Here is a 72,089-nt window from a genome sequence, read left to right on the forward strand (position 1 = left end):
AGAAGATGTCAGAGATGGGGCCTCAGGCTGCTCTGGTACGGCTCATCCTTATCTGCACAGATGAACTCCCGGGGCTCCGACCTGGCAGCCGTCATCCAGCTCCGGAGCAGAGCACACAGCCCCCTAATGAAAGAAGTGCAGAGCGGCAGTGGGAGCACTCACAGGCTGCCGCCACACTCTGAGTGGCTTTCTGCATGGCGACCGGAAGCAATCCCTCAAGTGTGTGCGTCCATAAAACCAAGAGGCAATTTAGAATGTCTTTTAGCACAAATGATCGAGTGTTCACTTGTTCTTCGGATGCTCATTTGGTTGCATTCATGCAGTGCTAGACACTGGTGGAACCAGTGAATTTAATAAGATTTACTTTGTAGACGGTACAATTTTCAGGTATTTTCTATTGTGCTTTTTACGCCTCTACATTTACTTCACAGGGATATATCCATAATATCAGTGAAAATTCCCAAAAATAACATAAATCTTATTGCAAAACATTTTTTTTTTCTGCTCCTATTCCAATAATCAACTCAGAGACCTGAGCCCTGGGTTTGGTTCTACTGGATGTAACCACTCTTACACTATGTGTAAAGTAGTTAAAACGAGCTGTAAATAGCTGCTTAGACATGGATGCATGAGTTTTGACACTAAAAACTATAAAGTGACATTCAAGTGTCGGCCTTTTTAACTTTTCATCATTTAAAAATAGGGTTGCTAGTGTTTCTGAGAATCGTTTTTAGTTATCTTTAATGAGAATTCCTTACATCCTGGCGGCGAGGGAGGTCTAAAGGGACAGGCTGTCAGCGTTGGTGTCCTTCTTGTTAGGTTTAGAGACTTCTGGAGAGAGAGCTATTAACTGCTTCCCTTGGAAAAGAGTTGGTAACATTGGGCTGTTTTTTTTCTAATTCTTTCTCGTTAGTTTCTCCATTCTTCAGTTTTAAGTATATTTTGCAAATAATGTTGGTGCTTTTACTTATTGAATCCAAACCATATACTCATGATGGAGTATCGTACATCTTGGTGAACTTTGGCTTCATTAAAAAATCTACTTCTTTCACTGCTGGTGTTGGTACTTTTTTGTGGTTCTATTTTAGTGGAACTGTTTGTAGTAATCATGTGAGCTCATGAAATAGGACAGTTCTACAGTAGCATATAATAAGGCATTTCTCAGCATCTGTGATTGTTTCTCAGCAGATGCATTGCAGCACGTCGGATCCTGTTGCAAGCTAAAGGAAAGAGGCGATGAAATCATTTCCTGTTTTCAACTGTTTGGTTCCCCGGCAACGCAGAGTAGCGACTCGGGACACGACAACTTCTAAAGAGCTGCTTTGATCCTCGAACCTTGCTTACTAATAACCCTCATCACACACCGTAAATGATATACTAGATTAGCACCGTAACATTTATGAAACAGTGCTGTCAAGCCAGGCGCTGTTATTGATCGGTAAAAATGGAACATTTGGTCCGTCACTGAAGTCCCAGACCAATCAATGGGTCTTGAAGTCCATTAATCAGGCATATCTGACGGTGCTTGGGTTTGCCATGACCACATTTGCATTAACAAGCTTGAGCAGCATCTTTGCCTAAAACACAGTGTTGAAAAAGACACACAAAGCAATACATCCACTAATGCCTTCCACGATCCAATCTATATCCAGTGACAAGAATATCAACATGTAAAGTCTAATATAGTGGATCAATACTCAGTGTATCAATATTCTCCATCAAGACCCAGTGAAAACATCAAATGGCATCAATGTGTTCAGCCTCAAAGCCCTGAGATGTTCTATTAACAGTTTCGCACAGCCATTTAAATCAGTGGAAGGAGATTGATTCGGAGTCATGAAGTGTATCGATGATAGCTGCTTTTTTATGACAGGAATGTTAGTATGAATAACACAGCGACAGTCTTTTCACTGGCTCCTTTTGATGCTGGAAAAGAGTGTAAAGCAGAGAGTGACATTTAATGGCTGAGTCTCTTAGGAGGAGGCAGGCTTGACATAATGTTTATTTGTCTTTTTCAGGGATGAATGTTTTACAAAGTGAAAGAAAATGTCACTTTCAATGGCAGAAAGACAAAAAGCAAGCATTTGCGTCATATTCAGATAATTCGAAAGGTGAAAAGCTTTTAAAATTGCATTTAAACATCACTTTGAATGCAAGAGGTCATTCATTGAATAATGTCTAATGGCCTAATGGAGGATATTCCATCAAATCATCAATCACATGGACAACTAACAGGGATTCAAATTATTTACTTAAAGTGGCATTTCTATTTAAAGCTCCTAATTTTGATATTTGAGTAAAAGTATAGTAGAAAACTATTTTATGCTAACAGTCACCATACAACACCATAAATAAACCAAGTTAACAACCAGCTAAAGAGCCAGGAAAATGTCATAGTTTGGGTTAAATAACTACGATATTCGAACTACGTGAGTGTGAGAAATAAATAAATGAAGACTTTTTCTTTCAGATGGGGGCGAACAAACAGCATTCTCTATGCCGAAAGACACATCCACCAGCCATGTGCTTGCTCGCTTATGATCTTGGCATGACTATGAATTTATTTTCCTATGATTATGGCGCATTCAATTTTGCTGGAATAGCTATGAATGCTGGATGAGGTCCGCCTGACCACGTAGGAGAGACATGAAGCGCACTCACAGCACAGTGCCCTAATAATTGAGACCAATGGGTTCAAATGTAACAAAAAACGTTCTTATTAAGGAAAGTCTTAAAAAATCTAGCACATCATCTCATGCTTGAAGTCAATGTTGATATATCAATATCAGCTTTGGTTACAGTCTGCTTTAAACAAATTGCTTTGACCTCCTAGTCATGAAACGGAAACAACTGCCTCATGCTTTAGTTGCTATGTATTAAGGCCATTGTGACCCAGCAAGCCACACAAGATGGAGGATGACCGGACGCACTGGCTGGCTGACTGTATGAGCCATAATGGTGCAGGAAGCAGGCTGCAAAAAGAATAACTAGAGAGTCTAAAACAACGGACATCCACCCAGCGAAAAAACAGAAGTGACTTCAGCTTCTGTTTGTTCCTCCATCATTCCTTGTGAGCGGTAATTGCACAGCGAAACATCCTGTTTTGAGTCACCTAACTCAATAGAGTTGCTGCCGCAATAAACAATAAGAATATTTCCTAAGCTGTGTAATGGAAAGAATGGCGAGGAAATGGGTTGTGACAGAAGAATGTGGCAATTGAGGTTAATGTAGCCTAACATTTTTTATGCGCCTTCTACAACATCCATATTTCTTTGTCCTAAACAAGAGGTCAGGCCGACACGCTGCTTTGTTTATTCTGCTGTAAAGAACGGAAGGTATGGATGAATTGATAAAGATTCCAACTGAGGGGGTGATTTATGCCGGGAACTTGCTCGCACGGAGGCCTGGGGTCAGTTTCAGAACGGTGGTCAAGGTTAACTGTGAGAGCCGATAAGTTTCCAGACAGAACCTCTCACTGGAAATACGGTTTTCACTGCCGGAGCCATTAAACAAAGTAAGAAAAGGGAATCGCCAGTCCACTAATTTTTCCAACACGCACCTAAGGGCTCAAACACAAGCAGAAGAATTAGATGCAGCGAAGGCGTGGGGGGTGGTTGTGACAACAGGAAGTGACGCAAAGAGGCAGGTGCTGCTTCCTGCTGCTGAGATACAAGAGTGGAGAAGGAAGGAGGCGGGAGATTGAAGGCGGGAGGGTGGGTGGTAAGGGATTTGGGCTGGCAGATGGCGACGCTCTCACTGTGGAGGGAAGCGAAGCCGAGCAAAGCTACGAGGGGAATGGCAAAGAGTGCGGACAGAGGAGGAAGGATGTAAGTCGGTCTCTGGGGGAGGATGAGGTAGTGGGGTTATCCACCGGCTGGGCTGGACGTGCTCACTGCCGTCTGGCAACATACGAGCCACGCAGGGAGGGTCAGAGGGAGTCTCTGCAACAGCAGGAGATCGAAAAGCCCAAGAAAGATTGGGAGATTCGAGGCATATCCAAGGATATGCGGTGGTATTTTATCTTAGTTTACTGATCGACTTAAAGACACAGTTAGACCTTTTGGGAAATGCATTCATTTGCAGCTCTGTTGGTTTGATGAGAAGATTGATACCGTTCTTCAGTAATATGTTGTCAATCTCCTACATCTAAATCTCAAAAAGAAAGCCATTTGAGCAATTTGAGCAAAAATGTCAGACTGTCCCTCTCTCACTGCAACGCACCTGACAGGGACACTTTCCAAGCCTCTTTTTGGGGGGAAAGAGCGAGCTGAAAAGCGCAATCAGCTTTGTGTCGAACAAAAAGCAGGTGTGTGAAGATATAGCTGCAAGAGCTGAGCAGAGAGAGAGGGGGACTGGTGGTGGTGGTGGTGCTGATGGAGCGGTGGGGGGGGGGGGCATTGCTTTTCACATCACTTTCAACCCCATCCCAAAAAGAAGAAAAAAACGAAACTGGGGATGAATCCCTCAAAATAGACTTAGGCTCAAAGTGGCAGACTCCAAGCTGCTTCTCTTTGCCATACGGCAGCTGTCTTCAAACGTCTGGGATGACACAGCAAGCATCCTGTTTATTGACTACCAGCAGGAAACGCTTTCAATACTAACAATGTGCGCTACTTGGAAGTCTCCTTGCTGCCGCGGCTGCCTGCTTTTTTTTTTAACCTCATCCCTCTCCCAAAAAAATAAAGAATCAGGGGGTGGGTTAACTTGAAAATGAACCATCCAGGAAAAGCCGCGCATCAATATTCATTCATGCAGAACACGCATTGTCAAGAAGAAATAGAGACGGTGATGAGCGCTGCATTTATTTGTCATTTACCTCCTGGTATGCTAATATAATGAGGTCTGCACACCAAATAACCAAAGTCTGCATGAATACTGATTCTACGCCGCGTTTCCAAATGCAACCGGCACCCAGCAAACACAAATACTGCCTGTAGGGTTTCTCTCTTCTTTTTTTTCCTCGAGAGAATACTTAGTGATAATAGTGGGCTGCATTTTCCTTTGAGGCAGTGGAGGGAAAATTATATTATTCCATCAGCATAAGATTATTGCATTATGTGTTCCTTACATACTTCAATAAGCAATAAATCTCCAGTAGAGCTGCACAAAAGGTACAGCACAACGTGGCTTTATTGATGACAGTTGTGAGGCCGTCACATCTCTGGTTGGGGGGCAGACGGACAGCACGGACAAAGGGGGTGTAAGCTAATCAATAGGGGGGACATAATCTGACCTTTTATATATTTTATGTTCCAAAAAAACAAACACAAAGCATTTCATCCAGATAGCTTTTTATGAGGTGTGTCATGCAATAATAAAGCATCCTCTCTGTAAAAGGGCTTTATCTCTCTCATTGATATTCATCGCCTCTTTTCCTGATGCTCTCGTTTAGCGATAGTTCAAAATTAGTTTGACATAAAGATAAAAAAGAAGAAGAAGATAAATACTGTGAGACATAAGTGTGTTGCTTTTCTTTTATTATTGTATTCATATCAAGACAAGAGCAAAGTCTACAGAGCATTTGTATAATTCTAGCGACGGGGGAGGGGATTATATGAAATTAAATATGATATTCAGCTTGACTACCACAATCCTTCTTGAACAATGGCAAAATTTGAAGGAACACTGGGGGATGATTTAGCACCTTTTAAACTGATTTAATTGGGACATTTTGATCCATTTTTTTTTCTTTTGGCCGAGAGTGCCACTTCAGCTAGAGCAGCGCGGAAAAAATGAGCAAACTATATAAAAATGGTTCAGGGGGAAAAATCATGTGCTAGAACATACTTTCCACGTTCTGAATAACAAAAGTCTCCTACTCTAATCCAACCCATTTCAATGATTCGGAGGATTTGACACGTTCACCCCTTTGCAATATAACAACATGGCCACAGGTTGGTACACTCACAGTGTAAGCAAACAACAACAACATGTTTACTGGAGACAGAGGGAGTCTCGAGGGGTTACACCCGGATACTGGATGTCTGCGTCATCTCAATCATAATGGGGCCTTCAAGCTAAGCTACGGCGGTACAGAAGTAAAACACTACACCGACATTGACCCAAGGGTGCAGGGCTTTGTATCGGGTGACAGCGAGGGGTTGGTGGCCTTGACACCGGGCTTTGAAAGGGAAATTGGACGTCTTTGTTTGGAGGGACTGAGAGTTTTTTCTTCTCGGGCTTCTTATCATTAGCACATGGTTGCACACACAACTGCTCAGTTGTGACGGTACGTTTCTTTAAAATTTTACACAAATGATTTGAATAGGTCCTCTGTTATTATTGAAAGTGTCCCCTTTGGGTGCCAGTTTTATTCATATTATTCATATTATCTAAAGCATCCTTTTTAGTTGTTATTTTCTTCCAGAAAGGAAGAATGTTGGGCACAGCTCTCTTTATCTATGTGTGTGTGTGTGTGTGTGTGTGTGTGTGTGTGTGTGTGTGTGTGTGTGTGTGTGTGTGTGTGTGTGTGTGTGTGAATGACATTGTTTATGTTTCACTTATCTCTGGCAGATGTTAGCTGAGTGCAATTGAATTCCTGGCAATGAGGGGGAAAGATCACGACGCGCATCCTTTTTTATGTCTGGGGACAGGATTTCTCCTGGCCGGCCTTGATCCCCTGATTGTCTGCCCTGCAATGTTGCTGGTGGATAATGACAAAAGGTCAAAGGTGAAACAGGCTTTTTCCTGACTCACAGTACCATGGAACCACTGTCACCCCACTGGGTACAATCGGAAAACGGCTCAACCTGGCAGAACAGAGAAATCCTATAATGCGCATTATACACAACTATATGCAGTTATACAAATCAGCTGTGTAACTCTTAATCAGCTGTAACAACTTCCAGCATCCCCTCACAAGTTTGAGTAAAACACATATCATACCGGGTTCACGGCTCTTCATATTTTTTCTCTCCTCCCATTCCACATTATCTGGATGGAATTCTAAATCTTCCTGAGAGATAAATCCTGCAGTGATAAAATGTAGTCAGTCATCTTTATTGGATTCCTGAGACCGGCGTGAAAGCGGCGAGATGAAATTGCTGCTGCGCAAATAAAAACACGGCCGAGGCCCCTGAGTGAAAGGCTTTGCCCGCATGCTGAATAGCACGCATTTATCTGAAAACTCCAGAGCTGCTGTTTCTGCCGCAGTCCAGCATTCACTAAGAAATTGTTTGTTAGATGATGCAGCATCACTTCACTGTAAAAACCAAAAGAGAGCGAGAGATAGAGAGGGGGGGGGGAAATAAAGAAGGCAATTCAATACTATTTGCTGAGAAGCGGAGCTCCTGTGTAGGCACTCTTTCCCCCTCCTGTTTGCCCCGAGCTGTTTTTCAATCTGGGATAACAACCCTGAACAAACATGACTATCAGCTGATATTGCCGAGATCTGCACGAGCATGAGCAGATGACAGTCATTACCAGCCCAGGTCAGGACGATTTGCTGGCTGAAGTCACGCAACAGCGCCTCTCTGACTTCGCTGTGCTCCATTGCAATAACAATTTGGCCCCCGGAGAAATTTGACAAGGAAACAAAAACACAAACAATTAAAAGAGACTGTAGCAAGTGGCGATGGGAAAGTATTATACAATACACAAACTGAACAGGCGGAACAATGATGTCCCTGCTCATTTCCCAGGGTGCCCTCTGATAACACTTGTCAATATTACACTCACTGTTTGCCTGCTGTTGTTATGCAATGCTCCTTTGAACGATGACATCATACAAGGTAAAGTGACCCGCGTCAACCTGGTGTTTACACTGGTTGCCATGGTGCCGTTGTCATACATCTCCAGACACACATCGTCCAACGCAGAAGATTAAAAAACCTATGAAAACTCTAATTTAAACTGACGTGAAATCAATTTCTGTTCTTCTGTTCTTACTTCACTTCACAAAGTGAAGTAATAAGTTTGCAGTAATATAACGTGTTGGATCTAATCTTAGCCTTGAATGATCATAGTCGGTCTGATATTGTAGAAATATGCAAAATATCATTTTAATACATTTTGGACTAAAACCAGGAAAACCACTGTAATGCCATCAGGATCCTTTTTCTTGGTGAACCCACGAATTTGCAGGTTCAACAGAAATAACGGACCTTCACCATGATGCAAAATCCCAACCATGATGTTTCTTTTCCAAAGCAAAACCAAATGATTTTATTTCCTAAAACTGCAATTAAATTGTCGTGGTGGCGGAACATAATTTTAACACATTCCGTTCCTCCGACATGCAAGGGTTTGTGAAGAGCTTGTAATCATTTTCTATGAGATCACTTTGGCGGGATTGAATGTTTTCCATTATTATGCGCGCTTTAAATAATACTGAAGTTGCCGTCTCTCTTGTTCCAATGTTGCTGTATCACCTGACGTTTAGTATGAAGTCACGTTTACATGAGCCTTCTGTCACATACATTCTGTTAGAGCAATGGTTAGGTTAGGAGACGGTCTGGTTAGTAAACAGAGATATGGCACTGGACTGATGGCATTCATGCCTACATTTCCAAACACCATGCATTAGGGTTTCTATGACTGTACAGTTGTATAAATAAATAAAATAAAATTGTGCCCACCAAACTTTCTGAAGATCACGTCTTTTGTCATATAGGCTTCTATTAAAGTGAATGCGTAACGGAACAAATATTTGTAGGGCAGAAGTATAATATCACTATGCATTAATGTGAGAACTGTGGCCTTTAAACTCTACCGAGTGAGGTACATTGTCCAATAAGATTATATCTCCCCCAGATGTCTATTAAACAGAATGCTGCATCAGCCATTAGGTATCGCACCTCCGTAAAGTTAGAGGACTCAGCTCAAATTGGACTTTTGGTCTCTTGTATGGCTCCATTTTTACAAACACTGCACTTCCAATGCTTGATAGTCTAATTCTGGTTGACCCCTTATTTGAAACTGTAATGCACAGCCACATGCAAATGTCTATTGCATGCCAAGGCTGTACGTTGAGCTCGATGCTAACATCATTTGAGGCAAATGAGTGTGTACCTTCACATTTTGACCCAATGACAGAGCGGAAGATCATCCAAGCGTTTGAAACATATGTGAGGGGAACATGAATGTGCGTACCAAACTTCAAGGCAATACTTCCAACATCTCTAAAGACATTTTACTCAAAAGCTGTGCAGTTACATTTGCAATAAAGATGGTTAGCTTGGGCATCGACCCTGAGTATGTTTTCACATGTTTTCTGCAAATCCCAGTTAACAAGACGACCTGGCTTTCATTTCCTTGCAACAAAAACTCAACACTGTCTCTTCCAATGGACCCTTCTCACCTGGTAAATGCACTCGTCTTTCAATATTAACGTGTTTCAAGGCCAAAGTTCTGATAACCTTCATGAAGAACAAGGGTTATTTTCCCATACTTAGCCAAGCTCCTCCAGAGCCAAACTCCTGTCTGACAAATGATCTGCACTTGAAGTGAGTAATGTAAAAAGTGAGCTCTCAGCAGATAGTGAAATGCAGTCTTTGTTCGCCTTCATGGACTGGCCTTTAACCAACAGTCTTCAGACTAATTCGCTGCTCATGTAGATCCTGCGTGGGCGGCTGTATCATCTGTAACCATGAATACAGCCATACTGTATTTATCTGCCCTTCGACAATACAGATGATAGGCCCCTGAATGGAGCAGCAACAGTTGGAACGCTCACAACTTCCATGGTCCAGTTAATAAATTAAATCTACAGACTGTAATAATTCATCCTACATATCTTGTTTGGGCATCGCACGCATATAGCAGCGCCTAAAACAGCAGCAACGAGCGTGAAGGTGCCCTTCAAGATGCCTGAATAAAACGCAAATTCGGTACAATGAAAGTAGACCGCGAGAACTAAACCTGTTATGGTTTCAATGTGATCCTTACTAGCATGAAGTTGACCCCTTTATCTGTGCCACAGATTGAATTGAAGAAGCCGGAGGAGTTTGTGTGTAGGAGAGTTATCATTCACGGTTGCTTTTTAGGGGATCTGGGGTTTTAAATACACAGATGATGGGAGTGAGCGTGGCACATTATTAAGAAAAGCGCATGGAGCAAAAGGGTGGCACCATCAGTCAAGGAAGACATTAGAGATTTAGATCTATCCTGTTATATAGGAGGCCGCATGCACAATGTGGCTGATCTCCATATTCATATGTATAACTCTGTGCAGTGTCATTAATAATCCCAAAGATGGTCCATAGACTCAATGGTATAGCAATGGAAATTCAATAAGTGTGAGCGCATGGTGTAGGGCCTTAAAATATGTGGGGGTTTTGATTAGGGGACACGGATGGGGAAGTGGATAAGGAGAAGATATAAAAGCAGCCACACATCTGCATCCCCACAGGAGAGCTTTTGGAGAGGAAGATGAATATGGATTCCCATTAGAAAACGAACAGTTCATATCCAGGTGATTTGTTACGAGGTATCAGCAGCTCAAATCTCTCCTCCCTTCCTCCCTGAAGCGCCGCCACTCCTCCGCCGAAGTCATTTGCGGAACGAGATTCCTCCAGACACCCTAGATTAAAATGCAGTTGAATGAAGTGGCAGGTGGCAATCACTCCTCCAACCCTCTCCCCCGAGCTCCCATCACCCCCCCCCTTCTCCCTGTTCTTATTTTATTGAAGTACATATAAATTTAAAAAAAGACAGCGACAAGAGATCCTGGTTAGTGCAGCTAGTTTTTGGGAACATCGGTCACAACCTGATGCTAACGACATCTGATGAAAGGATGGGAGATGAGCAAGTGTGATGAAAATGCATGCGGGTGCCCGCAGCGAGAATCAACAATGAGGCTCAGTGACAAGACACCGTAAATAATAACCAGCAACTGCTTGAGCAATTCCTGACAAATGCTCGCCGGCGTTCCCTGACACGTAGCGGTTTTGGCTAACGACACTCACCTGGAGGAAGCAGCAGAGGTTAGGAGTGAAGGATGTTCTCGCAGCACAAGGCGCGCCGACCTGGTTTCTCAAAATAGAGCCATTAAATGCATCTTCACCCAATGTTAGGTGCAGTGCTTCGAGTTGATCAAACTTTTCCCGTTGCAACGGATGGATACATATTCCAGTGTCAGCTCAAAACGCTATCACCCACCGGCCTCAGAGTGTCATAGAATGGCGAGCCAAGGTCGGCGTGTGTTCACGAGGTGGAGATACGTGGAGGTCAAAAGTTTATCAAGGCAAAAGCGAGTCCCCATTCAGACGGGCACCCATGGATTCACAATGGATGAAGATGGAGATCACGGCAGGACAATGGCGCTGACCTCAGTCACTCCGCCTCAGTCACTCCTTCTTTCACCTTCATATCTTTGCACGACTTCTCAGTGTTTTCTCACCGAATCAATAGGAGACGCATAGAATGTGTGAATTGAGATTAGCAGGAAAAGTAATGACAAAAAATATCAATAAGTGTAGATAATTTGGCTGCAAATGTCTTCATCGCCATGACTGTAATGGAAAGCCATTATCATTTTACTGCTGAATTTCCCAACCAATTGTAATTGCAATATTCTAGGCTATTTCAGCACAGTAGTGATGTTTTTTATTTGAGCAGCTTCTCTTTTCAGGGGCAAAGAAAGTACAGTCAGACATTCCCAACCCTCCCTGTTCGTAAAAGGTAAGCACTTCTTACCCAAACATGTTTCGACACAAACCTTTGTGAAAGGAGGTTTCTTTTTACAGTGTTGTTTATGCCCTGTCTTCCAGCCACATGTCCCAACCGAGGCCCCTGCTGCAACACAGTCAATCCGCTGTGTTTCCTGGCCGCCACGTTTTTTTTTTTGGCAGGTTCCTCTTGTTAAGCATGTGCACGGAGATCAGCTCACGTGTGTCAGTGTTTACGGTGGGCCGTGATGATCATTCCTGTCAGGCATCTCAGTTATGCAGGTGCTTGTGCATGTCTGCTCTCGAGCAACTCACTCTTTCCACTGCTGCTTCCCGGGACCTCTGAGAAAAACAGCAGGGGGTGCAAATATAAACACAAGGCGTACAGATTGATGCGAGTTAAGCCCTGTTATGTAAGCCAGGGCTATTTAGATAAGGGGGGAGTGTTTAGAGGTTGGCACAACACACTTGATGAAGGTGCTTGAAAGAGACATGGAACACTGGCCGACGCTCAAAACACCTGGCATGTTGCAACTCGCTGCGTTCTCTATTGATTTTGTACACTGGATTTCTATGGCACAGTGTTTCAAGTGTGTTGCAAGGCTGATCCGGGCGTAAGAGCGCAGCAACCAATCATGTGCAAAGTAAGCGGATGCGTGGTGCTTTACCAAAACACGGAAGTATTGGCAATGGATTGGCAATCCTCCTCAAATGGCAATGGCCACAAGGCTATTATTATTTCTGCAAGGAGGATCATGCAATTGGTTAAGTGTGTGTGTTTACAGCTAATCTGGCATTCTGCCGCAGCACACAAAAGCACACTGCATAATATTTGCCAAGTTATGGCTGCACGCTCAAGGACCTCTCGTGCCTCTGGTCTCACATATTCTCTAAAAACCTGTTAAGGTATCTTTCATAATTCCATTGTAAGCCTGCTGAATCCTCACGCACAAATATGAACTGCCCCTCAGCCAGTAAGGGCATAACTAACAAAACTAACGAGTGCCTAACTAATGGAAGTTAGTACCCTTCGAGTACCCTTCGAGTACCCTTCGTCTGCAATCTTTGAGTAGTGTCAGTACATTGTCACAACTCAGCGACTTCTATGCAGGCCGTCAGGCTCAGTGAATTTTATTTATTTTTTGGCAAAATTGAATGAAATGTCACATACAGTGACACATGAGTGTGTATTAAGTGTGCTTTACGAGGCCTTGCTGCGCAATAGTGACTGGACGTGGGCTTAGCCAGGTGTGTGTTCTGTTCAATCCATTGCACAAACAGCACACCTGGCGAGGTTTCTCAACCCGACCGACTACACCTTTCTAGTTTTTTGTTTTTTTTTCGATTAATGCTCCGCCAATTAAAGCGGAACATCAGATGATGTTCCAGAGCCCCTGTAGAGTAATGAGTAGCCACAGGCCATGTTGGAGTCTCACTGCTCTGGTTATGGCAAATGCTTGCCAATGAGCAAGTAACCACAAGTTCAATCCTCTCAAGAATGTCTCATGCCAAAGCAACTGTGCTGCAGTCGTTTTATAGCAAGTTTATTGTTTGTACTTCAGTGTCTTTGAGAGTTTAAATATATTTGTGCGGTTGAGCTCCCCTTAATTCAAAACTGTGTTTTCACTTTACTTAATTGCACGTAAGTTTGACACACAAGATCCTTTTTCAGTTTTATCTGCACAAATCACCTTTATTACTTACCGTAATTACTTATTGTCAGTTTGGAGGCTAACAGTGGTTCAATGTTAAACAAATGTGAAGCTCCCAGGACAGTGAGAATGGACTTTTTTCTGAGCAAGTGAACAATTTATTTTTTATACAAAATTTTTTTTTTTAAATTAAATTAAATACAAAACATTTCCAACACAGAAACTTTTTCAGAGGGACAAGATCCTTTTCAGGAACTTCAGAATGACAGGATTCATTTAGTTTAAAATGGCAAATAGCTGAGTGCTGACACTCCTTCAGAAATCCATTTGTAGTTATCATTTCTACTTATTTAGAGAAGTGCTGCTTTTGTCAAGAGAAAGCAAAGATGCACAACATGGACTAAACTATTAAATACAGGAAGTGGCTAATCAGAACGTACCAAGTGCTCACAACATCATGGGGTGAAATGTTTAAATTTTGAGATTATTTTTAATTTCCTTTAAATATATTAGTTAATATAATACACTTTTTGTTTTTTTATGGAATACCCAAACTGACAAATGAACTGTTATATTGTTAAAATGGTAATCCAGTGGTCAGTGTTTTTCTCCATCTGACCCCTTTTTGACAGAAATTGTATAATCTGCGATTTTGAAATGTGGTTTGTTCATTTCAGTTGGTGTTGACATTGTTTGAGAATCCTAACCTGACTTGTGTGTTTAAGATAAGTTCATTGGGTGAATCCCTGTTTTCGCCAAATCTCTGGCTGGATGCTCATGCTTGCCAACTTGGTCCCTCACATATGTTTGCAGGGGTTGAATCATTGACATTTTTTATTTATTTTGTATTAATTCATGTAAGCAATTCAAACATCTGACTCATGCAACTCAAAACATTATGACTTTAGTTTCTTAAAACTGTTGTATTTTAAATTCCTCCTTGGAATTTTCACAGTTAAGATCTCACACAAACCAGAAAAAGCAAAATACACTCTAAGCCCTGATGGTATTGGGTGGTCAGACAAATTATTACCCAAGGACGAATATCTAAAACGTGTCTGTAGAACTTAATTCTCTTCTTTTTAAACAGAGGTCCATGTCCAAAAATAGGGCCAAAGCGTGCATCCTTGAGTCCTCCGGTCATCCTCCCCTGGACAGCAGGACCCTTCAAAAGTGTCGTCCTGCTTCACAGCAATGACCATTTGGCCGGTGGATGTTCAACCATGTCCCAAGGCACCAGCTGGCACTCAAGCACACTTCACATCTACCTCCAAAGTGAGCCTTCCGTTGTCCCTCCGCACTCCCAGGAGCTGAGAGGAGGAAGGTGGCATAGAGGGGAGGAGGGGAGCTAACAGGCAAACACTAAAGGTTACCATCCCCATTTCACATCACATATCAAGGACACCAGTAATTACCGCACACAGCTGAGAGGTTCCGACACCAGCGTAGTGTATCTCTTCTATCTGACCTTGTGGCAGTCTGACCTGAAACAATAGAAGCTCACACTGGAAGGGCGACTACAGAGAGATAGAAAGAAACACTTGAAAATGACACTCACTAATTGCAATGCTCCCAAAGTGCAGCGTGGACTAATTGCATGTCAGGATGCGTCCAGTTTTCCCGTCCCTGCGGCATGGCTTCTCAAGGAAATGGATTTCTCCCCGGATTTGATCCCATCGCCTGGGTGCAAACACCGCACGCTCTCCTCACCTCTTTTTTTTTTCTTGTCAATGTCACGGAGCATAATGCAAGTTAAAAGCCCGGCCAGTCATGTTAGTTGGGTTAAATGTACATTGAAGGTTAGCTTGAAACACACATGAAAGATTAAGAGAAGAAAACAAGAATGGGGAAACACAGGGGATGAATTCACAGCGCTAGTTAACATCCCTCTGTCGCTCCGTGCTGCATGCGGCTCAAGCTGGAAAATGAACCGGGGGTGTGAACGTGTGTGGATTTCTGCAAGTCTGCTTTGTGGGTGGGCATTGGGCCGGGGTCTGCGTGTGCTAATGCGGAGCCAACAGAGAATTTGATCCCTGGTTTTGGAAGGCCAGGCGCATTGTTGAATTCCCGGATTAGTCGTCTGCAAAGGGATGGGAATGTTAACTGTGCCGGTCAGCAGGCTTGGCCCGGGATCAGCACGCTTATTGAGAGGCTGTCGCTCGCCGATAGCTTGAGATGACATGGCGCCCCGCGCCGCGTCACTTCCCGCTGACCCACATATCACACCTACGTACAGAAAGTCCCAAATAACTGTGCTCAAATCTGCTGCGGCTGTTAATTAATTCTCACAATAGGTCAGCCGGCTAGGGGCTCATTTCAGCCTTGGCGGCGTTAGCTGGAAAATGGCAGCTGCATTGCAGAAAACCCAAGAAAAAAGTCCCCTCCTGCTACACCTTTGTGATATTGAACTAGATAAAGAGCCCTCTCCTTCTCTGAATAAATGTTTCTGGAATGTGTTTACAGCCAAAGCTCAAAATAAGAACTCCAACGACTACAGCACACCTGCGCTAAGAATAGCCGCGGTGCAGCTGTGGCAGCAAGGGCCGGGAAGTCTCCAACCGAGAATGATCAATTAGAAAGGCGCTCGGGTACCCCGCACGCTGTCACGGCTAATTTGGGTTGTTGTTGCCACCGCCGTTGTTTTTATTGAGCCCCAGCCATTAGGTTGTGTTGGGGAAAAGGTGGCGTTGTCGCCCCCCCACCACCCTCCTGCGCCGCACCTCCAAGAGAAGGCAACCATATCTACTGTCATTGCGGGCTGCGTGTTTTTGAGGTGGGGTGCATTATGTCTACGCTCCGGTACCACCAGCTACCCCCCACCCCCACCCCCGCCCCCTCAGTCTGCAGAGGGGAGGCGCTGGCTGGTGTCACTGCTCTCCGGGGCATGTTTGTCTGTCTGTTTACCTGCCAGATCCAGTCTGCCAGCTCGTCTGTCCGTCCCTTTGTGTCACCTTGCCGCCGCCGCGGTGCGCCGTTGTTTGTTAAGGCGGTGGCGGCCTATTAAAATGGGTTTCATTGGGTATAAAGGGACTGCACGTTGTGCTCTACTGGGGCCTTCATGAGGCTTTGTTTACATGATTGTTATCCCCAATAATTATCAGTTGCTGAAAATAATTATTAATATCAAGTAGATCAACTGCAGTGTGCTCAATAAATGTATGTAAATACAATTTACAGTCAAAAACAACCAAAAGGTTTCCCTTTACTTTTGTAAATTTTGAGATAATTTTGAGATAATAAGCTATTCTGCTTCCTTGACATATCCGACAAACGTTTAATGTAAAAAACATTTCTCTAAATGTAATTAATCAACAGGGGCAGTTCCATGTTGATATATTTGATTACATTTCATAATGCTTAATTTGCATAGCTCAACAGTACTTTTCAGAAGACTTGAGATATGTGAGAACAGTATGAGTATGAATGAGCTATTCATACTCATTTGGCACAGCTGAAAAATTGTAAAACTTTTTTTTGTTAATGCTTCATTTCATTGTTTAATATGTAATGATGTAACACAACTCACACATTTACCCGATTTCAGTGTGATACGTATTTAATAATAATTCTTCTGTCTTTTAATTAGCAGCCGCTGCAACTCATTTTATTATTTTCAGTATCAGTGGTAATAATATTGGCAGTAGCTAACTCATTACTCGTCTGCGCTCCCTATTTATGAGAGAGCATTTAAATTACCTCTTGCAGGGTTTGCGAGAGGCGAGTCAGGCTTCACTCCGCATCACCGTTGACTTCGGGGCCATTAGTATGTACAGCTTGTACACTGTGTATTTGTTTATGTCGGCGCTAATCCTCGGAGCCCGTGGCGGTGTGGTGGTATAATTCACCACTCAGCCCCTTTCCCGGAAACTGCTGCTCAAAACAACAGGTTTCATTGGAGAGCAGTCATGAGATACGAATGAGTCACTCTCAGCCGGGCAAAGGTATCGGCTGGAGGGGAGGAAGAGGAGGGGGGAGCGAGACAGAGAATCTCTATCAGTGGTGATTATCGTCTGATTGGTGCAACAGTCATGTAGGCGATGTCATAGTTGGTTCAAATCACCGGTGAAACCTGCTCGCCTTTTCAAAGTGTTCACTCAAATGTTTTAAGGAGAATACCCATTATGTAAGCTTGGGAAAATGGACGTGCAGGCCTTAAATGAAAGGGGGCTAACGTGGTAGCATTTAGGCTAAAGAAAACTCACAATGGAGCACAACAAAGGTAGTGGGTTATGAAAAGGCACGAGGGTATTTGGGATAGGATTTCCTTTTGATAGAGAAAGAAAACACAAAAAGTTTGAGGAAAAGAGGGAGGGCAGGAACCTTTGAAAGGAAATGCCGATGACACACAGATCAAATAAATGACATAACCGTTCAAAGTTCACCAGCGGTCGCCCGCTATGAGGTCATAGTGGGCAGGATTTAGCCGAGCGAGACGTTGGTCGGCCCACTACGTGTCCTAATGTACAGACAGGCGCTGAGTCAACAAATCCGGTGTTTGGAGTCAACCTTTAAAAGTCACGACCTTAGCGAAAAGGAGCAGCGGAGCCGATGCGTTTCCTATACTGCACAGACACCGAAAGTTCATACACTGCATCAGGCGCAGTTGATCAGCTCTCCTGACAAATACGTAGTTCTAATGAAGTAGCACCTCCCAATAAAGACTTTCCAAAGTTCATTTCTGACACACCGCTTGAATATCATCCTGTATGTGGGAATGGGATCTCGACTTAATGACCAGAGGCTGGCTCATATCTCAAAGTCTCACTTTAAATACGTCCGACTGTCATTCATTATAAACATAACCATGTGGAGCAAAAATGTTACTCACAGCTTTTCTCTTCTCTTATATTTCCTATTTTTTTGCACGCTTCTATTCAATCCTGTCGGCGGTGGGAGCGGAGGGAGGAGTTGAATAACTTCATCCGAAACTGATCTGTGGCCCAGATCGGCTGCAATGTGCGAGTTTTGGATAGGTACGATAAACAAGAAGTGGAGTCCCATTGTTCACAGTTGTGTGTGGACAAAGACCCTCCCCCAAGGGCAGCAGGCCCGCCTCCCCCGGTCACTCTCCGTCTCTCTTTCTCTTTCAGAGAGACACCTTATATCAGATAGCACAGTGAGGTAGGTGACTGGCACTACAATGTAAAACACAGATTCTGTGTCTGATTGAAACCAAGCACAAAAAAAACCTTTGTTTGTATCCCGAAGATGAATTCCGCCAGACGGGAATCCATCATTGAGATTTGGGGGAATGTGAGTGTTTTAAGGGTAAGATGACAAAATGCAAGGGCTTAAGTTCTAAATACCAAAGTCATGCCAGAGAAGACCACAATCACTTCCCTGTGCTGTGGATGACTAACAGCTGATATGTCCAACCACGAATCAGTGTTGTATCTATTCATGCAAGGAATGCGTCTGCGAGCGCTCCAGAACTGGAGGAAATGTGATCCTGTATAAGAGTCAGATAATACCACATTCAGCTCAGCGCGTTCATGGTCATGGTAACCTAATCCAAACCTAAACTCCCTCCCTCGTCTTTCTCCCCCACACCCAAAAGTGTACGATGAATGCATCCCAGTCCTTTAATCGGGTTGGGTATGAGCATTTTAAACCGTGGCCGGGATAAATACCACCCCTAAAACACTCGGAGAGTGCTTGTTCCCACAGAGGTTTGGGAGAAAATGATGAAAATACTTAACATTCCTGCACCCTGTATAATGGTGGCATGGCCTTTAGTCTGGAGCTGGCATCCCTGGAAGGAAAAACAACTTTTCAGACCTTGAATGCACCACCCTGTGTGAAAACAATGACCGTTGAACTCTCCTGCAAGTTTTCCAGCACTTTGTTTGAAAGATCTATACACTGAAATCTCTCCCTGCGTGACTGCTGCGCTCAAACAAAGCGCCACTTGAAATCTTTCGCTGGCACAGAACGTTTCCTTATTTTCCTGAACGCGCGCTCGGAGGGACTGAATGAAACTCAGTGTGGAGGGGGCTACACGAGGTCCCCCTTCACTGTTTGTTGTTCTAGAAAATGGCTATTTGTTTCAATGGAACAGAGAGACTCCTAAGGGCAACCAGACTGTCTCCGTGGCTGAGGGAAACTGACTCTATTGCTATTCACTTGAGTGATAACCTCGAGGCCACATGACACATCCAGCATGCTCACTGGTAATTCGCTGTTGTCAAAACACCACCAGCGCGCATGGTTTCACACTCTTACATTGCATTACAGGGCATTTGGAATGCCCCTCATGGACTGACATTGCTAATTTACACTTTTTGTGAAAACATTTGACAGCGGAACAAAGAGGGCTTTCATGGTAATTTCATTCCAAATCCCTAATTTGCTTTGATTGACAGTTTTAAAGCCTCCGTGTTTAAAATCCTATGAAAGTGAGGTTTTCAGTATGTTTTGGTCGCCTTCTCATGATTTAATGGCTCTTTGTTCCTGAGACAATTTCAGCGAGGAAGCCCCAGGAACCTGAAGTGTTGTGGCAGTGTTTTATTGTTTGCTACTCCACTTTGCCTCTCACACAAACATTGTCCAGATGCAGTTGTATTTTCCCTTCAGTTCAATTGGTTGGAGTCAGGGTGAGGCTGGTGCAGCAGGCCCTGCTGAGAGAGAGAAATACGTATAAGTGCTGTCTTTTATTTTCTTCTTGGAGGTCCCAATCAGAGTATTTGGTAAGAGAAGTAAGTGTTTCAGCTCCTCCCACCAGGAAACACCCCCAGAGTGGGAGGGTCACACTGTTATTTATCTCTTACTTTTTTATATTTCAAATGTTAGGGGTGTTTACCATGTTCACCCGCTTATTTTATCATGCATGATGCAATTAGCATGCTAACGGGATGAACAACCAATGTGATTACAAAGCATTGTCATTGTCAAAATTGTTTTTGAGATGTTTGACACCGTTTGACACCGTGAGGTTGAAAAGTCAAGACTGACTTTGAATCACGTTGAAATACGTGATTCAAAGTCAGTCAGCTTCAAGAGCTGCAAAACTAAGCATTGTGATGCTCTTTTTTTAAAAAGAAGAATGTGTTTCAAAAGTGGCGGTTGAGCTAACTTCCGCATGTTTAGATGAATGCATTCAAAAAGGTCAGTGTTGAATAATCTGTAACTAACATGACCTGCAATAATTTAATAAACAACCACAAAGTAATGATACTATTTAAGGTAAATAGCTGGACTCGCCTGAACCACAGAAGATGCATTTCATCGCTGGTTTCTCACTGTGTGTGTGTGTGTGTGTGTGTGTGTGTGTGTGTGTGTTTGTACATGTGTGTGTAGAAGTGATCAGGGAAGAAAACCTCCATCATACCAAAGGTAGACAATATTGATTTCCACCCCAATATATCCGCAAGCTGATGTATTGGTGTGTTCAGGATGCAGGCACACAAACCAATTCACAAACTTCCATCACCAAACACCACAAGAGTGTCCTGACTGATTGCTGAGTCCCGTGCATGTCCGCTCAGACACACACAGCCAAAACACACACACACACACACACACACACAGGGCCCACTCTTCATCCTCAAGGTCAAGAGCTGCTGGGAGACCGAGGCTCCTCGTTGGCGGCCTGATGGAGCTGACACGGCGCGACCCATTGTGCACACATGTTGATCTGTCCCCAGACGTGGCCTGACAACGGCACATAAGGCCGACGTTGCATTAAACCATCAATGCATTTCAATGAGGGGATCTCATCGTTTATGTCTGTGCGTGTGTGGGCGGGGCGGTGACAAGACGTGTAGCGAGTGGGGGCTTGTAACGAAGCTAAACACATTCGCAGGCCGGACAAACCTCGGCCCCGTGGAGTTTGTAATCCAAAACCAGGCCAATGATTATCTCCCCTCCCCGCGAGCACTGACTCAATTCTGATTTATGATTGGAATGAATATTGATTTTCCAGGAGCTGTCTTTTCCCCCTCTTCGCGCTTCCCTTCCATTTCTCCTTTTAACAAAAGAGTGAATGATATATGTGGATTGATTTCCAATCAATTATTTTTATTCTCATTTTATTTAAGCTTGAACAAATTTTCAGCTGCACCCGCGCAATGCATCTCTATCAATAGTGCTGTGCCTCATTACTAACTGGCCTTCTGATGGTAAGCAGGGAAATAACGAGCAGACATTTATTTCTGAGTCCGTCATGCCGGTTTATACATTGTTGCGCCATAAATCTGTCCTTTTCCGTGACACTGACAAACAAATGAAATAAATGAACATATTGTGCGCTCTCTTTTTATGTGCCATTAGTTCTGTTGCCAAATATGTTAGAGGGCGAACTAAAGCAACATAACCTGTCAAATATGTCACATTTTGGGGCAAAGTTATGAACTAATCTTCTGTAAAACAATAGGTGTGCTAATCTGTTCAGCTTGCGCATAACATCCATGGAGGACGATGAACATCACGCTGGGGAGCGGCCACAGTCACTTCCCTACACACATCATGGATACCTTACAGTAGTGCGTCTCCAGCGCTCCCAGGTCGTCCACAAAAACCCCTTAGAACAACTCACTAATTGAGCTGACAGTGATGCATTGAAATGGGTCACCCTGGAATTGCTCCTTGCAGTGGCTACTGGCCGGTCTGGGATTACATAACGATGATAAAGCTGCGGACCTGGCCCTCCAAGATAAAAGCCGCTGTGCAGGACCCCGCGCATTCTCTAAATGCTCCGTCTGAGAGGCCTTCTGAAGGAAGTGATTACCGCGGAGCTGCCCGCTAATGCTCCGGCGGGACCCGGCGGTGGGCTCTGTTATTCATCAAACACGGACAGTGTAAGCCGTGGCAACTCTGGAAATGCATGAGTAATGAGCGGCCGTGTTGCGCGATGAGGAGCCGCGCGTTGTCTTGCCGAGTGTGTGCCGAGGAAAGACGTGTTTCAGAAGCCCTCAGAAAAGGACCGATTTTTTTTTGGGGGACTCTTTAAAACAAAGCGTCTGCTCTGTCCTGGGGTGGGAGGACATAATGAATCGCTCCATAAGGAACATGAAAGCAAAGCCAGATTCCTTTGCAGGGCTGCTAAGGCCTGCTCCAGGCTTGAGAAAGCGTCCCATAACCATATGACTAAATAGGATGCTGCAGGCAACAAACACGGCCTCACAGCTGAGAGCGCCACAAAGGACGCTCAGTTGTCTACTCGCCATGGCACGCAGAAAATACTGCCTCTTAGAGGATAATGTGTCCCCTGTGAGGGGACGACGTTTGTCTCATCGGGCGATAGCGTAACGCGGCATGGTGCTACCGACTGCTGTGTGTGTGAACTTATGGAATAAGTGCAGGAAGAGACTCCTCCTGTAGAACGCTTCTACCAGGAAGAAATGATAACAAAAATTTGGGATGACGTTACGCCATGTGGCCGGTGTGAAAAGGGACTCATGAGGGAGTAGAGCAGACAATAGTGGAATTATTGGAGTTATTTAGCTAAAAGTGTAATTTTGTTTTGGTGTCTACTTCCGTTATTAATGTCAAAAACTCTAATTCCATCTTTAACCGCTCTGGACAAAAACATCCACCAGCTTTATGTATGCTTCTGTTACATTAACATTATGTTTATTTAGACTTTTCTCTTTTTGTTGTGAAATAGTATACTTAGGTATTTATGTAGGAATCGTTCTTTAATGAATCTAGAAAAAGAATATTATGTATATAGCATCATTAGAAATGCAGTAGAAATCCACAATCTGAATATCAGAGATGATGGGGTTAATTCTGGGTGATCTTGTGCTCATAAGGATAGAAGCCCTTAAGGGAATTGATTTGAAAAGGAACAATCCCATTAACACTCAACCCTAAAGCTGGGTCACAGGATTGCTTATTTTGAAAGCTTCGGGTGAAACTGCTGCTAAATAGTTATTCTGTGGTGGTGGTGGGGGCCTACTGAGCGTTTTCTCTATGTACAATAACACCTAAACTGGGGTAAAACAAATTCTTTAACTTTTGGAAACTACTTCTACTGCACATTCATTCCCCCGCTCACTCTTTCAAGTGCAAATTAGATGATAAAAGCCTTTAAAACTAACAACAGAGAGCAACTTCTGTGTTTTTAAAAGCAAAGCTCTCTTGCATGCATTAATGCGGTCGCAGAGGAGAAGTGACGACGGACGTTTCCTGTAAACGCGCGAGTGAGCTGATAACACAATAAGTGCGCGGCCGAACATTAGTCATCACTGTGTCCCAAGACATGAGCGCGCTCTTATTGGGTGATGTCACGGACAGCGCCTTGGTGAGGTCATCGCCCTAAAGAGCGGTGTCGCAAGTGATGCCTGTGACAAAGTTTCCCGGAGCCGCGTAGTAGGGAGAAGGGGAGTGGGGGACGAGGGGAGCTGGGGGGGAAGAGGGGCCGTGGTGTTTTCCACTAACCGGGAATAAGACCGGTCCGGCTCACATGCGCTGCCCGTGGCGAAACACAGCGCAGACTACACCAGTGAAGAGAGAGAGAGAGAGAGAGAGAGATCGAGCATGAGCTCCTTTATATACACGCCTAAAAATAACCAGCCAATCAGCGGAGAGACGCTGAAAGCCCGAACGCGCCAATTAAAAGCGAGAACAGAGCAAATTAAGTCAGGGGCCGCTCGCTATTGGCCGACTGTGATATCATTTGCGAGGGTCTAAGTCGCACGCTGCGGATTGGCTGGCACCCTCGGGGGCGTGGTCCCTCCGTGGAGTAGGGGCGGGGGGGGGTGGGAGCGGGAGGGGGCGGGCTTTAGGTTTGAATAGGGAAGTTTGCAGAGCGTGGTTGCTTCCCATCCAGTCCGGCGCAGTGTTTGCAAACACCTTGAACGCCAGCGAGAGACGAAGGGGGGAGACGGACTGACGGACGGACGCTCGGCTGCTACACTGCTGCTGAAAACAAGCGCCTCTTCGCGTGCATCGCAGGGGACGGCTGTCATTCCTTCTACTGGGTGTTATTTTGGTTCCTCTTCTACTTGAGAAAACACATTTAACTGAAGCTACACAGCATTTTTAATTTTTTTTTTAAACTAAGCTCTGGGAAAAAATGGATGTTCTACCCATGTGCAGCATCTTTCAGGAACTTCAAATAGTTCACGACACGGGCTATTTCTCAGCCTTACCATCACTGGAGGAGTACTGGCAGCAGGTGAATATCTATATATATGTACATATATATGAATTTTTAACGTCATATCAGCTGTTCTCATAGCTTATATCCGCTGTCGGAGCTTGAGTGGTAAAGCGGAACTGAGAGATCCCACCGCGGCGTCTTGTGCGCTCGACAAGTTCAGCTCCACGTACCCGGCGCGTAACGGCTCTGAACACACAGGCGTCCCCGGGCTTAGACGGCGCCCCGGTGCTTAGACGGCTCCCGTCCCGCTCACCCGACGGGCCATGCGTGGTGGTGACGTTTTTTTTTTTTTTTTTGTTGGCATCCTGACGTGTGGATCAGCGTGTCAGTCTGACAGCTCCAGTCGAGATGAAAGCGCGCGCGGTAACAGCAGCGTGCCCGTGCGTTCCTTTCCTCCTTTTTGCTTTTGTTTTATTCTACCGCTCTTGCTGCGTTTCCTCCTCCACTCGGCGGCTCGCCTCAGGCCATGTGAGCTGGTGTCACCGCAAACACTGCAGCCGCTGTAGGAGGAGGAAGTAGAATTTCAAATCAGTCAGCAGTTGGATCCAAATGTGCGGCCGCGCGTCGGCGCAGGAGCAGCGCCGCAGCTCAGCGCGGCGCATTTCCTCTTTTCTTTTTTTAGTTCTATCACTGTTTTGAAAAGCTGCACGGTCAACTTTAAAATGAAAAGGAAATCCAGTGTTTCAGTGCCATAAAGCGCATCCTCACCCCATGTTTTACGTATATTTTTATTTTAGAAATCCTATATTTGCGTCTGTGGGCTCCACATGACGATCCAAAGTCAGCCGTGGCCACATTCCTGCCCGGGTGAGTAGGCACTAGCACAGCTGGAAGATGTACTATAAGGCTCCAGAAGCCTGGAGGGAGTCTGTCCCCAACATCTGCCTGGTCAAACCTACTGCCCCCCCCCGTTTAAAAAAACTCTGAAGCCACTTTGTTTGGGCCTCCACTGAGGAAGGATATGATTGCATGACAGAGGTTTCACATGAGTAAAAAAACATCTGAATGGCTCGTGGGGGGGGGGGGGGGGGGTTGAGCAGCTTCCTTAAAAGGAGTCTAGATTTGTTCAGTGAGTCATTGGAGTGCTGAAATGACAATGCACGCTTGTATGTGTTAAAGAAACAGGAACTCAGTGGTTTTGTGTGTTTTTTAGAAGAGGCTCAGTTCTTCTTCTTCTTCTTCTTCTTCTTCTTCTTCTTCTTCTTCTTCTTAATATTATTTATGTTCGGAATGTTTTGTCAGCCAAAACCAAATGTTGTTTCCATTTGCAGGTTTTTGCATTTCAGCAGCTGGAAGCATCAAATATTTCTCTTATTTACATTTTTCGAGTTGATTATGTTCCTTTTGGTCCAGGCGTGTCACATCTTGGTTGTCATTGCAGTCATGACCCTGACATGTGCAGCTGGTTACCGTTTCCTGGTTCAGGCTTCCTGTCAAAAACATTGCGTACAGCTTTTTTTAAGGGTTGGTTAGTGCACGTGACTATTTGAAAGGAATCCCCCCGTCTTGTCGGTTCTCGAGGAACTTCTCTCTCTGCTCGTGGTTTGTTTATTCTGACTTGTCTGCACTCTCACACCACCAGACATGCTTGGAGCTGGAGCGCTATCTGCAGAACGAGCCCTACGTCTCCCCGTCCGACCTCAAGTTTGACAGCCAGGAGGACCTCTGGAGCAAGCTGATGTTGGCCTACGGGGACAAAGCCAAGGCCGAGTCCGACCCCAAGCTGCCCGTCTCGGCCCATGACGAGGACAATCAGGACAGCCCGATCTTGGACACCAACAGTGTGAATTCGGACGCCAGCAGCGAGGCGTCGGACAGTTCCGAGGAGCTCTCGCCCACGCACAGCTTTACCTCCAACCCCCTGGGCTCGGTCCTGGTCGGCTCTGGACCTTTTAGCCCCTCCGTCATAAGCACTCCCCCGTCCTCTCCGGAGGCCACCTCAGAGGCCGGTGGCGTGACCGGCGGCTGGGTCGCCGCCCAGTTGCACTTGCCGGTTAAAAGCCGGAGCGGCGGGTCGGCGAAGGGTGTGGAAAAGACTGTACTCGTGTGCGGGGACGCGTCCCCGGACGGCAGGAGGCGAGTACACAGGTGTCAGTTCAACGGGTGTCGCAAGGTCTACACGAAGAGCTCCCACCTAAAGGCACACCAGCGCACACATACAGGTGAGATTTCCGAGCGCCCGCTGTGACTCGTGTAAACAGTTTCTCCTCCGCTGATCTCGGATCAAAACGATTCATTCACAGAGTTCAACGGAACCGCACTTAACGAGCGGAAGTGCTCTTAGTTCAGTCGTCCGTCCGTTGTGTAATGTAATTAAAGGTCCACATTGCATGACGTCCTCAGCTGGAGCGCTGTGGGTATTAGCTCTGCATGGCTGGATACCTAAACTGTGACCTAATCTATCTGGAATGTGAGAGAGGGAGGGGGGGGCGAGAGAGCGAGAGGAGGGTTTGCACATGGGAGATAAAAGGACTTGAAAGCAGATTGAGTTTCACCATGGGAAAGGGGTGAGTGGGCGGGGAGCCAGGGGCAATGGAGTTGGAAGGGCGTCGAATGGTCACACCAGCGTCTCTTATTTTTGATTAGCGGCGTAAAATTGCACGTGTAGCTTCTTACATTTTTTTCATTCCTTTTGTTGTTGTTTTTTGGTTGTGCGTCACAAAATCTCACTCGCGACGTAGCAGGTTGCATATTTTCACGGCTGGTGACCCAACTGGTTCGGATCTTTAGCGTTTTGTCAGTCTGGCCTGCCCCCCACTACCCCTCCACCGAGAGACACACACACACACACCACTAGGGTTGTTGATTTGAATACATTTGAATAACAAATCCGATCTCGGCCTCCGCACACAAACCCCTTTTATTTTTATTTTGACGCGCTTGTGTTTAGGACTAATCACCGCCCCCTTGTTGCTTCTGCAGGTGAGAAACCGTACCGGTGTTCGTGGGAGGGCTGCGTATGGCGCTTTGCACGAAGCGACGAGTTGACCAGACACTTCAGGAAGCACACTGGGGCAAAGCCATTCAAATGCACTCACTGTGACAGGTAAGCCTCTTGAGACTTTTTAAAAATTCCTTTTTCTTCGTTCCTCATCATCCGGATAGTGATGCACGCGTTTCAATGATGGAATTCACAGATTGCTACAGTCACTTGTTTTTGTCTGTGGAGTGTGATGGTTCAGTTGTTGCCGTAACGTAATCTTTGGCCTCGACTTCTTATCTCCTGATTGTCACAGACAGAAAAAACGTCTCACTTTTGATTCCCTGAAACGGTCCATTTTTGCCTCGTTACTGACTCCTCCCTCCTGTCTCCAGATGTTTCTCCAGGTCTGACCATCTGGCCCTTCACATGAAGAGGCACGTCTAGAGTGGGGGCGAGCTCCAACCAACAGCGACGGGGGGGCAAAGTTGTTGTAAAAAGGAGAGAAAGAGAGAGGTGGGGGGGGAACCCGCCGTCTCCCGACCAGTCTCTTGGTGGAACTGTCCCTGAGCAGAGTGGCGGGGAGTGTTTCCAGCCAAAGCATGCCGTTTTGCACCATACTGAAACCCAGTGCCTCCGGGACCTCATTTTGGAGAAAAGGTGCTCTGAAGGTTGTCTACTGCGACAAGAATGGACAAATTCACGGACGAGGACAAGGGGGTGGGGGCGGTATAAAGAAATCTTTTTGCTTGAGAAGGACTTACTCACACACATAAAAAAAGACAAAGACAAAAAAAAAGATGACAAAGAGAGCGAATGATTTGTATGTGTGGTGCATGATGTTTTGGAGGCTCATTCCTGGACAGAAGATACACTGGTACTTTACAAAAATTGTCTGAGGTAAGCATGTGTGCACTGTGAATGTCTGAGACTGGCTGACCGGCCCCCTCCCCCGGGAGGACAGGAGGCGAGGTGGGGTCGACGGAGGATGGAAGGTGCGGGGCTGGTACCGATGTTGCTGTGGACTGAATGTGTTTCTGGAGGGGAAACATTCCATTCGTGTTTCCCCGGTGGCAGCGGGAGGACGGGGCAGGAAGGAGAATCCTGCCTGCCTGTCTGTCTGGCACCCAGACTACGGGGGGGGAGGGTTTTGGGTTGGGTTTGACCTGAGAGAAGGTGGACCTGTCACCCTTCTGGTCAGTGACCCTGGGGCCGCAACCTCCCCCCTCCCCCGGTCACTGTATGACAGAAGCTTTTTTTTGGTGTTTTTTGGTGCAGCTACTAAATGTGCAATGTGTTATGTAGCCTGGTTTATTTTATTTTTTTATTTTTTACAAGCTACAAAGCTCATTTGTAGTCCAATTGTAAAAGCCTTGTGCTTATAACAGGTATAACACAACTATACTATAACTTCAGTATCATAGACAGGTGTTGCATGGTTCTAGGGTTTGTTCATTTCATGTTTCCACTGTAATCAGGACTGCAAATAGTCAATAAAAGTGCAGCTAAAGTGCAGACGGTTAAATGTTACAATATTGTACATAATGCCTTGATTTCCTCTTTTCTTCACAACTTCATTCTGTTTATTTTCATCTGGCTGGAGATTTCCCCCCACTGCTTCCTCACTCATCACTCATCCATTGCCTTGAGGTGTGACTTTTTTTTGTATTTTCTTTTCTATCTAATAATGCACTGTTGGCCTTAATGGTGCCTTATGCAAGTGACTCAGCCCTGTGGCAGCGGTGGGTTGTTTTTGTTTTTTTGTTTTCCCTCCCAGGGGAAGTCGCATCTGTTGTGTGGGTGATTTAAAAAGCTAGATCAAGGCTCCGTTACACGTTAACTCGTAGCTCTTTGTGTTTTAATTCTGTCTGTTGTGGAGGGGGGGGTATTTTCAGCACTAGTTTAGTCCGTCGGAACAAAAAAGTTTAGGGCACTTATATTCACTTATTAAAGGGGTTTTCATTGTCAATACTACTGTGTAGTATGTACTTGAGTTCATCACACTCTGAAGTACAAACAAACCACACTCTGCCAACAAAAATAGTTTTATCTTTTATTTGTGTAGTTGATACAGGACTGCTCCCCGGTGCTGCGTCCGCCCCCCCCTTGTCCCTGCAAGTGGGACTGAGGAAAAACTCTAAAGATTTATTGTAATGAACAGGCTGCAGTCGGACCGGCCTCGCCTTGTACTGCCTCTGGGTAATGAATTGCTAAAGGCTTTGTTGGCATGGAATCTGTCACAGACTGCTGACTGTGCAGGTTGGTTATTGACCCCGTCTGGGGAGCGTTGCTTTAGCCGTAGTGCAACAGTATTATGGAAACCATGGCGGGGGGTGAATGCTCTCGGGAGCAGATCAAATTGAGATTTGACCCCCAAAAGAAGCCCATGACAATATTCCCCTCAAAGATGGATGCATGGGGTCACATGCATTCACTTGCTCCGGACCAGCGTGCCTTGCTGCAACGCCGCATTCTTAAATATTTCACATCAGGCGGGTGAGCCCAAACTTGTAGTTGCTGTCCGCAATTCATTTGTGAGGGTTGGCAGCGCCTTTTGTGGCAGGGGGGAGGAACATCCATTTGACGGGGGGGGCGGCAGCCAATACTGTTCTGGTGGTAATTGAGCCTTGATTAAGCCCGTGTTTGCTCGCATCTTTCATCAACGCTTTCATCCCACACTACCCTAACATATTCCGTCTCTCTCTCTCTTACAGCTCTTTGTTCTCAACTGAATCTTTGTAGAAAAAAAAAAAACTTTTGTAAAATTGTTATGTTTATGCTTTATGAAATTTTTATTTGAAATTGTTTTGCAGAATTGTTATATTTCTGTATGAATGTATTTTTTATTGGAATAATAAGAAATTCTTATCTGACTTTGTCTTGCTCCCTTCTCATTTAGTTAATTCTCCTCAGTGAGTGCCACATTACTACAGCTTTATTATTTGTTTTACTAGGGGAAAAACATTTTTAAATTCGTCACTTTGAAAACAATGTTTTTCTGCTTAAATACCTTGTTAAACCATCACTCTTAAGTGGCTCCCCTCTTCCTGCCTTGTAAATACCAGTATGAAAATATCCTCTCCTCATGAGTTAATTACATCTTTGCAGAAACCGACGCACCTCAAACCTGGAGGCAAACGTTCACTCTTCTTTTTCTCCCCAAACACCCTCCTAGAAAAGTTTTTGGTTATTCCGGTTCTAAAAGCGACTGACTGCTTACTCCTTCGAGCTAGCTAGCTCTCATCAAAGCAGCATAAATAATTTATCTCCATCTCTCACAGCCCATGGCATTTAATTAGAGAGCAGCTTTTATACATTTGTTAGATAATTACTCCACTTGACACAGATAATGATACAAAACAGCAGTGGATAAACCAAAGAGCCGAGTTTAAGTCACAAACTAACAAGAAAATGGGATTTAAAAAATAAACTTGGCCTCCTTGTTTTTTTGCTGCTTGTGTTGATGACCTAGAATGGGCCGGCAACTTATTAGCTCCTCTGATTTCCAGTAAAAGCCTTGTGGTTTATAAATGAAGCTCCGTAGGTAATTAAGCACGCTTTGAAGAACCTCCCCAGCTTTTTGGAGTGGCAATGAGTATTGCCTTTGCCTCAAATGTTGCAAGTCCTTGATCCCTCAAATCCCCCGCCCCACTTGATTTCTCAACTTAAGACCTACCTGAGAGGCTTAATGCAAAGCTGAAGAGCAACACAACCTGCAAGGAGAGGTTATGAACTTCAAACTACGCGCTTGACTCTTAAACGGTGGAGGCTCAGATTCTTGTTTTTCACTTCGTTAAAGGAGACGGCCACATGTTGCATTTAATCTCCGTGCAGCTGACTCTCATCCTTGCGATGTAAGTGGAGCATCCTCTTGTGAAGTGGACCGTCGTGGATAAAGTTTCTCGTAAATGGGGCGTGGAGATTGCGCGTTTTGCTTTGATGTGTCTGCACTGCAAATCCCCCAAAAGCTTTCCCACACTGACATTGTAACACAGCCCGAAGCCCAATGGATTATGGGAAACGATGAATCACTTTTAGATGTCATACATCTGTTCTTAATGTCTTGTGGGAGTGCATAAGGGGATAGAGTTGTGTGCCCAGTTTGGAATAATAAAATGAATGACCAGTGGTGGAAAGTAAATACATTTACTTGAGTAGCCGTAAATACTTTTTATCAAGAAGGGATTTCTCTTTTTTGGTTTGATTTAAATAAATGTTTGCGAACCAAATATGTACAATGATTCATTTTTTCTGTAAATGCAATGCAGAACAAGTTCCTGAGATGAGCCCTGATTGGTGTAGCAGAGTCCTCAACAATTAATCATCTCATGAGCCACAGAGAGGTAATCTACTGAACTGCCCAACCGTGAACTGCTGCAGCATTAATCTGGTGTTATATTTGTTGGTCAATTGGTACGAGATTTATGGTACTTTTACTTCCAATACGCTAAGTACATTTTACTGTACTGTTGCGCCTTTTCTAAAAGTTAGAATCAAGGTTTTCACAACATGGAACCTCATTTCATAGCCATCTTTTGTTTTTCTTTCTTCACTGTACTAACATACTAACATAAATGATTCCCTGGTCTGTACAGTAGTTTGGTGGATTGCGGCAGTACCATTACATTTTTGTTTTTAGATTCTAAATGAGTACATACAGTAAGCACGAGCGATTCATGAGAAATGACGCACGCACGTATTCCAGCCTCTCACTCACTTTGACTTGACCGCTTGGTCGGGATCCACTGGACTCGACTACCTAACGTACGGCGTGTGTTGTTCTTCAACCACAGTGTTTCGAGTTTGGTTCCCGGATCTGCATGTTTGTATGTCCAGCGTGTCAAGACCCTCATCCGACCTTACACCTTGAATGGCGGCCCCCCCTGCAATCAGTGTATGTGTAGTGAGGGGAAATTGGAAAAGCACTTCATCCAGTGAAGTAGATCCATTTACCATATAAAGTAGCTGAAGCTGGCCAAGCCAGCTGCAGCTTGTAACAGCAAAATGCTGCTGGAACAATGAGGCATCACTATTTATGTCATACATAATCAAAAAGCTGTAAGAGTGGTTTGTTTTGTTGCAGAATGACTACTTTTAATACTTTATTGCAAATACTTATTTCTCAAAATTTACGAGACCTTTATTCTTAAGTCTTCAATTGTAATCTTAAATTACTTAAGTATAAGATCTTCCATCGCAAGCAGCAAGGTTGAATTAACTGACAGGCAACTCAGGCTCAAAAGGGCTTCAAACGGATCTAGTAATTTGATTAAATGCTAATTTGTCAGAAAATGCACCACCTAATATCAACTGAAGTGATGGAGGCCGTGAGAGATCCCAGTCTCGTTTGCGTTGCGTTCTCAATGCATTCATTATTCTTAACACGAACAGCGATGTAATTCCCAGTATTATGAAGCGGGCACTGTGTATTTGGAAGGCATGTGTATTTTCCTGTGATGTACTGAGCCGGCCACACTGGAGAAGAATGTCCTGCGTCCACACCAGTCGTATCAGTGAATCTCAATGAACGGGACTAACTCTCACCACATAATTGCAAAGGGATTACCGTTTTTATCATTCCCTTTCAAGCGAAAGGCCTTCCAATTGTGGATGGTAAAATAAATCATTATCCAAAATTGCTGTGAAATAACAGGCGCGCTGCACGATTGAGAGACACACACGCACACCCACCGGCGCAAAGGGAAAATGGACTGTGATGGAGGCACACGGTGAGTTAAATGAGGGGAAATAATAAGGAAAGAGGAGGTTATCGGACTGAGCGTGCTTCATTCAGCCAGCCGGACTGCAAGTCATCACATATGCAGACTTTACTCTGAAAGTTCCAGCATCAGGGCTTTCTACCCCCCCTCTGTTAATGGAGTCGATTAGGACCTGGCATGTAGGGGAAATAGGACTAAAATCACAGGTCAATGACCCTCTTTTATGTCCCTGGCTAACCATCACAGCACCCACAGTCTCCACCACCATCATCATCATCATCAATGCTCTCCGCCTCCCCTACATTGTGAGTCCCATTTCTTTTCTCACTGTCATCATCAAAACCACAAGTATCATCAGTACTATTGTTATTCCCCCACTTTTCCTCCTCCGCCTTGAATTCTCCCCTTGAATAATGCATATATTGTTAAACGATGCCCCGTAGTAAATTAGACTCTACACCTAATTACCATGTTGCAATTAGCAGAAGAAATGAGAGAGGATCCAAAATACATTGCAGACAACAAAGTGAGCCAGATTAGTTGTTATCTAGTTTTCTTCTATTGTGTTTGGTTTTTAAGCCTCCAAAATACGTTTAAAAAAAAAAGAGCTGCACTATATTTTCTCTTTCAACGCAGATTCATTGCTGAATTAATCTCTCAGAGCGTCAGAGACACAATCCTCAGAGGGAGCCCAACTCAAACCCAGAAGCCGCAAGAGCTCCGCCAGAGATTTTGTGTGTAGACACTGTAGCAGCCTGTGGGATACGTGAGGGGCGGGGGTGTCACTGTGCGTGACCTTGTCGCGGAACTGGCGGCGAACCGGCAAACACGTCTGAGCGCTATGCAAAGTAGCAAGGGTGACTTGAGAGACACGAGTTCTCAGTGGGAGGATAAGTGTGAGGAATAAAATGATGTATTTAAAGCCCGTCTGTTCTCGATGGTCTCAAAGAGAAAAACTCACAACAACCAACGTGGTTGAATCTAACGTTCATGAACAGAAAACACGCTCGGCAAAGTTCTGAGACAAAAACACAGGGACTGGAAAGTGCAAACGTAGCAACCTGCCAATCACAAGGTAGCCACGCCTTCAAACTTACCACCCCTTAGGGCCTATTTGACTGAAACTGACACCGAGATTTACATCATGTATAATTGATGTACATGGAACTAGTGATTCAAAACAAAAAGCCACGTTCAAAGGTTTACTGACGTAATGAATCAAGTGAGAAGTAATCTTTAGACTTTATCAGAAAGCTATCGGAAAGAATGAGTTTAAAGCACATCCGCATCGCCTTCACTTTCCCGACCTGGAGGTCACTGCCTGGTTCACCTACTTCGTTGTCCATTAGCTAGCTGTGTCCAGCATGCTTGCATGGCCATATTAACCTGCTCAGCAAACCTTTTAACTCCCGTTTGTGGTAATTAGGCTGTCTCAGGTTATTATGTTAATGCGGAATGGGTAAAATTTTGATGAAAGGCATCAAGGCTCCTGGGCCCCTGAGCACAGACGCACAGCCTACAGGAATACATGCTCGCCCTAGAATGTTATAAGAACAGCAGTGCAGATTACCTCAAACCAACTGGCAGACCATGAATATGGGGCCTTTGGGCTCCTGGTGGTCTGGTTCTTGCCAACTTTTCCTGCTTGATGAGTGGGCCACAGAGGTTTAACTTCACTAATGACATCTGTCTCGTAACTAGCTAATTGGTGTAAAAAGAATTGCTCCAAAAGACTCCCAAATCTGTCCTGTGATATCCATGTTTCCTACAAGAAACTATTTTGCTTTGACAGTCGTATTTAGAGTTATAACACTTAATAAAAGAAAAAAAATTCACCCAACATTTAACATATAGTAGCAGTCTATTAATCTTCACTATCCAAAGCTAAAAAATACAACTACAAATCAAGTCAAAAACCTATGTTGATTGATTTATTTTAAATTTTTATAAATGTGAATGGGTTTGTGTCAGGGTTGGGGGTGGAAGGCAGGACTCAAATGCAGACTTCTCCAAACAAAACACTTTAATAGTCAAAAGGTCAAAAACACAGGAACCGGGGGCAAAAGCACATAGGCAAAAAACTACAGAGATCCAGGACGAAAGACTAGAACAAGCGTGGCAAAAGACAATGACGCGACAAGTGACACAGGAGACACACGGCTTAAATACACAAGGGAGGTGCAGGTGATTGGACACAGGTGGAAACTATTAGACAATCACAGGGGACAACGGGACAAGGCAGGAAGTGAAGTTACCCGGGGACACAAGTGGCAGAAAACTACAAAATATAACATGAAGTGAACCACACCGTGACAGGTTTGGTTTGGGTAATGAATCCAAAACCTTGGTTAGAATTCATTTGTACCAGCAAAAACCTAGTATCATTATTAACCTTGTCAGACATTATCTTGAGGCAATCAAGAACATGCAAGCCCAGTTTTCTGGTTTAATATTTTTTGAGCTTACCTCACAATAGTCGGGATGTAGAAGAATATTTTCTTATGGTCCTATGATCGGCTGTGCCCTGTGAAACAACATGTGTCCCACAAATGCAGACACTGTTTTCCGTATGAATATGCGGCTCAACGACTGATTTCAATCAGTCATTCTGTTAAATAGTTACGGCTGGCTCTACATCATTGACATGAACAGTGTAGAATGTCACATAATAAGATCACATCATCCCAATCTGATTGTGCTTACGGTTGATATATTGTGTAATATACTCAGTCATCACTGCGCCATAATGGAGACCTATTAGTTAGACTATTTGGACCAGTTGGAATTAATAAAGGAAAACCGTGATGCGTTCAGCAGACAAATAAGCACGTACTGTACGTTGAGGGTAATTGTGTGCAGTGTGTGTGAGTACGTAACAAAGTACAGTTCAGAGGCACAGAGTGATAGGGGAGTCTCCGGGTTCACACTCAGTGCTCAGAAGATGAAGCTCCAAAGCTCCAGGTAAATGAGTCCATTTGATTACGAATCCGGGTCAAACTGGGTCACAATCATAATTGTCTCTTTAATTAGATTCGCTCTCCGAGTGTATGGCTTGTGTCAGCGCGGCAGACAGCGGCAGTGTACTCTGAAGGGTGCACCGAAAATACACTGTTAGCCTCTGGAGCCAGGGGTCAGGCGGTCAAGAAGAGGTGAGGACGAGGCGAGTGCACATACCCACATAATGGTCCCCGGTGTAGCGAAGATTTCGTTTCCCCTTCTCATTAAGGCATTCTCGGCCGGTCACATTGCTCTCAGAACTATAAATGTGATGCGACCGGTTTGTGTGCGCTAATGATCCCTGTTGTTATGGCAGCGGCGAGGCATCGGCTGTCATTCGAAACAACCTGTTGCCATGTCGCTCCGTGTCCGCGTTGACAAAAATAATTGCATTGTGACATCTGAAAGGGCTCTGTATCCGGCCCAGGGTCTGACTCCTCTGTACACAAAGGGCTTAGCACACTCTGAAGTGCTGGCATGTCGTTTACGAAATCTGAGCGGGATGTCGAGCTTTACAAAAGCTGGTGTGATTTTCAGTTCTCGCTCTGAAAAAGTCAAGGTTTGAGATGCTTCTCTCTTCGGCAGGTAAACAGCGTGCATTTGCATTAATCACCATGACAACTGCCTCCCTGACTGTGTGGCAGAGAGAAGAAAGACCACAAGCAGAGGGATGACGATAGACTTGCGACAAGATGCGCTTTCATTTCACACTGTTTTCAATATTGTCAATTCAAAGTTACAGTAACGCTCCGTGCTTTGCCCAAATTGCAATTATTGTAGTCAGAGATGAGGTCGTAGCGCACAGACTCTATTACATTTTTCTCAGATCTGTCCACTTCGCCTGCGTCTCTGAAGTCCATGAAATCGAGCATTCGTTTTTTGAGTCACCCTCATTTTAAGTCTTTGTGTGCTGTGTTGCAGATGTGCAGAGAAGCATGCTAGGTCGGTAAAACAGGATGCATGTTGGCCAAATTGTCAAAATAACAGAACGTTACAAGTAGTTAAATTTTACTGAACTGCAACTTGTAATCCTGTGTCTGAATAGGAACATTACTGCTGCTTATCACTGGGCAGGAGCCTGCTGTTAGCACCTGAAATCCTCATTAGCTATCCAAGAATGAACCCTGTTAAAGCCTTGGTGATGATTTTCATCAGAAGTATGTAGCCATGTTAAGTCAATCACCAGGTTTCATGTGTTTGATATTTACATTTCACTTCATTGGCTCTCATTAAAACCTAAGGCTACAAACGAACACACACGCAGAATATTAATCCTCCCCTCTCTACCTCCATCTTAGGAATTAATTTTGCGATGCACACCCAAATTCTTTGGACTAGACCCTAATTAATTTTTGGTCACACTAATTAACTATTGAGTGAAATACTGTAGTGGCAGGGAGGAGTGGAGATGATAAAGTTGCTGTGTTGGGGGCGGCGGGGTTGATCTCTAAACTGTATGTAAAGTGAATCTGTTTGGTATCTAAGCTTGAACTCTTTTAACATGCTGAGAGTATCCTCTCTGTGCACATCATCAGTTCATATCTGTGCACTGAAGATCCCACCAGCAAATGTCCTCTCAGCCACATTGGAAGAATAAATAAATGATAGAACTGGTACGAGGGAGAGAGGGCATGCACTTTCTATTTTCAGCTGACATGTTACCCAGCGCATTTCAAAGATTAATTGCAGCCCCCCCCCCCCCCGGGGAAAAAGACATCCGTCCTCCAATTATTAAAGCGATTGTTTTGTTTTTGCCGGCTCATTTTGTGGATCAAGGGGTCCTGTAGTGAAATATAAATGACTCCGGCTGTGGACGGCCTCTCACGCATGCTGATGTGCGATGCTTCCGAGACGACACTTAGGAATGTTAAAAGGTTTCATAACCCTGTGTCGCACTGAGGATAATGGCAGCTCCTCTCTGGGAAAGAAGTATCCTTTTAGTAGTACAGTCAGCGTGGTGGACGGTTTGGGGGGTTTGACACAGAGAGCAAATATGACGTTGTGTTTATGTGGAATTTTCACATCTTCACTTGTGGTTTTTTTTCAGGCTTACACGTTGTGTCATCAGGTAGAAACCTCACCTCTTCCTTACTGAAAAGAGAAGCGAAAGAAGGAAATGCAACAGTACAATTTAAATGGAATTTGTTCAGACTGTACTGGATGATTTCAAACCTGCAGAGAGGAAGAAGCAGTGATGCAGCAGGTCCACCTGCCCAAGGTTGGGTGGAAGCAACCAGCAGGCTGGCTGTCTGACTGACTGACTGCACGTCACGTCCAATCACTGCAGCAGACAGGCAACAGGTTACTTTGCATTTTAATTATGAGAAGGTCAGGCCAGGGTTTGTTCGCCAGCGTTGTGCTTCATGTGATTAAACATGCACCGGACGCATAATTTATAGAGCACAGAGGACGCTTTGACCCCATCGCAGTTTTATAATCCCCCACAAGCCTTTGTGTTGGTGCAATGTAAATAATACCAGTAATTTATGGCGCAAAGATGAATGTTGTTGGTGTGAATGATGTGAATAAATGTGTGTGTGTGTGTGTGTGTGTGGTCGGGGCGAGCAAGGGGAGGGTGAACAAGTTTCTGCAATTTTTCTTCCATAATTTTACATCACTTCTGAGAGAGTGCGGAGACGAGGAACGTCTGTGGTCAAAGAATCCCGTTTCTACAGCAAAGCTGTGTTTGCAAGCTCTTATGATGGTTCTAGCATTTCTCCCCCCAAATGTTTCCCTTAATTTGTATTCGTTCGGGGCTTTTTTGAGAGCCACAATGTTACACAATACACAATGTGGAAAAACTGCATGCCTGACATAAAATACATTCTGCAGCTAGAGAAATCCTAATAATTTTGGTCTCCATGGGTGCCAACCAGCTCCCAACCAGCTTCCTCCAGCCCCCCATCAACAGCAACAGATTATTCTCCCCTTTATTCTCAATTTATTTCCCATGGAAAACTGTTCTAGTTCACTTCTCCCCAACCCCAACCCCCTTCCCGTAAAAGCCTCCAGTTGCCATTCACTTAGCCTAGCCCAGCACCATAAAATCTAGTTCTCAGACTTTAGCCTTTATTTCTCATTTGCATACTGTAACACAGTGGGGGGGTGGGGAAGGGGTCTCTCTCTCTCTCTCTCTCTCACACACACGGGAGGCCAACAACTGTGACATAATTGTTTGGCACATTATTAACACTCCGTGGCTGTGAATGCGCCTTCCCATGGTTGACTGAAGAATACACTCCAGCAGAAATTGGACGTTTTGTCATTTGAGCTTGGAGGGAGGGGGCAAACTATCAAAATAATGCGTTCCCACCCCCCCTCCTCCCGCAGGACCCCCCCCCCCCCCCCCCCCATCCCTCCCTATCCAACTCATGTAAACACTGTGCGAAACAAAAAAGAGCAACAACCTGCAGTAGCCCCGGAGCTGCTCGGGGGCCCAATAATGTCCTTTTAGAAAGCAGCGCCTTCAATGACAGTAATCACTGTCATCACGCTGCTAATGGTGTTTTCCAGTATTGCTCTCCAGATCCACATGCAATCCAAAATAATAAGTGCCCTTTAGTATTTTTAAACAGACACTGGACCAGATAAACAGTGAAGGTGTCAACATCCCTCCCCTCCTGCTCCTCCGCTGATATTACTCTTGGCCTGTGAGAACCTCTGTGAGATTCCTCGCTGATGAGCTGGGGGAGTCCGCTCAGCGGAGAGGGGATTTCCATAAACCAGGTCGCAGCAGTGGTTGTTAGGACCGTGATCACTCACATCCACTACACCATGAGGGGATCGTATTGTTTTTGTCCCCCTGCCAAGCGCCGGTCGCATGGTTTTAAGATGGGTAAAGAGGAGCTTTTGAGGAGGTAGAAGATTAGAGAAAAGGAGGCTGAGGATGAATAAATGTGTCTCTGGTTCGGTGAGATGGCACACAATTCACAGCCAGTGTGATGCAATATATTACAATCTGAAAAGCTTGCTTCTAAATTGAACTTGTGACGTGTAGGATATGGCCCACTATTTTTGGGCATAAGCTGCAAGCAGGACGAGGGAACATTTACTAAATAAGCAAAATATCTCTATTTTTCTGCTACTCATTTTGAATATGGAGAAGGGGGTATCTTGTTGTCACCTTGACGTTGCTAATCAACTAGTTCTGAAATGGAGGACTATTTTCACTATTAATGAGCAAAGATAATCATCAGCAGATCAATCATTTAGTCTCTACCATATCTTGATTTGTCCAAACAACAGTCCAGTCCCCAGACACATTTAATGTATTATCACATGAGATAAAGCAGTCAAGCTGTCACAAATCACAGGTTATTTTGTATTTTTGTTTACAAAATTAGGTACAATCAACTGATCAAAATTCCTGCTAATAACTGTGTCAAAGTGGAGAAAATTGAGGGTAAATGTGTCCTTAAAGTGGAGAAAAGGTGATGTAGTGCCCCCTTGACTGCCCTTTAAGTGGAGAATATTCTCCAATAGTGTCCTTCCAGTGACAAAAAAGATGAAGTAACCTTCACTGTGCACTTCCATTGGAGCAAAGTTGCGGAGGTGCTCTCTAAGAAGCAATTCCAGTGAGAAAACAACGAGGCTTTGGCCTGAAATAGAGAAAACATGGTGCAGTGCCCTCTAGGGTAGCGTTACAGTGAAGAAAATGTGAGGAGTAGACATTTAAGTTGGCCTTTAAATGAAGATGACGTGGTGCAGGGCCATGAAGAATGCCCTACATGCAAGAAAACTCCACCACATGCAGCTGGTGCCAGTTTTTTATTCATTTTGTCCCTCGCCTCTCAAACCCTCTGATTTTACACAAGGCAATGATCCCTTTTATAACTCATGGCAGGAAAGTTAATGAGCGATCCAATGATCATCGACAGCTTTAAAATAGCTGCAACTTTATCTTGTTTTACATTTTTACATGATCCCTGCAAATGGAAAACACAGTGAGAAAATGTGCAGCCCACTCAGTGGCTTCTCGCTCTCAGAGACAGCTGGAGTTACTGAGTACAACTTGTCATTTAAGTTAAAGTGTGACGTGAAACACAGTGGACTTCAGTGGACAGTGGATGTTATGCTTGTTGGAATTTAACTCAGTGTGCAAGATTATTTTTTCATCAAATTACTTCAAATGCTTCTTTATTGACAGAGAAACGAAAATCAGGGAACTCACGCACCAATCTGCTGGAGATGCACTTTTGATATGCATTTTGAAAAGGGAAGAGAGAGCATGAGGCCTTTTAAGTTCACATCAACAGAATGTTAATGCACACGCAAAGTCTATCTGCTTTTTTTTATGGTTTTACGATGTCTGGAACATTCACCAAAAAAAAGAAAACTCATTTTATATTTTAATTAGTTTACCACTGTTGGATACACAAATCATAATTCTGCCAACACCCCACAGTTAATGGATCCCAAAAGATGAAATGTACATTTTGAAAATTGAGCAGGCACGCTTCCAGAATAAAGGCCCAGTTAATCATACGCAGACAGTTATTCGTTGATTCTCCGCATCAAGTCAACTTCTGATACCGCACTTCCTCCCTATTTCCCCGCCAGCTATTCATTCCTTTTCTTTTGCATGACAGACTTCCTGCATGAACCGTCCTTTCCTTTTTTCTTTTTTCAGACGTTGTTTGTTTTCTTTTTCAGTGCGTATCCTGTTTTGTTTTGAGGGTGTAAAGGTCTTTGGAAGACTGAGACAGCCGTATCAACCCTGTTTAGCATAAAGCTTGTGGCTGGTCCCGTCCGTGGCCTAATGAAAAGTAGAAGATAGGCTATGCTTGTCATGCTCGGCTAGCCCTGTGATCGGCAGACTGTGGACAGTTACTCCGCTTGCATGCCAATTAATCTCACCCTCGGAATTTCCCACCGTCCCTTTTTTATTCAGCGCTGAATGGGAGAACTCTTTTCAAACAAATGGGCATCAATGCATCAATGTTGAATTTATGTGCACGGCAACGACTTTGTCTGGAGATTTTATAGTTTCACACGGATTGATTTTTCGCAAAGTACTTTTTGCATGCAGGCTTCAGATATGGACATTACAGTCTGAGGGTTTTATTTTGCTGCAGATAAAAATAAGTCTGGAGTCTCCGTTGTGTAGCTTTCCACGGACTGTTAGATGCCTCTCAGGATCATATTTTCCACCTTTTGATATGGTGCATTGGTTAAAGGGCACTTTCAGCTGCATTAGCATGCTGCTCAGGCAGCCGCTGAACATTATTATTCTCTTTTATTTATATGTCAAAGCAGTGGGAGGAACCTGGATCCCAGCTCTGGCTCAAGCGCTCCTGGCTTCGTCTCAACAGACAGCCCGAGTGTCTTTAAATGGCCAGTCATCACCATCGGAGAGCAGATAAAGATGGATTTCAGATGAAGATTCATCGGGTGAGAACAGACCTGAGTTTGCTGTTTCTGGCCCTCATCATTCACCCAACATCATCTGCTACATGCTTACACAGAAATAGATAGAAACAAAAAAAAAAATCAGAAAAGTACTCATACAGCTTTTTTTTTTTACAAATCAACACAAAGCCGACAAAAAAACATGCCCATTCATCATTAATAATAGATGAGTTGGCTTAGCTCACAAGGCAAGTGAGGAATCCAGGTTACAATTTATGGGATTAATATTTCATCGCCAACATCTGTCTGTATATTCTGTGCCAGTGTGTTTTGAAGTTGTTACAAATGAACGTCAAACGGGAAGTAGTTGAACAAGCTGCCGAGGGAATGGAACAAAGAGGCGGCAGCGCTGAGAGGAGAGCGGAAGATTCGCAGGAAGCACAAACGCAAACAATTTTCCTTTGCTCGTCAAACAAATTAAAGATGCCGTTTGGCGGACTTTTACAGTATTGCTTCAGTCCAGAGATAAAAACCGAAATCTGAAGAGGGGAGGGGCTAGAGGCGGTAACCGGGGAGGGGAGTGAATCTGTGTCCTTATGTCCCCCTCCCTTTATTTGGGACAGTGCCAAGGCTTGGACAGTACTCGCATTCTTCCACAGCTTATCCCAGGACTCCCTCAATTAAGCCCTAATAGGCAACCACACAAAAAGCTCTTAAACCCCCCCCCCAAAAAAAAAAAAAAAACATGAGGGGAGGCACTCACGTCCCTTACATCTTTACACAAGCGTTTTGAGCTACGTTTTCAGGACTTGGGTTGTGCCCCCCTAATTGGCCATACTGTTGCCTATTTCCTGATTATTGACAGTGTTTTTGATTTGATTATGCCCAGAGGACCAGACCCCCCCCCCCCTCCCGACCCCTCTTCCCTCCAAGGACAACTGTCTGCCCACTTGAACACAGTCAATAGGAGAGCAGCGTCTAAGATGGGACATGACAGCTCTGCTTTGACAGCCACTTACAGCCGCGGAGCAAAGGTCAAGATGTCAAAGCGGTCCAGTTCTGACAAAGTCCCGCACTTAAAAAAAAAAAACAAGGGTGCGAGAAAAGCCATTACGTTAACAATTCAGATAAGCAGCTCCCCTTTCCTCCTGCTAAGAAGCTTGTACTGCCATTGTGTGATCAAGAAGAAAGGAATAAACCCGAACGTGAATGCAAAGTGCCCACAGCGAAGCACCATACTGAGTGGAGACTGAAGCAGTTGCCACATCTGAACACGTCCATATGAAATGAGTTACTGATGGGGCTGTTTTTCAGCTTCAGAGAAAATGGCACTGAATCAAAAACCCACACTTTCAAAAAGGAAGGCATCACCCCCGCCTCTCCACCCCCCCCTTCACCGCCTCCAGCAGCCATTCCTCCCCTAACAACCAAAAAGTAAGGCTGAGGAGCCCAGCAGGCTGTGCACCCTAGTGTCTGCACGTGAGGGTGGGGGGATACAAAGTGTTACAACAAATAATTGTTCTGTGTGTACGTAGGTCTTTGATGAGTGTTCACTTCTGCCGATCTGATTAAAGCTTTTTCTTATTTCATATTATTTTTTAATAAATGTTCTCCGTCCGAACAGGTAACAGACCAGTTTAAGCCTCAAGAATGTGAGCAAAAAGTCCTTTGAATTACAGGACACATCCCCAACCTTCAACTTTGCTTTTTCTTGTCTAGTCTGATGTTCTTTAATTTTCAACCATACAATGCTGCACATGCGTTACAATCCAGTCCCAAGACACATCAGATTGGTTCAAAACAAAGTCACCGAAGGTCATTTCTGAAAAGCACTGAATACCAAGTTCAAAAGCAACCAATGAGTTGTTTTCCCCTCATCTGCATCCTCTCCAAAGAGCTTCTCTTCCTCAAGTGCCGTAGTGGCCACAAGGACAACTACAAGGAGTCAAAGAGTCACAAAGAGTCAGGATTTAAATAGCTAGTTTGTTACACGCGCGTGACATTCAAGGGGAGGAGTAACCTCAGTAACGCAAAGCAAAGTTGTGCGAAATGCTTCTCTTCTATGCTAACGGCAGCGGTGTCATTACAAGCGGCAGTAGAATGAGTTTTTAAGTGGGGACGCCATCCAATTTTGGATTACGAATCACAGTATTTCCCACAGGATTTATATTCAGTGATCGGACTCATTTCATTTACATTTTAACATCATGACGTTTGTGCCCCCTGTAAATAACGCTGTGCTCACACTTACAGAGCATGACAAACTCTGCCATGACACCCTGAGGACAGACTCTATATGTACATGTCGCTACATGTTGCTACATTACACCGCGGGCCAATTTGCACACATGGGATGGTTTCAATAAAAAAGTAACGTAAGCCCTGCTTGTCAACAAAAAGGGTCGATCTTCAGCTCCACCTTCTTACTTTGGATCCATCCAATTAGATTCAAAGCTGTTTAGGAGTCAGACAAAATCCAATCTGCCAAAAACACCCACCACCAGATTTGTTTCCCAGACTACAGAACCCCCCCTAGACTCCGGGCTGAGTGCTGCATTGAACCAACGGAGGATGTGCCATTAAATCATGTATCCGGCTGATCCAGAATCGCTTTACACCCAAGTCGGCTTTAAAGGGCACCGAAAATGGCTCTGCTGTTCAGCCATAGCCCCCCAGCCCCCCAGCCCCTCCCTTCAGTTTTCTTTTCAGTGCATCCTGGGAACCTGGAGAAGCAATTACATCATTGTGACTCTGCCTTTCAGCCCGTCCGATCGGTTTTGTGGGAACCTTGGTTCGGGAAGGAAGGAAGTGTGTGTGTTTGTGTTTATAATTAGGACAATGGAGATAGCAGAGGAACTGTGTCACTGTTCTCTGTCCAGCTGATGGTGCAGATGAAACGATGTATTTGCTCTGATCATTTGTCCGAGCTGCCATATAAATATAATGAAGCGTTTAATGCCAAGCTAGAAATGGCCGATGCAACTCCACCGGCCCTTTTAAGAAAAACCAAAGGCGAGGGTTTGCGAGAGTCGGTCTTCGTTATCCGACTGTTACACCTTATGTGTGACTGTGGCCCTGAACCAGGATGTTTACATTTGCGACTCCGTCCCCCCCTCGCCCCTCCAAAAAGTGGAGTCTTATGAAGGCCCAGAGCCGTCCATCAGCTCCAACGCTCCGACAGCTATTGTAGCTTGGCAGCATGTTGTACGCTCTGTGCCGCCCCGATTGCTAAAAATTCAAGAGTGACACACTATTTCCCTCCTTTGTTCCCTCATTGTGTCCCGGTGCAGCGTGTGTTGTGCTGTGTTCTCATGCGAGCGGCTGCCATCTTGGCGTGAAGCCGCCGCAAACAGAATTGGCCACAGTTTTATAAATAGATGAAGCCTGCTCTGTCTAGTGAACTGGATGTGTTTGCTGAGATGCAAAGCACACCTGTCACTTCATACCTGATATGGCGATGAAAGTGAGAAGGCGCCAAAAAAGCCTTTTAGTGTTTTGTTAATTGAATAAAATTAGATTTCTTTCATCTCGCAGTTTGCCGTGCCGGGTTTCAAATGCTTAATATCATGGGAATGCATTACAATAAAAAGAAGATGTCCTGGTAAATGGACTCGACTTAGAGTTTGAGTTTGTTTCATCAGAAATCCTACGATACTTCTTTGAATTATATCGTATTTGCAAATTTGCTAGTGTATTCTCCTGCATGTGCATTGAACAGCGGTGTGCCCTACTTAACTTATTCTCAATTTGCTCGGTTTCACGTTGTTCGCTTGAGGTCAGAGGATCTCAGTGGGGAGGAACCTGGGCTGTGAATCTTCCATCTCCCTCTCTTTTGCACTTCAAAGTCCTCACCCCGCACCTTGAGATCACCAACTCTGCATCTCAGACGGAGAATGAAAAGACTTTACCATGCTTTGAAGAAATTGATCCCAGAAGATGGCAAGCTGGATGTCAGCCAGCGTGCTTATGATACTGTTATGGCTCCGTTTTTTTTTTTTTTTATCATATCATGAAAGGGACACCATTAGATCCGCTATTACGAGTCAATAATCCTAGTCCCCAGTGTTGCCACCGTGCTGATGGGTATTTAGATATTGTGTTATGCAAAAGGGAAAAGGTTGTCTGCAGTAATATCTCAGAATGTGGCTGAGATGTGACCCAATTTTTTCTGTTTGTAGTTTTCATACCCAAACTCTCTTCCTTTAGAGCTAAACACCTGGGTTGCGAGTAAATCTGCACCCCACCAGATGGAATTAAATAGAAAAAGGTAATGTTTATCACAGCTTGATTTTCCCAAATCTGTGGCACCCGGCACTCAATCTCTTCATCAGCGCCCATATCAGAGAACAGCAAGCTGGAGCATATAGCTTATTCAGCAATCAATGTGAATGTGAAACATGCTTACTGTTCAGTGAACCGGATGGAGGAAATAAAAAATCCTCACTCCTGACACAACAGTATTTCTATGAGTCTATTAGAAAATACCAGCATTTGCAAAGACGGAGGAGGAATACATTATCCGCTGTTAGGCTGAAATGACAACACACATTATACGGCGATTAGTTTACACAAGGCAGCTAATGGATCCAATCACAGCACATTAATAAACAAGACACTTAGCTTTGTATCTACCTGAAGAGCATCATCAATCTCTCATTGAGATAGCCGCAGACGGGCTGGGCCCAATATTTGGCACGACGACCAGTCGTGCAAAAGCAAGAATAAAGGCTACGCAGAATGCAATAGCAAGATTCCTTCGCTGCACAAAATGACCATCGTATATATCTGCCGGTGTAAGGGTTGCTAGTCGATAATAAATCAATCGTTAGTTTTGATTTCAAAAGTCCCCGAGCCAAACCTCCCACCGGCCACTGCCGTTTTCAGCGACTCGACGCTGCTGAAAGGTGGAAACGGGACTGAGGAGACAATACTGCTATGAAGACTAATAGGCTTTGATCCCAAGCGAACAAAAGCAAAATCCAGAGCTGTGTTATTATGGCAGCATTTAGCCCAGCAATATATCACCTATTTACTGCGTGCGACTCTAATTAGATCGCTTACTCGTCTCTGTGTGAAAGTGCGGCTTCATTGCTTCTATCAAGTGTAGGCCACCATAGCTGAGTGGAGGCGATGCTGCGGCCGGTGTACAAGGAAACGCACGTTTTGTGATGCTGTTAAAATGTCTAATAGCAACCGTTGGAGAGCAATAAAATAAATGTCGTAAACAAATGAAATGTCCCAATCAGACACATTGTAAAGGCAGCAGTGCCGTGTTGATGACCAAGAGGAGACATTACTTCTGCAACGTTTATTATTCCCAAACTGTCCGTGTATTTAAAAATATATATTTATTATTTTTACAGTCTTCATGCCTCATAGACCCGGTCCGGTGGAGTTACTCTAGCAGAAGTGAAAGAAATAAAAGTCTAGATCTGTGAGCGTAGGCAGAGATCAATCTATTATTCAGTCAATTAATCACCTCAAAAATGCATGTTTATCAGCTGTCTGTAACACTTTCACTCTGATGGATTACATGCATTACGGCCCCGCTTCCGATCTGATTTGTATTCCTCGCTGTGCTGATTACAAAATTACACTGCTGATGCATTGGTTTTCTACATTCAAGATTGATGGTACTGATGAACAAAAGGGGAAGGGCCGACGGACTCGTGGACCAAAAATAATGCAAAAAATACACCAAATTTAGATTACTACGTACATGCAAAGGTAAATAAAAAAGGGAATGATGAAGCAGCTGATGGAGCGGATGACAGGCAGCAGTCAGACAGCCAGGTAGACAGCCAAACGGCAGCATTTGTAACGGGGGGGTTGAAGAAGGGGGTTGAGGGGAGTGGGGGGGGGGGGTCTTCTGTGCTCCATCTTTTTCGTAACTCGGGGGCGTATTCCCTGTGGTCTGCACACAACCCCAGGCTGTTCTCTCAACTTCACCAAGTCTCTGTCTGTCTCTATCAGCCTGGGATCAGAGCTGCTCTGAGCTTGTCTGTATCTGTCTGCGGTTGTACGAGTGTGAGTGTGTGTGTGTGTGTGTGTGTGTGTGTGTGTGTGTGTGTGTGTGTGTGTGTGTGTGTGTGTGTGACTACGCTGTCTGTTGCTTCAATAAAACCAGCCAGAGCAGGCTGGAACCAGGTGGAGATTTACAGACAACACCAGCTCACAGGCACACAATAATAATGCATCACACACACACAAAAATACATGCAGAGTGGCTGCTGTGCAAGAGCGAGCGTGCACGTACATCTCCATGCACTCAGACGGCCATCATTTGGCGGCTCCGTGTTTTTGTGCAGGTAAGGTGGGGAATAGCAGGCCTTCCGTTCCCCAGGTGCCAGGTGCCGACAGGACATCTTCTGCTGGAGGCATTTATCTGAGGATGAGCAGAACGAGAAGGGGAGGAGGGTTTTTCACCAGAGTATTGCCAACATGCTGCCGCAACTTGCAAAGACAAAATTAGTGTGTGTTGAAATGTTCACACTGCAATACGCAAACAAAGTGCAGTTCATTGAAAGTGTTGCTAGCGTGCTCGTATGAGATTTGTTAAAACAGACATTTACACAAAGCTGTTCATATTCCACCCAGGGTAGCGTTTGTTAGACTGACTGTCTCTGATTGAGCATGCTATTAGCATTAGATCATAAGCGATGGATTACACAGGAATCTACTGGAACCGACCCGACGCGATATTTGGGGCTCATTTCGATATCTTCAAATGCTTACTTTCTACTCTTTTTGTCAGGGTTCTGCTGTGACTCCAGTACCACTCACGCCACCTCAGCCACCAGCTGCTATCATCTGACGACATTTCCCCTTCCAGCCATTACCAGTTAAAAACCCATTCCTTCACCTACTCGGTAGTCTCTGTGTCAGCTCTTGGGTCCAATATAACCGTGCGTAACAATGTTTGTGCATGAAACCTAGGCTTATTGTTAAGTAGGGGTCATGGTTGGTTATGCGAGATTAACTATAATGACTAAAATACATGATTAATGTTGGTTCTCTGTATCAAAATAAAATTGGATCAACTACTGTTCTTCTGTCTTAAGTTTATACACCTTACACACTCTCTCTGCCATTGGTTTAGACCTCCAAGTACTATTTAACATATCATTACGACTGTGGGTGAGTGGGGAGCACGGTCGTCCTCCAATCAGAGGGTTGTCGGTTTGATCCCAGGCCCCGCTAACCCCGTCGATGTGTCCTTGGGCAAGACACTTAACCCAACATTGCTCCTGTAGCTGCGACTACAGTGTGTGGATGTTAGTTACTGATGGGCAGGTGTCACTGTGTATGGTTCTCCTGTCATCAGTGTATGAATGGGTGTGAATGGGTGAATGATGTCATGTAGTGTTAAAGCGCTTTGAGTGGTCAGAAGACTAGAAAAGCGCTATACAAGTACAGTCCATTTACCATTACCTAAAGAAAAAAAGATACACAATGCTTTAAAAAACAAATAAAAAAACATAGAATGTACCTCAGACAAAAAGTAAACTGCCTGTAACATTTGCTCCGTTGTTTAGTTTAAGTGGAGTATTTTCTTGGCAGGCGGTTCCGTGAACCAAAAGAAGAGAAGCAAAGTATCTTTGAGGCGTAAGCTTTTCATGAGGTGCCTTGGTTATTAGAGCCAGCATGTGTTCATGGATCCATCGCAGCACTGGGGCCATTCAAAGAGCGGGCCCGGTGTATGGGATTACAAAGACACACAGCCCCGTACAAGATTAAAAACACGTAGAGCAAAGTGGAAGCCTGTTCCCACTCTGCAGCATCCTGCTTGTTTATGTCCAGGAGATGTGGTAAATGAGCAGGCAGGCAACAGGGAATCCTCCATGGCCTTGTAATCTGGGCACTGTGCTCAGACACAGCACACGAAGGACAGCCTTATCTCTAGAGGCCCGCTGGGGGGATGGTTGCCACTGAATACATCTTTAATGCAAACAGCATGTGTTCAATGATGCATTTACACCTCCCTGTCTCAAAGTCATAAAACTCTACAATATTGCCATACAAAATGAATTAGCATCTTGAGTGCTGCCATGCATATTTTGCACCATCTAGCTGATGGGCAACTTTCAGAGGAATTGAAACAAGCTGCAACGTTTCGTGACCGTTTGAGTGAAAACCTTACGTTTTCTAAATGTGTGCTATTCTTATGTGAATACAAGGCGTTATCTAGTAAATGGCTTTAGTTAAACAAATCATTTATTACAAATTCGTAAAGCAGAGTAACGTTTTAGATAAGCAATTATATGCTCACTTGAATGAGAAGATGCCATTATCATATATGTCTCTTTGATATGAAGCAAGAGCTACATCCCCGTTGATCTGTATGAACAGACGTCGCATTTAGATGAAGAATCTGTGGGAAAAGGTACATGATTTTTTTTTACCGGCATCTTTCCCGTTTTACGATAGAGTGGTATTCGTCACATTCAATAAAGCTTTGGTCAAATCCAGGTAAACAAACTCCGGAGAGCCAAAGTTTTGCCAAAATGCAATCCTGGAACACAGTGGATCGTCTGACAATTTGTTGACTTGTTATTTGTTTCAACTTTGCTTTTAAAACAGCTACTTGAATAGTATTTGGTAGCGCACGTCATTAATCAGCTTACATTCCAGGCTTGTATAAGTTGCTAATTGAAAATAACTTTTCACCTGAATATTCCCAGGCTACACCAAAACTCAGAAATACCGCCTCTTGCCCCCGGGGTCTTATTCCCTGTCAGACCTATATAATGGGTCTTGAGACAGACTGCTGGAGTCTTGGCATCGTCATGAGGTTGGCCGGCCCAGTTAAGAGCTTTAGAATATACATATTTTTAAACCCTTGAACAAAGTCCTAGTCTTTGTCCTTAGCTGGCAGATTTTTGGCTTCAAACGAAAATGTAAATGTCTCTACAAGAAAGCATTTCAGAAAATGTTGTTCCGGTCCATCTAAATATGACTTGCACACTTCTCAGCATCTTTCTGCTGCCATGCACCAAAACATATCCTTTTCCTAATAGTGACACCACTGCAGTAGATGGGGTATTTACATGGGTGGTGGGTTACACCGGTGTATTATCTTTAAAATCTTCAGCATAGCTCACTGTTCTTGTCTGAGCATGTGAGGCCTTTGTCAAGTTTCACCTCCTCTCCCCAAGGACATCTCCTCACCCCCGCCTCACCGCGCTGTCACATCACCTCATTCTGCTACACATTCCCTCACACCCCAGATTGCGCTGCTATTTCATTTGCCTGTTTTTACACAAGTGCCAGCTTTGGGGCAGACGCTAACATAACAATGAGCCCAGGCATTATCTCTATTTTAACTGGCTCCGTCGGAACTGTGGATCGCAGCCAAAACAAGTCATTCTCATTGGGTTCCTCACAACACCCATGTTATTTCACTCCTTTATTTTTGAAACTCAATGGAATGGCCTCATTCACTACTGCTGGAACGGATGCAAGTATTTTTCTTGTTCTCTTTTCTACGGAGGGGTGCTGGTGTATGGTAACAAGCCACGTACATATCACACGTAAATAATTCAACCAAAGCTATTACAGTTGTAAGTATTTTGCACTGATGCCAGTCATCGCTGAAATACGGTTATTTATCATTGGATTCACTATAAATTCGACTACGTTCGTCCTCTGCATGGTCTGAATGAAGTTCACCGAGGTCATTTGATGACTAAACACTGCTGTCTATTTCCCAACCATTCCATTTTTTTAATCAAATCTCTTCATCTTTGGGCACTGGCTTCCTCCTGTATTTCCATTTCTCTTGACAGAGAGATACATCTTGATTTCATAATCTTGATCTCATAATTAGTTTGTGGTCTTATTCTAATGCTTTACCTGCCTTCCTGTCGTCCCCGAACACTCACACAACATCAAATCTTGTTATCATATTCAGTAGAATCTAATATTACAATTCTCAACGTCATCAATAAGCCACAGACTGCCTGGTCGCCATCTCAGGATAAACTCTGAGATAGAGCCGTGTGTTTTTTACTTTATTCTCCACCACTGCATATACAGTACGCAGTTAATGGTGCAGATCAGAGGTGTCAAAAGAATTCACATTCATTACTCAAGTAGAATTACAGATACTAGGGTTTAAAAAGACTCCTGTAGAAGTTGAAGTATCGACTCAAGCTTAAGTAAAAGTACTTAAGTAAAAGTATAAAAGTACTGGTTTCAAAACTACTTAAAGTATAAAAGTAAAAGTAATGTAAGAAATCCCATTAAGGACAAACTCTTAATGCGTAACCTCGCTCACACAACACGTCAGTCCTTTACAATGTGATCAGAAGGTGCCTGCAGATCACGTGACCTGCCGTTGGGATGGTGGAAACATGGCGACATTCAGAGACACAACAAAACAACAAATGTATCTGACTAACAGATAAAACCACAACCCATTTTCCAGTGACACGAGTCAGAGGACGGACACACACGTTGTTCCCATTGATTAGGTAGACTGTCTCCCCCAGGTTTACTACGTCATGGGGGGGGCGCACCCCTGTTTATAATGATGGGGAACTCTGAACTGTCAGCGGTCGGTTATCAAAACATTGGCCAAATAACCAGTATGTTCAGGCTTCATGAGCAAATACAGAATCCCTATGTGTTCATTTCCAAAGCCGCATTAATCACTTTATTTAATACGCTGCGTGCAAGTCGCTGTGTTGTGCCAGACTCTCAATAAAACATTTAGGACAAATCCACGGTCATGAAGATACTCATCTAACGTTACATAGAATCTGCGTGAGGAAGAGGAGCAGGAAGAGGAGGAGGGTCCATGTCGCTAAATACCAACTTTCCAAAGACCACTTTTCCCACCCGGTGTCGCTCCGATCTGCCGGCGCATCGCGAAGAAAACCAATCGGGTGTCTGGATGCTAAATGTTTATACTTCTCATCCAAACACAATCACATTCACTCCGTCCGCATAGCGCCATTTATCTAGATGGGTTTTTTGTCTTTTCACTGTTTTTAAAATGTAAGGAGTAAAAAGTGCAGATATTTGCGTGAAAATGTAAGGAGTAGAAGTAAAAAGTCGTTGTGAAAAATAAATACTCCAGTAAAGTATAGATACCCAAAATTTCTACTTAAGTACAGTAACGAAGTATTTGTACTTCGTTACTTGACACGTCTGGTGCAGATCTACTTCACCTTATAGAACCTTTCAATTCTCACTTTATGCAATGATCCTTTGCAGATTTGATCAGCATCTTACAGTCCAGGAAGTCGGATAGTGGCCCGGAGTCCTTAAGTTTGATTTGGTTTGACGAATGCCGGAGATACTCTGTTTTGTTTCGTTGGTTTATTAAAACTTCTACAAAGACACCCTCTGCCTCTTGACTACTGCGCTGCCATTTATTCGGAATCCTTCGTGCCATGCTGTTACGGTATATTTACAGTATATATTTTATATATTTATATACTAATTTGATGGCAAGTGGTACAACGACGCAGTAGAAATGGAGGTTAAATGCCCCATTTGATGCTAGCAACAGAAAAATGCATTGGGACAAGCTTCACCTCTATTTTAATGTATATAGGCCTATTTGTTTGAGAAGTTAGCTGTTCAATAAGGCAATGCTATCTCAAGGGAAGACTTTAGCCAAGGGTGCTGCAGTACAAATTTACCAACAAGAGCAAGACACACTGGCTAATATATGTGGGGTTTTTTTTACGTTACTTGTAACCCCTCTAAATACCCTATTCAACTAATGATACACTTGGCCAGCCAGCCAGGTTAGCTTTGGCTGACCAAATTACTGGCTAACCTTCCTGGTGTTGGTAGTTGGCCAGTTAGCTGCGCATGCTAACATATTAAGCCCAGGCAGGACACACATAACCCATTCCTTACTTTAGCTGTGCTCTTAGTTGTGTAACATGGCTCTTAAGATATCACAATTAATACACAACTGTGAAAACCACGAGTCGGTGAAAATAGCACTCATATAGAGTGACATATTCAAAGCACAGGCCCAGCCCGAGCTAGTAGCTGTGGGTCAACACACAATATCATAGCCTTCATACCAGACATCATACCTTCTATGCCCTGCAGTGCTAATTTAATCTTTGTTACTATGATGTTCAACATGCAGACAGAACACACATAGGCCTATATATGACGTGGCTTCGGGCCATTCTACCAAAAACAGATTTCCTTGTTATTTTCCATCAAATTAAATCCATTTTATTTAGTGACATCGCAATTTGTGCGTGACACTAATGCAATTTTATTTCAGAATTTAAAATCGGTGTGGGATTGGGATCGTCCACCTCAGTGTCTTTGATGTTGCAGGATCTCCCATTTTTGTGGTCAGATTTATATTTGAAAGGACAATCCGTTCCACTTTCGGCCTCCTTTCGAAGGGGGCAAAAGTGATCTTAAAACTTACAGTGTTGATTGATTTTAATGAGACTACGACCTTTCAAGAAAACCCAACAATAAGTGGGATGGCTGATTTAAACAGAATCCATATCAAAGAAGCCCCGGGTTGCAACAGTGAACGCAGCTCACCGCAAGAAGATGAGAAACTCATTATTCTGTGATTCTGTGACTTGCACAGAAAGTCTAATGCAGAGAGAACTGGAGAGAAAAGAGAAGGGGGGAGGGGGTGGGGGGGCGTCAGCAGAGAAAACAAGTGCGAAAGAGAGATTTTAAATGATCAAGATTCTAGTCGCAAAACATTAGGGTTTATGGTTGGGATTTTTACTTGGAGCAAACAAGACTCCGCAACTCTTCCAGCTGCCAAGCATGTTGCATCATGAAAACAATAAAGCCTCAAAGGGACGTGTTGAACAGTAGGAGGGATGGGAACAGCATCAAACCATGCATCCAACTGTTCTGTGCACTGCAATTGCAGATTTTTTAGCAGAACAATTCACTTTACAGACTACATATGTTGTTCTGCAGGTTTATGTCTCCATATCTCAGGCATTAATGAGCTATACAGGTGATAATGAATGATAACAACGTAGCAGAATATAATTTAAATTAGGCTGCTGCTGTGATCCTCGTGTGCATCAGAGCACACAGCTCAGCTCGAATAGGAATACAAATGGCCTTTTCTGCATTAATCCCAGACAAAGAGATTGAATTGCAAATGCACTAAATAACTGTTAAAGGTTTTGAATGACAATCTGTTTTTTCCCCTCCTCTACTGCCTTTTTTAACACAAATAATTGATTTAAACTATTTCAGTGCATTGACCACGCTGTCATGTTGTGTATGTGAGGGACACTTTATTGACAGACCCACTCCTCCTTTTTTAGGAGAAGCATCTGATTGAACAGGACAATGTTTTTGAGGTCCATTGTACCTGGTTTTTCACTACATATTCTAACGAGGCTGAAAGTCAACAGCTTTGATGCTCTGTGCTTTCAGCCAAATGCATTATAATCTACTCACAATTATTACTTAAATTGAGCAGTATTTGCATTAATTGCTGTAAAAGTTACTACAGTTGAAGCTGTTGTCAATATTGTTAGAAAAAAGATTTTACCATTTTATTCAATTTAATTTATTGTTTTTTTAACCTCCAGACTTAATGATCTTTAATTATGCAGATCCAATCTACGTGAGCATGGCAACCAAGGATAACTTATTTAACAATTAAACAGCACATATTTTGTTTTAAATCTGTAACAGCTGATAAATCATCTGCATCAGCGGACCTCATTTGACCTAGTGTGAATGTTAGTGTGTGTGTTTTTCTGCCCCGGGTCTGCAGTTTAGAGATTCTACACCTTCTTGAATGATGACACGGGTCAGCCGAGCTTCTATATTCGTTCTACGCAGAACAGCACCCCCACGGCGGCTATTTAAAGCAAACTAGATCTCTGTCTACACATTACATAACGCACATGAAAGGATGTACTTAACTTCCATCTTGTATCACTGACATGTTAAGCGGTCGAAGTGTGATTCAATATCAGCTGTTAAAGAGTCTGTTGCTGCTTATAAGCATAATCTTTTATTGAGGGTGTCATCTGAAGGTCTTTTAGGAGTTGCTGACCCTTAATGGTCATTTAAATCTCCATTGAATGGAATAAATATTCATTTGTTCAGATCACCTATGATCATCGCCATGTGTGCATGCTTCAACGGGTGTGCAGCTATGTGTCTGTCCATGGCTAATTCAAATTCTGCTGCAGCAAACTGCACAATATTTTGGAACTCACTTTTAGTATTTGGAACAGTGAATTTTGGTGCGTCAGCGTACAGCTTAGCCCACGGCTAACAGCCAACAGAAATACCAGTGCAAATACTGCTGAATCACTACTCTGCAGCCAGAGATACGGTGTTGGGGTTATAGTTTGCCTCCACCCAAGTTATTGTTTTGGGCAACGCGTTTGCCAAAAAGAAAGAAATAGAAGAAAAAACAGAACGATCAGCAGACACACGCTGCTAGGTACATTGCCGCCAGCCACTGCAACGGGAGAAGGCGTCACTAGAATAATTAATTTTCTTGCAAGTTCACATTTAATGTCCTGTATGCTGTCCTGCAAACATTGGTGTTTGTTTTTTGAGTTGAAATGAATCGTGTTTTTAGCTGCCATTAGTATCTAGACCTTTTGGTTTAGTTTTTTTTAACAAGTCCCGAGGTTGCATCAAGTTCATCACCTTTGATATTGTAGCCTAGTGTATACATCACTATTAGGCATCTTTTCAGCAGATATTTCTGCTAATATATAATATTTCAATTTAATCCAGACTGATTTTAATTTAGGTTTCAGGGGGTAGGGGGCAGGTTTCCAGATTATCAACTGAAATCAGCATTTACTTCGGGAAAAAATACTTTAAAAAATGTGACTTTCAACCATTTGATGACAAAGAGAAAATGAAAATCATAAAATGTGATGAAGTGAATTAGGCAAAAAGCAGCAGCTAATGGTGATATTTTCCTTTAAACAGACACTTAAATCTGCTCACGTCTTCTCGGATGATTTGATTCCACACCTGCCAACTTTTATTCCCTTCCCTTCTAACCAGGCAATATCCTGGTAATGTTCTGTCTGGCTTTTGAGCGGCGACATAAACTCACACTAGCTGGGGTTTTTTTCACATGATTTGTCATGTAAGGTACTTTATGAAGGGACAATAAAATTTTAAAAGATATACCCACACAGTTTTGTTTAATCATTTGAGGGTTGAATACTGATTTGGTTAAACACATTACATACCCTGGGCATTTCTGTTGTGTCAAGATTTCTTGAAAGTGAAATCAGGGCAAGGGGTAAATGTTTGCTAAAAGGCTAATCGCTACTCCAAAAGAGAAACAGAACATGTTGAGGCAGGTATAGGCACCACAAAGCGACCTGAGAGTCTAAGCTCAGTATGCATTTAAAAGAATAACCATTTAAATCCAATATGCGTAAATTGAGCCTAGTCATTGACAGATATACGCATACACTTTCTGAGAGCACAGTTCTATTTAATAAAGGTCCGTCATACGTCATTTTGGTCATGTTTTGGTGGTGGGCGTGCATTGCTTTGATTGGAAATCATTTTAGGGTGTGTCTTATGCAGTGGTTAGTTTTGACAGGAAACACGTGAGTGTAGGAGGAGTCTCAACATATATATAGGTGTGTTATTCGCCATCAACTTCATTCTGGACTCATCCTCTGTTGCTGTTGTTGCTGTTGCTCAATGCATCTACTCAAAGGCTTTTTGTACACTGACATTACTCTGATATTACTCCCTTCCCACACTGACATTCTAGTAGTAGTATTTGTTTTAGTACTGCAGGTCTGCATGAAGCAGCATTGAGAAGAAATTTTTAATTATGCTAAATATTCTTTGCTTAAAGAAAGAAGGACCAACCTTAGCGACGTTTTCATTGAATGCTTTTATTTCTGAGCTACTACAGACAGTTTGCAATTTCAAATGTTTAATGCAGAAAGAAAGCTTGTGAAGCTGAAGGGAGACAAATAAAAAGTCAACTCATCATGGAGAAGTGTAGACATGCAAACTATTGATTTGGATCATTATCAGGAAGTGAACATTTCACAGAGTATAAATGCATTAAGGCTTTAAGCATTAAAGAGGATTTAGCTGTCAGGTCAACAATGGGCCGACAACTGAGATCCAATGTTAAACAATTACAGGAACTCAGCCACTGCAGGAGGTGGTACTTGCTTTTTGTTTGACAAACTCCTGAAAGTGTACAGGAAGGCACTTGTTTTCAACTTTATTACAAGCCACAACTACCTGATATTTTTCACGGCGACAAACTGTAACCTTACACTTGTCTTCGACTTTCAAATGATACATAATCATCTTCTGAGTACTGATGCATAGGTTGTTCTGCTTTGGCTGGTAGATGTCCTGTACACGGCGACCATTGACACCACAGATCGCCTCAACGTTTATCTGATCGGTCGGCTCGAGGAAGGACTGCTCCGCTCTGTTGCAGAGGCCTTTATCCTCTATGTACCTGTGTAAAACATTGTTGTTTCACTGCAAAGTAGTGGCTATTTACAATGTAGTTTAATAACTTTGATATATGTGTATTGAGAAGGAAAATACATTTTTAAAACAATGTTTTAAGTATGAACGGCTTTAAGTAGAGTTGACTTAGATCGTTCACTCACCTCTTCCATTGAACCCTTGATGTTCTGTCAAATTGCTTGTGAACGAAGTGTTTCTTCACAAAGTCCTTGTACTCCTGTTGGTCACTTTTTGACGTACAGGATTGATTTTTCCCCAGATGGAGGAGAGCGAACATAACGGTGATGACCAGAAGAATGTTCATCTCGTCTATGGGAAAGAGGAGAGTTTTAGAGCATTCTACTCTTCATCCACTGAGTGCAAAACCAAAGTATCTAAAGTAATCATTATTAACAGAGTACTGTACATTAAGGTTATTAATTTAAGATCAGTAGTAGTAGTTTAAGATTGTAATGATCATCTTCTTTCTCACCTGTGCTGATCAGCAGGCTCTGTACTGTAGATGTTGCTCTGTTGAGTCTGCAGTAGGATCCATTAACTGATGTTCAAGTCTGATAAAAACCCAACAATATTACACCTTTTTAAACCCACTCATCTTTCGAAAATTCATCATGACCAAACATCATGACAGCCAATGGCAGTACTGCAATCTACTCTTTGACCATATACAGCTATATATTCTGACATTCAACTGCAAAACAATGAACCTCCAATTCTATAAATGGGGAAGTGAACTCTTGCATTTACATTTTTATCAGACTTGAACATCAGTTAGTGATTTCCTGGCGCAGCATATTCAAGTTTGTGCAAATGCTCGCTCATTTAGTTTTATGTGACTAAATGTTAATTCACCTACACATATTTGTGGCTCTTTACATTCACATATCAATCTTTTTCGGTTATGGGAAGTTTATAACGGACCTTAAGATAACATGGTGACATAAAAGTAAATGCGATATAACTTATTTATGATCATTCTTTGTGAGGAAAACTCAAATCCAGATTGCTGAGAAAGAGAAAAAAGGAGAGAAAAGATAAAGTAGAAAGTTTCTGCAGCATAGAAAGCACACAGTAAAGCTGACACATTTCATGGATGTCCCTTCGCCTGCACTGGGGAATACAGGCTGGTATCAAACCTCGCCTTGGGCTGGAACCTTTGTTCTCTGATATCAAACCCGCTGTATGGGATCAAAATCCAAGAGTAACATTGAAATTCAACCAAAATAGCAGCAGTGGCCTTTATAATAATGTTTCCCGAGCAAGACCACCCCTTTTAATTTCAAATGCACTATTTCAAGACACACTAGATCGCAGAGGGAAACGGGGGGTTGAGGGGGGGGGATTGAATCAATGCCCACTTTGAAATAGAGCAAAATGTTCTACTTTGCCTCAATTCACCAGGCATGATGGTGATGTGGCATGTGTGTGTGTGTGTGTGTGTGTGTGTGTGTGCATGTATGTGTGGTGTATGGGAGGAGTGTGCATGAAGAGCACGCTGTGTCTTGTAGTGAATTGTAGCAGATTCTTCCCAGGAGGGGACGTGAGGATGAACCAAAGGGAACGTGAAGGAGGATGGGAGGGGGGGTTGTTGGTAGCTAAGAAGCTGACAGAAACATTATTCAAATGAAGCTTCCCTGCTTTCTTTTTTTCTGTCTTCCCCCTGTCGCACACTAAAACCCTGACATTTAGTCGCAGCGAGAGAGCTGAGACAATTCATAAGGACTTTCCACCTTGCTCGTCTTTGGCCCTCATGGCATCGAAGGTCCCTGAGTCGTCCTGCGGAATTACATGCACCTCAGCCCCCCCGACTCAGGGGCCTCCGCTGTTTATGAATCAAATATTGGATTTGGAACGACTCCTGTCCTCGCTGCTGCCAACCACCGTCCAACAATAGAAAGGTCACAGTGAAGCCGGCTTATCAGTGCGGCTACAAGGCCTGTCCACTTGCAGCATGCTGGGCCCGGGCGCTGCTGGTGTTGATAGTGCTCAAAAGAAAGAGGGAGAGGGTGATGGGGGAAGGGACGGAGGGGGAAAATGGATGAGGAGAGAAAAGCAGCGAGAGTAAGACATGGGTGGGGGGAGCATTCAGCAAATCTGTCGCCTGGACATATTGTGCTTTGATGGGTTGGCTTTCATTTTTACTGCCGTTTTTCTTTGCTGCGAAGGAGCAGTATTAAAGTCTTCAATCTTTAGCTGATATTACAGGACAGATTGTGATAAACAGCAGCGCGCCTTCCCGGGCCCTTTCTCACTGAACATCTGTTGGAGCGTTGCACGGTGACAAAAGCAATGTCATTATAACGTACCACCTAAACCTACAAACCACACAGCACCTCATGGGCTCTTTGAAAATGGGTGTTGCTTTGGCAGACGTACAGACAGGCAGGCAGAGAGTGTGTGTGTGTGTGTGTGTGTGTGTGTGTGTGTGTGTGTGTGTGTGTGTGTGTGTGTGTGTCTGTGTGTGTGAGGAGGATGCACATCGCAGTGTGTATGAGTGTGTTTTTAGGAGCCTACAAAATCCCATGCGAATGCTGTTGAGACCTTTACGTGTTGAACAAGGAAATTACAGCTCAGTCCTGCACATTTAAGTGGGCTGAATCGTGTTTTCACAGATATAGGTTGACGTTACACAATGGGACACACCAGTATTTCAACACCTGTGCGCCATGTTGCTTTACTGATCCATAGCATGAAGTAGGGGACTTCATAAAAGTGGCACTACCATGATAAACATCACAGTCCACGGTTACCTACGGTCCCAGGCAGCCTAAGCTGTCCTTTTGGAAATGGTGGGTGATCACCACTATATTTATTATTCATGTGCAGTTTAACGACGAAGACAGTTTGCAGTTTGGGGTTAGCACGCGTATGTATCTTGTGCTCAGTAAAAAATTAAAATAAACTAGACCATGAAGTAGCACTTGCTGAACCTCACATAACCTGTCCGACCGGGGATCTGGGGCAATAGGCAATGACTCCAGGCTAATGTTGCACAATCCAGGGGCCTCGTCAGCCCATGTGGCGCAACAGTGGAGAGAACGGCTTTCATAACTTCTTCAAAGGATCAAGGTGTGGGCCAACATTTACAGTCCCAGGCAAGTGATAACTTTGAGTCCCCTCCTTCAGGCCACAACTCTTTCAGAGAGAGCTACCTGGGCTCAGAGGTCAACATGTAGATGCACAATGTAATCTGCAGACAAACAGCCCAGCCCTCAGCAGAGTCATCAAGCTCAACATTGCAGAGTGTCTGATGGTTGGTGATTGAATGCGCATTACAGTTGATGAGTACCACGGCGGCAGTCATTGCCGCATACCACGCCCGGACCTGCTGTTTGCGATGATTAATTCCGCAAACACATTATTTGGAGAAAAAAAACACGCAGAGGAGGGTAACCGTCAAGGTTGTCGGACCGGTGGCTGGAGGCCAAGACTGGGAGACAGACGGACGAATGCGGGGAAAAGGGCCAGAGGAGGGAGAGAGAAAAAAAAAGACAGCACGGACGGAAAGAAAGACGTATGAGACCCCCGCAGTGAATGAGACTGCCTACTTATCAGCCGTGAGCGTGATGTGCAAACAGAGGCCTTTCAGGGCTGCCAGGCACACAATAGCTTTGTTTGCTGTGCAATAGAAACCAGTTGTTCGCTGCTGAGTCAATATTTACTGCCTAATGGAATGTGTGCTCTGCTACTACCCCTGCTCAACAACACCAGATTGGAAGAGGGACTCATTACCTCCCCTCGTCTGGCTTTCACCCCCCTGCCACCCTCTGTCCCTCTTCGTCCTTCCCTCCCTCTGCTTTATCTTACCCTTCCTATTGTATGGTCCTTTTACTTCCTTTACTCCCCCCTGCGTTCTTAGAGATTTCGCCCCCCCCCTTCCCTTCTCTATTCTGTCCATCCCGTATCATATCTCTTTCATCTGCACCTCCCTTCTGAGTAAACACAGTAGGGGAAGCGCCATAGATGGTTCGAGACTGAAATCTAAGCTAAAACAAAAACAGGACATCCAGAATACTGTCGTTGTAGTAGTAAAACAAACAAGAGTAGTAGGTGAAAAAAAACTAAAATAAATAGCAAGAGTGGACAATCTTCTGTTCATGGAGGCCAATAACCCACCAAGGCTGCAGCTCTAACAGAGAGAGAGAGAGATAGCTTAGCGATGAGATCACTGTGCTGACAGAATGATCTCTTTGTGCTGGAGCCCGATGGTAGGCAGTAAATGCATCACATGTGGTATTTACACCGTTGCTGCTGATAAACAGCAGCTGATAACAATTTTCTTAAAGGTGCATGCAAAGCAAATGGATGTAAAAAAAAAACGCTCCCTGCTTTGCGTCGATTCAGCACCTGAATGTTGAACCATCAACCTTGCACACAAATGCACACCTTTGCCCAGGTGTGGCAGGATAACTGGAGGCATTACACACTTGTCCGAATCCATTTGATTTTTTCTTTTTTCAATCACCACTGCGACAATCCATCCCTTTCAGTCATGCTTCAGTATCGTTTCCCTACAGCTTCAAGGATTACTGAGGAGAGTACAGTTGTGGGAGTGATGGTGTGTGTAGGTATGTGTGTGTGTGTGTGTGTGTGTGTGTGTGTGTGTGTGTGTGTGTGTGTGTGTGTGTGCCTGTGAGCGTGTTTCTGTGTGCTTGTGTGTGGGAAGCAAGGGTACGGGTGGGGGGGTATGGGGGTTTCCATAGTGACACCAAGGCAATGAAAAGATTGGACCAGTGGAGTGTGCAGTGAGTGCCACTGTGTGTGTGTGTGTGTGTGTGTGTGTGTGTGTGTGTGTTTGTGTGTGTGTGTGTGTGTGAGTTGGAATCCAGCTCTACAGCTCTAGGTTGAGACACAGAGGAACCATTCATGATCTACTATCTGGCCCCCAATGGCCTTCACTCTTAAATCAGAGCCAGCTTGCAGAGTTCAGAGCCCCACAGGACTTTTTTTCATCTTGCACCCAATTCTCAAACATTATGTTGCATAAAATAATTGTTCCCATAGCGTTTAATGTAATTAATGTAATTAGAATTGTTAATCTCACATTTTCTCTTCAACTCATTACAGCTCTTTCATTTCCGTCCAACAACATCCCCAAATTGCTGAGGTGGTATTTAATATCCTTGTCATAAAGGAGAGAAATCGATGGCTTGGAGTTATGTTTGTTAATGGTTTCACGCCGGCCGAGGGATAAACAATTAGCATGAGACATATTCATTGTCTCTAATTATCCTTTCTGAGCGCAGATTAAACGTTTCAATAAGTTTGGCTCCAAACAAGCCAAATCCTCTCCATACATGGGCATTACATCTGTCCGCATTACGCAGCAGAATCACTTAACGGCAACTGCTATCAACTCACATTGCACTCTACACGGGATTCATCAATATTATTTAACCAGGGCAGTTAGTGCCTCATCTAATCGCCCTTTACAACTATTTCCCAGTGAACCTGACCTGAGACTGGATCCATTGACGGGGCGCTTATTGTGGTTCGGTGTGGTCAAAGAACATTTAACAGTAATTTGTCAACGAAATGACTGAAAACGTGGGCAGTTTTTATAAACATCCCCTGTCTGCCCTTAGCATACATTACAAGAGGAATCATTTTCAAAGGGGCCTTGATTGTGTGGAGTCTACGTTAATGAAATCGCTTGTCTTTTGTAGAATTGACAGATAATGAAGACTGTGTGGACGCAGACATCTTGAAAGGACCGGCTCAAATTAGAGCTGAAATTCTGAATCTGGTGTAATACCTTAAAGAGTAATTTAAAGATAACACAATTTCTCATTTAGTATATGAAATGATGAATTATCTCCTTGGTAGAAATATCTTGACGAGGCTACTTAGTATGCATACACAATTTCGATTTGTAAAATCAAATTAGCATTATTAACTTATAGTGTGTTAGATTGCATCTATTCTCTTTCAAAAAGGTCCCTCAGAGTTGAATTGATAATTAAGTAATGAAATGAAAATGTATGATCTAATCAATGGCAGTTTGTATTAGCACAGTGGTTGTCCTTAGGTTTCAGGCAGTGGCGAGGAGGGGGCTTGAACCCCTGGAAATGACATAAGCCCCGAAGAATTGAGTTACAATGGCGATTTCTTCGCATAGAGTCCTATTGTAAGGAGCTCAAAGCAGCTTGAACAAAGCCGGTTTGAACCTCACAGCTTCTTTTGATTTGGTTTTCATTATAGCGGTTGTCAATACATTGGAAACTTACTTTCGATGTATGCAGCGCGGACAATGCGGACACGCTGATGTTAACCATCTTAGCGTTTAGCGTGCTATATTTTGCTATGTAGCACTAAACACCATATGAAGCTAATGGGAATGTTATTAGTTTGTAAGCAAACGTGTAAAAAAGTCAGATAAAAAAGTGGATTCATCTTTTGGAAACCATGAATGTCTTTCTGAAATTGTAGGTCAATACTGGTAGATCTCGACACTACTCTGCATGGTGTAAACTTCTAGTGCTGATGGCGCAGGTAGAAAATTTAAAGGATCAACATTCCCCCTCAGGGCACAAGTGAACTGTTTTATAACAATGCATAGTTGTTGAGATATTTCCATGTGAACCATAGACACAGTGACATTGTCTTCCATGACCTCATACAGCAAGATACAAAGCCATTGCAAATGAAAGCCCTTAAATCCAAATCTGATTCATCATCATTTGTTTTATTATAAAACCAAAAGGTGTTTCAGGTCGATTCAGTCCGGATGCAAGCAGACACGACGACATAAAAAAAGAAAACTGTGCTTAGCTCTACAGCCTCATGGCAGGTTAAATGGAGCGTAGGGCAACGAGCAATTCTCCCACGTTCCCTCCCCTCTATGCTGCAGGTTGTTCTTTTCCTCTAAACCCATCGCTTCCCGGTGTTCCGGCTTAAAGCTCTACCCTGTGCGGTCCCGACAGGCTGGAATAAAACACAAGTGGATGCGGCAGGTTGCCATGGAAACGTAATAACCCAGCAGTTGCAGTGAGAGAGGGAGTCAACTACAGTACCCGGCGAGGCGTGCATCTGAAGGCAATAAATTGAATGCTTTGGAGAGGAAGAAGACAGAGAGGGGAAAAGGAGGCAAGTGTGTGTGTCTTATTGCAAAATCTCATTTTAAGTCGGAATTAAATGTTTGGATAAGTAGTGTGAGGATTTAAGCTGCACCCACCCCTCCTCCCTCTACAACACGCCTGCCGGGTCCTAAAGGTTAAGCGTCCGTCTGCGTTGTCACGAGGACGCGACCGTGCCGCCTTCTGCCGCGTGTCACAACCGCTGACAGAGGGGTGACGGCTGGGTGATTTTTATTGCATTTTTGGCACTCTTTTTTTTATCTTTAACATCACCTACAACTGTCATTGCTTTGACTGCCGGGCCATTACCCCGCGCCCGTCTCCAGAGTGCAATTGATGCGTCGTTGGCCGTCAGAGCTCACAAGCCTCGAACACGCCACCTGATTGCCAAGCATCGTCAATGTCCCGTAAATCTTTTATAAACCGCCAATCTATCATTAATTATCGTCTCCTGGCATTTATGGATAGGTTTGGGAGATTGATAGCGGGAGGGGGGGGTCGGGTTCAGAGCTGGTGTTTTCTGTTTAGGGAGCCAATCCATAATGGCTCCCGACCAGGAGGAGCCCTCTTGACTTTTGTCTGAAGGGGGCCAGAGGTGTTGTTCATCTTCCTTGCTAAACAACATCAGCGCCCATGTGGCTGGAAAAATAGCTCCGTCTTCATTCTCCGTGTCTCTCTCCATATGTTTACGAACAGCTCGATGATCATCTCTCTTTAACTCTACGGGCTCTTTTTTTTTCGCAGCTCCCTGAAAAGAAAGAAATGAATTCCTCTCTGAAGCTTAAGCGCTGACCAACCAATGTGTGTCGGTGAATGTGTGTGTGTGTGTGTGTGTGTGTTTACTGTCCACTTAAAAATTAGGTATTGGATTTGATCCAGGGCCAGCTGACTGCTCTGTGGCCCAGAGAGCCTTCTGTTATCTGGCTTTGCATGGGCTTACTACCTGCTGCAGTAAACAAACAAACAGAACAAGCCCAATTATAAGGGCAGTGTCCACGACATCCCGACATCGCCACAGCACTCAATAAAACCAGGCCCAGTGCGAGTCTATAAATCATCGGTAAAACCTTGGCCTAAATGTGCCAGCGAGAGCACCGTGACATCTTTCTTTCTCTCTTTACAACCTGATTGTCTTTCCCAGTGCTGCCTCTCCGCGGACCGAACACTATTTACAGCTTCTCAGATGCTTAAGCCACCAAAATGTAGCGTTGTTTTATCTTTAGACAAGTCGATAAGGCAGCATATTGGTTTTCTGCTAAAAGCTACGGATTGTGCTACAAGTATTGACTCATCAGTCGGGCAGTTCAGACCACAGCCCAGGGAGGCGCATCAACACACACACACACACACACACACGCACACACACAGTCCTTGGTTGGCTCACAGTGTTTCATTCTCTGACATTCACCTGACGAAGAGAAAGATATTAAAACTAAGAACGGGGGATGTGAGCTTGGATAACACAATGTAACAGGAAAGGGGGAGCGAGCAAGGTGAGAGGGAACTGAGACATGGAAGGGGAGCGGGGGGGGAGGAGGGTGTGAGACAGGGGAACAGGAATAGACACAGAATGAACACCGCTCCAGAGTGCTTCATCCTGCGTTGTCACGCTCTGTTATCGCGCCAGTCTTCTTGATATTTAGTGACAAAGACTAGATTAGGCGCTTCCTCCCCATGCTGCCACCCCCGCCCTCCCCCTCCCCCCCGCAACGCACAAGTAGTCACAAAGAAATATTCCGTGAGACGCATCGGGGGAAATCGCCGGCACTCGAGGGTTCCAAAGTGCCCAGGTCAAAGTCAAAGCCAGAGGAGGAGGAGGAGGAGGAGGAAGAGGAGGAGGGTAACCGACCGAGCTTACAGACACTGGTCATTATTCCAGCTCATGTCACAGTGGAATGGGAGAACTCAGCAGGTTCTATTAAAACCCCACAGTCGGCCGCGCAGGGAGTCGTTCATTCGACTGGTAGGTGTGTGGATTGTGGAGACAGCTGAATAGGGGGTTATTTGAGGTGGTTAACAGAGAATGACCTCCATGTGTTTTCGCCCCGTGTTGAAGCCTCACAAAGCATCCAGCCTGAACTGAATGTACTGGTCTATCAGTTTATTATGGGCCGGTTTGATGTAAACACAGCCACCCAGGGTCCTCAGCGATCCTGCAAGCCAGACAAAAAAGAGTGACAGTCAATCAGAAACTTTGGATCGAGCGAATGCATTCGCTTCTAGATCTTGATCGCAGCACACGGCTCAATGCAGCAGATGAAAATGTCTTTTAAAAAGATCAACAGCCTCCACAGACTTCACTCTGTGTCCCTCTGCCGGCAGCACACTCCTGTGGAGAATCCCCCGTGTTAACCGAGCAGAGACAAGTATTGAGCTTTCAGCAGGCGGACACAATAACAGAATTAGGATTCATGTAGCGTGGCTTTACAGGTACTCTTTCAAATGACTCCACGGAGCCCTTCAGGCTACTGTCAGCCGAAACCCTCTCTGGAGACGTGCAGCTAATATGCCCTTGGTGTTTCACAGCAAAGAAGCAGATGGTTATGATATGGATTACACTGACAGTAAGTCAATAAGACCCAGATCCTGGGTTCGCACCGGATTAGTCAATTGTCTCTGGCCCCCCTTTTATGATTTTGTTTTTCTGATTGCTCACGCCTCTCTGAGCTTCAGCTCGGTTTGAAGCTCTGTGGCGTTCTGCTCTTTGCTGCGGAGGAATGAGACAGAACTTTTGGAATAATAAAAAGCCGGCTGTGAAATGATGCGCTGAGGTATTTGCCTCACGGTAAACAAAGGATGCCCATTCCGATGCTGAAACCGGCACAAATCTTGTTTATTGCTCCCATGCCATATGTTACGCGTCCACATGCTTTCACTCGGATACATGATATACGCGGACCAGCTTTGGTTTCAATTAACCAATGCTCCATCCAACCAGAGTGCAGCAATTAAACGCCATCCAATCAAATTTGTCTGACAACCCGACGCCTTTCATCCCAGCAGGGAGCCAGACGGCTCCTCGAAGCCCACCTGCCCCGAGCGCTGTCTCAGACATGGTCTTGCATAGCTAATTAGGCAGCGGCGCTGCAGGGTGGGACACTCAACGGCAAACCAATACAGTAAAAATTCCACTTGATCTCGTCATCAAGCCTCGCAGTGTTTTTTTCATGTGTCAGCAATCTCGCTTTTGATCCCTCGTCAGCGCAGACGGAGGAACGTCTTTGGTTTGTTTTAACAGTTTCACTGGAGTTAGCGGGCACCTGCTGTGCACATCCCACGGCATCCTCAACTGCAGTCCCACTCAGGGAACAGGGAGGGGCGCGCAAGGGGAGTGGGAGGGGGTGTTGGAATGGGACATCAAAATGTTTTTTTGTCTTTTTTTGTAAACGCTGGTCTCGTCTGCGCTCATCCGTTGTCATGTTGTCGAGAGAATATTCAGGAGGTGATCGGCTGAGCAGCTACACGGCTTTGAGGTGCAGGAAGTGCACTTCAAAGAATGTGTCTCAGCTGCAAGGCTCTTTGCTTACTCTTTTTTGGGTTAAAAGCGCTCTATTTTTAGCGCTTATTCCGGCTTTTGTTTGAGCAAAAGCGGGGGGGGGGGGGATTTTAACACAGCATTAATAGAAAAAAAATATATATATGCAATATGATCTAAACAAAAGCTTTGGGATCCGTTGCCTCTTTCAAAGCTGTAGCCTAAACTCTGTTCTGTCCTGATTTGAGTGGGGAGGTGTGTTGAGTGTTGAGTACTCTCACAGCTGGAAAACAATAACACAACAAATAATGCATGAGGGGCAGCAGAGGGGGAGCAAACCGCAGCAAAAACAAAATACAAAATAAAAAATACATGCACGACTCTCAGAGTATTTGCAAGCAGGTGAGCGAGCTCCAGCCCGTTAATATGCAGTGTTCTCCATAAGTCAGACAGAGCACCTCACCTTTGGTGCCTCAGAAAACCCGCCTCCCTTTAGCTCTCCCTCTTTCCACCTTTCTCTCTCGCGATAAATTGATTTCATTATGAGAACAGATGGAGGAATGGACACAGACCACATGCTTTCTTTAATGTCTTCTGGCCGTGTCGGGCTAAAGACACATACGTTGGCCCTCAAACTGAAGAGCTCATCAGTCATGACATACCATTAGCGTTCAAAAGGCCAATTACCAAAAAACCTACAAGGCACTCAGTGTCACTAAACGCCAGACTTCGATTGGAGCTCGACCTCACTGAGGTCTGCGTTTTGCAGCTAAGCACCAAATAATAGATGGAGGAAATTTAAAGTAATTAGGCCTTAATGGACGGAAAGCCACGTTGTCAAAAAAAATTGATAAAGGGGGTCCCGGCAGCGTTTGAAGCGGAGATGGCAGAGCACATTTATCTCCACGTCAAAGAGAGACAGGCGGATGGGGGGAACTGACTGAGGACTGCCACGCTTGGGATGACACCACCCTCTGTAAAATCGTCTCCCATCAAGCAATCTGGTTCTTTCTATTGTAATTGCAGTCAAATCGCCCATCCACTTTTATATTCCATCATAGCACTGCTATTGTGTAAAGATGAAGTTCTACCTGCTAAATTAGCAGCAATATTGACCAACTTCTGCAAGGTGACCGCCAATGACGACAGCCAGCTGCAGTCTGCTGCATTACGCAAAGTCTTTTTTTTCTGAAGTCAGCCCCATTAATTCAGGAATAATTGTGTGTGTGTTCTCCATGGTGAATGTTTGATCTTCTGTTTGCCTTTTGCTGGCCACACGCTGCAGAATAATGGCCTTCTTTGAGCAGCTCCTTCGGCCCAGTAAGAGTCCAACCCAATTACTCCATCAATTATTAATTCATCATAAAGGTTGTCTCTTTGCCCCATTATCCACGCCGGTCTGAGCATGCCAATGTCACGAGTGTTAACAGGGCCTTCAGGTCAAAACACCAGCCAGACACAGACAAAGGCTACTCACACTGAAGAGGCCTTGGCCGCCTCCTCTTACTGTCAGAATGGTGAGGAATGATATGTGTGTATAATTAATGAGGGCTGGGAAATTTTAATATTTCAGGGTGCGGTAACATTGAATTAAAAGGTTAAAATGAGAATTTCATTGACCTTAGTCTACGCTTCTGGCTGTTTTGAAGCCTCATCGGAATCTTTAGGGAGAACCCAATTTCTTAGCTATTATAAGGCTAAACGTGGAGCAGGGAGATATCATCCTGGCTAGCCATTAGTGAAAAGATATATTCAGCATTAAAACATTAATCACTTTGCAGTAACCAAGTATTTGTGGGAATTATAAAAGGGGAAAACCATTAACCACTCAACTGTGTGTACCTCCTTTATGTTGTTTTTCATTTAAATGTAGCTACAACTAATACTAACTTTGCAACCACTTTGTCACAGGATTGTTGACATTTTTGTAGCTATTCTCACTAAGTAGAAGAGCAGTTAGAAAAACAAGGACTTGAATAAAACTCGCCTGGAATATAGCCCCCTTCATTTAATCATGCTTAAAAAGTACTTGAAATCGAAATGGCCCACATAACGCTGTCTTGTATTCTGATCAAATATTTGTTTATCATTCAATTATTAAAATACAAGGCAATGTATTTGTATAGCACAATTAAAAAACAAGGCATTTCAAAGTGCTTCACATAAAACCATTAAAAAATCAGGAAAAATAAAAAGACATTAAAACAATAAACAAGAATAAAATTTGCAGTGCAGTTTATGAAATAAACAGTAAAAAGCATCCACTTCATCCTGGATTCTGGTTCAATTAAAGTCGGCAGCAAACAGAGAAGTCTTTAGTCTTTGTTTGAAGTCTCAGCAGACCTGCAGTTTGTTCCAGATACGTGGAGCAGAAGAAAAAAAGTACTCTGCTTCTTCAGAGTTCTGACTCTGGGAACGGAAAGGAGACCCGTGCCAGACGACCTGAGGGGTCGGGATGTTTTGTGAGGTCAGTTTGTGATCCTAAATCATTCAGCTCTTCGTAAACCAACAGAATGTACATAAAGTACGTTCTTTGTCAGACAGGAAGCCGGTGTAAAGATCTCGAAACTGGAGTGATATTTTGATCTCATTGAGGACTTAAGGGTTCTGAATCAGTCTGCAGTTGTCTGATTGACCTGTGACAGACCTGTGAACACAGCGTTACAACAGTGTAGTCTGATGGTGAATGCATAGACAACGTTTTTCTTAATCCTGTTGAGACATATG

At 44.1% G+C, this 72,089-nt stretch overlaps 1 protein-coding gene and 2 long non-coding RNA genes across 3 annotated transcripts; 1 reads left to right on the plus strand and 2 right to left on the minus strand.

Annotated features, from left to right (window-relative positions):
- Positions 1 to 13,393: 13,393 nt before the first annotated feature.
- On the minus strand, positions 13,394 to 16,046 carry LOC144390021 (uncharacterized). Its single transcript, XR_013454078.1, has 2 exons — positions 14,817 to 16,046; positions 13,394 to 14,742 (listed from the first exon to the last, which is right to left on the minus strand). It is a non-coding gene; the product is annotated as an uncharacterized LOC144390021 (long non-coding RNA).
- A 7,920-nt stretch (positions 16,047 to 23,966) lies between these two features.
- klf6a (Kruppel like factor 6a) lies at positions 23,967 to 30,155 on the plus strand. The gene is made up of 4 exons (XM_040167137.2): positions 23,967 to 24,377; positions 25,945 to 26,524; positions 27,285 to 27,408; positions 27,678 to 30,155. Exons 1-4 carry the CDS (start codon positions 24,276 to 24,278, stop codon positions 27,727 to 27,729), a joined length of 858 nt encoding a protein of 285 aa, XP_040023071.2. The 5' UTR covers positions 23,967 to 24,275; the 3' UTR covers positions 27,730 to 30,155.
- Positions 30,156 to 58,190: 28,035 nt separating this feature from the next.
- LOC120811773 (uncharacterized) lies at positions 58,191 to 59,530 on the minus strand. Its single transcript, XR_005710460.2, has 3 exons — positions 59,284 to 59,530; positions 58,955 to 59,120; positions 58,191 to 58,797 (listed from the first exon to the last, which is right to left on the minus strand). It is a non-coding gene; the product is annotated as an uncharacterized LOC120811773 (long non-coding RNA).
- Between the last annotated feature and the right edge of the window lie 12,559 nt (positions 59,531 to 72,089).

Source organism: Gasterosteus aculeatus, chromosome 21 (assembly GCF_964276395.1).
Source record: "Gasterosteus aculeatus chromosome 21, fGasAcu3.hap1.1, whole genome shotgun sequence".
Classification (NCBI taxonomy): Eukaryota; Metazoa; Chordata; class Actinopteri; order Perciformes; family Gasterosteidae; genus Gasterosteus; species Gasterosteus aculeatus.

Excerpts from the sequence above, each read along its gene's own strand:
- klf6a (XM_040167137.2), top strand. The coding sequence starts at position 24,276 with ATGGATGTTCTACCCATGTGCAGCATCTTTCAGGAACTTCAAATAGTT. Across the intron at positions 26,525-27,284 it reads ACACCAGCGCACACATACAG|GTGAGAAACCGTACCGGTGT; the intron begins GTGAGATTTCCG and ends TTGCTTCTGCAG. Across the intron at positions 27,409-27,677 it reads AAATGCACTCACTGTGACAG|ATGTTTCTCCAGGTCTGACC; the intron begins GTAAGCCTCTTG and ends TCCTGTCTCCAG.